The 67,371-nt window shown below is 59.7% G+C and overlaps 7 protein-coding genes across 8 annotated transcripts; 5 read left to right on the plus strand and 2 right to left on the minus strand.

Annotated features, from left to right (window-relative positions):
- Positions 1-8,444: 8,444 nt before the first annotated feature.
- On the minus strand, positions 8,445-9,273 carry TMEM203 (transmembrane protein 203). Its single transcript, XM_080630607.1, has one exon. It carries the CDS (start codon positions 9,174-9,176, stop codon positions 8,766-8,768), a length of 411 nt encoding a protein of 136 aa, XP_080486733.1. The 5' UTR covers positions 9,177-9,273; the 3' UTR covers positions 8,445-8,765.
- A 42-nt stretch (positions 9,274-9,315) lies between these two features.
- NDOR1 (NADPH dependent diflavin oxidoreductase 1) lies at positions 9,316-24,454 on the plus strand. 2 transcript variants are annotated; one of them, XM_080630899.1, is made up of 15 exons: positions 9,316-9,341; positions 9,501-9,635; positions 10,424-10,501; positions 10,843-10,940; positions 11,887-11,985; positions 12,640-12,741; positions 13,229-13,435; positions 13,765-13,886; positions 14,900-15,120; positions 15,451-15,558; positions 16,255-16,369; positions 17,279-17,425; positions 17,980-18,098; positions 21,183-21,277; positions 24,266-24,454. In XM_080630899.1, exons 2-15 carry the CDS (start codon positions 9,501-9,503, stop codon positions 24,408-24,410), a joined length of 1,791 nt encoding a protein of 596 aa, XP_080487025.1. In that variant the 5' UTR covers positions 9,316-9,341; the 3' UTR covers positions 24,411-24,454. The 2 variants fall into 2 exon arrangements, 1 of the variants encoding a protein (XP_080487025.1); XR_013958161.1 differs by lacking the exons at positions 9,316-9,341; positions 17,980-18,098; positions 21,183-21,277; positions 24,266-24,454 and adding an exon at positions 16,567-16,973 and having other exon boundaries at positions 9,465-9,635; positions 17,279-17,383.
- Positions 24,455-26,353: 1,899 nt separating this feature from the next.
- Positions 26,354-27,316, plus strand: LOC308227741 (ring finger protein-like; the record flags this gene model as incomplete). Its single annotated transcript, XM_080630561.1, has 1 exon — positions 26,354-27,316. One exon carries the CDS (start codon positions 26,354-26,356, stop codon positions 27,314-27,316), a length of 963 nt encoding a protein of 320 aa, XP_080486687.1.
- Positions 27,317-34,402: 7,086 nt separating this feature from the next.
- Positions 34,403-35,200, minus strand: RNF208 (ring finger protein 208; the record flags this gene model as incomplete). The annotated part of the gene is made up of 1 exon (XM_080630698.1): positions 34,403-35,200. One exon carries the CDS (start codon positions 35,198-35,200, stop codon positions 34,403-34,405), a length of 798 nt encoding a protein of 265 aa, XP_080486824.1.
- A 17,777-nt stretch (positions 35,201-52,977) lies between these two features.
- On the plus strand, positions 52,978-53,361 carry LOC308227742 (uncharacterized protein; the record flags this gene model as incomplete). Its single annotated transcript, XM_080630562.1, has 1 exon — positions 52,978-53,361. Exon 1 carries the CDS (start codon positions 52,981-52,983, stop codon positions 53,359-53,361), a length of 381 nt encoding a protein of 126 aa, XP_080486688.1. The 5' UTR covers positions 52,978-52,980.
- A 5,556-nt stretch (positions 53,362-58,917) lies between these two features.
- RNF224 (ring finger protein 224) lies at positions 58,918-59,424 on the plus strand (the record flags this gene model as incomplete). Its single annotated transcript, XM_080630743.1, has 1 exon — positions 58,918-59,424. The coding sequence occupies one exon, from the start codon at positions 58,918-58,920 to the stop codon at positions 59,422-59,424; it is 507 nt and encodes a 168-aa protein (XP_080486869.1).
- A 4,251-nt stretch (positions 59,425-63,675) lies between these two features.
- LRRC26 (leucine rich repeat containing 26) lies at positions 63,676-65,328 on the plus strand (the record flags this gene model as incomplete). Its single annotated transcript, XM_080630563.1, has 2 exons — positions 63,676-64,219; positions 65,081-65,328. 2 exons carry the CDS (start codon positions 63,676-63,678, stop codon positions 65,326-65,328), a joined length of 792 nt encoding a protein of 263 aa, XP_080486689.1.
- Between the last annotated feature and the right edge of the window lie 2,043 nt (positions 65,329-67,371).

A 67,371-nucleotide genomic window follows, 5' to 3' on the forward strand; every position in this document is an offset into this window, starting at 1 on the left:
CTGTCATGGCACAGCTGGGACCGTGCTCACCCTGCCCCATGTGCGACTCAGCCCCAGGCTGCTCCTGGCTGGGGATCCCTGCAGGCACGGGGACACTGAGGAGAGCAGAGGGGTGGCGAGGACTCAGCTCCCCGCAGCCCCCAGCTCTGCCCGCAGCCTCCCATTGCTTCGGGCGTGCGCTGGGGGCTCATGGTGCAGGTTGGGAATCACAGCCCAGCCAGAGCCTGGGCACCTCGCCCGGGCTGGGCAGGGCTGGTGGACACGGGACCTGCTCTCTGGGGACACAGGGAAGCTGCTGACTCAGCTCCCTGATAAGAGCCTGCAGGGCTATCACAAGGGCGATCTTGATGCAAGGATTCAGTTCCCAGCAGCCTGATCTCAGCTGAGTCAAATGCAGCTGTGTCAGAAGGGAAACGTGTAACCCCCACTGCATGCGACCTTCCCGGAGCACCTTTCCCTGCGGCCGGAGGGATGGTGAATTCTGAAGGCCCCCTGTGTGCACAGAAAGCACCATGCTGTGAATTCAAGGGGCAGCAGTCCCTGGCTGCTGCCTCATGTCCCATCTATCTGCAGCCTGCACCAAGCTGGGTGCTTGTGCCATACCCTGCTGGCGGGGTGGAAGCCTGGAGCCCAGAGGTGCCACCGCTCCTGTATTCCCACCTCCACACAACACTTCACCTTCGGACTCACGTGGCTTCATGGGAAGGGGCTGAATGAGAGTCCGCTACCTTTCCAGGTCTCTGGCTGCACAGTGGCTGGTCCAGAGATGTCCTGAGCCAAGGGGACTCATCCCCATGCAGGACAGAGGCACTCATCAGCCCCAGTCCCCCTGTGACACATGGCACTGCGCGGTGACTGGGTGCACCCAGAGCCAACCAAACCCTCCGGCTCCTGCCTCCAAACCCAGGCTGAGCAACTCTCTGGTTTACTTGTCCTGATCCTTCCGTAGCAAAGAAATAGTTCAGAGGTTACATGATAACATCTTAACTGCCTCTGGGCAGAAGGACAGGCAATGATTTCCCAAAAGGGAGCTGGGACTCCATCCGCAAGCAGCCGGGCCGCAGGGCTGCCTGACCTGCTGCTTCTGTCCCTGTTCCTAAGGGTTTGGGCCTCTTTGCCAGGCTCAGCCCTTTGGCAACCCTGCTGCCACCAGCATGGGGGAAGCCCTGCCAGGAGCTGCCCTGGTGCGTGTGAGCACAAGGGCAGGGAAGGACAGAGCTGGCTGGGACTCAGCTGACACCATGCCACGGTGCGTGGCAGGCTCTCCTGGGCTGCCAAAAGAAGGGAAGGATGGAATGGTCTGAATCCAGCCCGGGGCTTGTCCCAGGAGGGGCTGGGGTGCAGCTGGGGCCAGGCACCCAACGCAAGCTTTACAATGCTTTACAATGGTCCACCACTACAGCTCCTGAGAGCAATGGGCCGCTCATGAGTGCTGTGAGTAGGACAATGCACTCAGGCAAGTGGGGACATGTGCCACTGAGGCACGCATGGTCCCACCCACAGTCTGTGGCCCTGCCTCAGGGATGTGGTCCCTTGAGGAGCTGTGTTCACTACAAGGAGGCTGTGGAGCAGCCCCAGTGCTCTGGAGCTACCCGGAGCCCTCAGCCACCCATCTTCATAGAATAATGGAATGATGGGATGGTTTGGGTTGGAAGAGACCTCAAAGCTCCTCCACTTCCAACCCCTGCCACAGGCAGGGACACCTTCCACTAGAGCAGCTTGCTCCAAGCCCCTTCCAACCTGGCCTTGAACACTCCTTGATAGGATGGCAGGTCCAGACTCAGCCCTGCTGCTGAGATGGGCACAGCCCCTGAGGGCTGGAGATCAGGACCAAGCTGGGGAAGGAGCCTGTGGACAGCCCTGAGCAGAACATGGGCATCGACATCCGGGGTGTTTGCTCACTGTGAAGGCAGTGCCTGTGCTGCATCAGTTCCTGTTCACATGAGATGTGCCCATTCCCTGCACAGCAGCCACAGACCTCACAGCCATGAGTGTGGCCAGGAGACATCCCATGCTGCAGCCCTTCCGCTACCTCCTGGGGTCCTGAGCGCCCACCTTCCTCTGAGGAGGCAGAAGCAGGAGAACCAGCATCACCAGCACTGTCCTTGAGCAAACAGCCTGCCTGGGTGCCCAAGGCCTGGCAGGGCTGGGGCAGAGCTGCAGGATGGGCTGTGCCCAGGCACAGGGCACGTGGCACCCCTGGGTCTGGGCTCCAGGAGCTCCTCTGCCTGCTGTAGCTCTCCTCCTCCTGCCTGAAACCTGTCGGAGGCTGCAGGCCCTGAGCTGCCCTGGCCATGGGGCACCAGGAACCCCCATTCCCAGCACCTTCTTTTCTAGGGCCCTTATTTCTGTGCTGTCCTATAGGCCCCAATGGGCTGTGGACAAAGGCAAACACAGGGGTGGGAGCCAGGACAGAGGCTTTGCTCGGAGAGGTAAATGGTTCAGCAAGAAAATGCAATGACAGTTAGGGCTTCTTCATTTACACCAGATATTCCTGAGCCAAGTCACAGGTAATGGCTTAATTTGTGGACAAAATCCTCCCTGGAAAAGCTTTAGAAGGACAGAGCTGGGAGGACACAGGGCATGCTGGGGGGGGAGGCAGGGGGCAGAGACCATAAGCCCAATAGGAGCAGGGGAAGGGCTTCCTGAGAACCTCTTCCCAAAGCTGCATCCCTAGCACACAGCATCACACACAGCCCCTCCTGTGCCTGCCCCCCGGTGGGTTCCACAGAGGCCCTTTGATGAGCTCATTAGATAATTGCCTTAGGTTTTCCTCCTCCTGCTGAAGGGGCTGAGCACCGGCTCCTTCTCCTTTCTCCTGGCATTCCAGCAGGGATGAGGCTGTTTCCCCCCTTGCCTGTGCCTGCCCCAGGTGCAGCCCCTACCCTGGCTGGGCTCTGGTGAGGTGACAGTAGCCCTGCCCTGGGTCACATACAGCATGGCCATCAATGTTCTTCAGATAGTCCCACCCAAATGGGTGCCTGTCTGGTAAAACACAGGCTGGAGCTCGGGGTGACATGGTGAACGAGGTATAGGGTATGGCAGGACCTGGAAGGGCCATTGGGTGCCTGGCGCACACGAGCACCCACTCTCATGTGGCTCTCCCAGGTCCTCAGTGCTGATGAGCTCCAGCCCTGTTTGCCTTCAGGGACATGCTCTGGTGAGAGCTAAGTGTGGTATTTGCTCATAACTGAAAAAGGGACCTGCATCACAGAGTGGTTTGTGTTGGAAGGGACCTTAAAGCTCCTCCAGTTCCAACCCCTGCCACGGGCAGGGACACCTTCCACTGGAGCAGCTTGCTCCAAGCCCCTGTGTCCAACCTGGCCTTGAACACTGCCAGGGATGGGGCAGCCACAGCTCCTCTGGGCACCCTGTGCCAGTGCCTCATTCTTCTGACTGCAGGTGGACAAATCCACTGTGGAGAAGTGGTAGAGTACACACACACCCCTGTTTGATCTGCTTTTGTCTGCGGCCCTTGAAGTGATTCTTTGAGACCAAGAAGGAAGTTGCCAGGCTGGTGTGGACACTCGGCGGGGTTCGAGCCCAGCCATTATTGCCAGTCACTGAGATGCTGGTGTTTGTGAAATGAGATCACCTCCATTGCTACCATCTTCCCTGTGCCTCCTGAGGGGGAAACACCCTGACTCAGGACCAAAAGAGAGTCTCTCATTTCCCCACCATTCAATTCCTGCACCACGAGGTCACCCCCGCTCTGGCTGTGGGGGGTGTGGGCAGTGTTCTGTAGAGGTGCCTTGTCTCTGGGTGAGCTCCATCCCTCACTCCTGGCCCCTGTTCCCCTTCCAGACCCACTCTGGGTCTTGCTGTGACTGGTCCCAGCAGGGACCAGCTTTATCCCACCCTTCCATTCCATCAAGACTGGTGGACCTGAGGCCATTTAAAGCTGCCTTTGGGATGCCCACACCTGCTGTCCCAGTTGGCAAATACCACACCAGCCCCTTCCTCCTCCCTCCTGTCTTTCTTAGTATGCACCATTATTAAACATGCCCTAATTGCCCCTGTTTGGGACTTGGTGCCACATCTCAGCTGTGGGTGATCTGGGTCAGGGATATGTGCCTGCAGCCAGCCTCTGTGCTGGCCATGGACCCCCCAGTGCATTCCCTTCCCTGTGCACAGCTACCACAGAGCAGGTGCTGGTGGTGGTTCCATCTCCCACCGCGCTCAATGGGGCTCAGCACAATGCTGCATCCTCATGAGATCCTGGGATTAATGATATCAATGTATTTCAGTACTGCCAGTGGAGCTGGCTGAGCCCTGCAGGGGCTGGCACCAGGAACAGGCACCAGCTCCCTGCTGGGAGCGGGATGTGCTGCCCAGCGCTGTGGTGATGGGCTCCATGTGGATGTGCTGGGATGGAGGGCCATGGTGGAGGGATGCTTCAGGAGGCGGAGGCTGTTGGTGCTTTGCCACTCTTAACATCTAACTCTAAAGTCTCAGCAAAGCTTCTGAGAAGCTGTTCTGGGGAATTCACCTTTGCTGCAGCCTCCCTTCCTTCAGCCTTTCCTCTTTGCTCCCACACCACCCTGGCTGCCTTCCTCTGGGCTTTCAGCACTTGCTCCACACTTCACATCTTTCCAAGAGTGGTGACTCAAACTGGACCTGAGCTTTCCACTGCTGATGAAGTCCCGATTGTCACTGCATCTCTGCTCCACCCCAAGGATGCTGTAAAAGCCAACAAAGCTAATGCAAGACAAATTCTGGGGTCACTGAGGTTAGCCACTATCCAGGATGTCATTTAATTCCCAGTCCTGACACTTACGTGTTCTCTCTTCATCTTCCACAAATGATAACCCCCACTGATCCTTTCTGATCTTGGTGCCTTGCTCTTGACTCCACAACCCTCCAGCAGACATTCCACCACCCTGGCTTCCTGCCGTGTCTGCAGGGCAGCCTGTGGGCTGGGAGGGAGCCAGGGCTCTCCCCTCACACAGAGCTGCAGTTGGGTGTGGGAAAGGCCCAGCTGGCAGCAACAAAAACAAACCCGGAGGTGAGATGTTTATCTTCGCCAGAGCCTATTCCAGAGTCTGTTGGCCCAGGTGTATTCCACTGTGTAAAAGAGTCTGTTGGCCCAAGGCTTGAGGAGCCTCCCTCCCCATGCCAGGGAACAGTGGGGAGCACATGGTCCTCACCAGGCAGAGGACAGGGTTAGGGTTGATCCCCTTAAGCTGTGTCCACAGGATTTCACGGGGGGGGGGATGCTCCCAGCAGGAGTTTTGTGTGGCCACATCTCCCCGGCCACCGGCTGCTGTGCCAGAGCTGCACCCTGCAGGGGGGTGAGGACACAGATGTTTTGTTGCAGGACCTGGGAGCCCTGGGCACAGCGGGTGACTCCTCTGCATGAGGAGCAAGTCCCAGGGTAGGATATGGCTGGTGCCGACTGCCAAGCAATCCCCACCACCCCGGCCATGCAGCCCCCAGGGCAGCCCCCCGAGTGCCACAGTTCAGCAATGTGTTCCCCTGCTTCCCCAACCCCCTGGGAGCTCACCTGACCTCAGAGGAGCAGAGCTGGGACCCACCGGCCACTGGCTCTTCCCCAGGAGAGCTCCAGAATGCTGGAAAAGCCACTTGCAAGCAGGTGGACGTGGCCCCGTCTCTTTGTCACACCCCACACCTGGTGACACGCTGCTTGCAAGGCTGGGGCTGCTGGTCCCGGGCCCCGTTCCGTGCCAAGCGAGGCTGAAGCATGTGCTCATCTGTTTGATCTGGGTTTTCCTGGGTTTGCCCCTCTCTGGTGGTTTGGGAGCTGTCAGAGAGTCCAAAGGCATGGAGCAGTCCCCAGGGCAACTCCATGAGTGTCCCCTCCTGACTCAGAGGCTTTGCTGTTCTTCCTGCTCCTCTCCATCTTCACCAACCACCCTCTGTGGTTCTGGTTCTTCACACCCATCAGCAGATGCTGGTTGTCCCACCTGCACCACCCCAGCCTTGCCTTCAGCCCCACTGCCCCTTACCTGAGCCCTCTCCCTGCCCAGACCCACAACAGTGACTGCAGCATCCATGGCCTGTGCACTGGGAGCCACCGGGCACGTTGTGGGCACAACCATGGCACCAGGACACCGAGAGCGGGGCTGGGCTCACACTGGAGTGAGGTGGAAGTGGACAAGGAGCAGAAGCTGTGCTCCTCCCAGGTGATGTGTCCTTGCTTTGCTGTAGCTTGGCCTGTGTCAGCAGATGGCTGGTTCCAAGCAGACAGACCAGAGGAACATCCAGAACATCACAGCTGCACCTTGGTGACACTGAGCCTGGGAAAACCACATCACAAGCTGAAGCAGGAGCAGAGGAGCTCCTGTGAGGCAGGTCCCAGTGCTCAAGGCCTGGCACCACCTCAGGGTGTGCCAGGATGGAGCAAAATGGGTGCTCCCGGCCCGTACTTACAGCACAGGACCTCGGCGCCAGCCCAGGATGGGCATTGAGAGTCACTGGGGACAAGGAGCCAGGGATGGAGGCAGGTGCCACCTGAACAGAGGCTGACGGGGAACAGGTCACAGTGCACATCTGAACATGTGCCTATAAGAAAGATGGGGAGAGACCTTTTAGCAGGGCCTGTTGTGACAGGACAAGGGGTGATGGGTTTAAACTAAAAGAGGAGATTCAGGCTGTGTGTGAGGAAGAAATTCTTTACAATGAAGGTGGTGAAGCACTGGCACAGGTTGCCCAGAGAGGTGGTGGATGCCCCATCCCTGGAGACATCCCAGGCCAGGCTGGATGCGGTTCTGAGCGACGTGATCTGGTTGAAGATGTCCCTGCTCAATGCAGGGGGTTGGACTAGAGGAGCTTTGAAGGTCCCTTCCAACTCAAACCCTTCTGTGATTCTATCATCAGGGGCTAAGCTCAGCATGGCCCAAATGGATGTCAGCTCATGGGAACTGCTGGAGCAGGCAGCTGGTTCTCCCACTGCTGTCCTGTGACAGCCAGGACGAGCCAGCAGCAGTGCAAACGGACAATCATTGTCACCAGCAGGAAACTTCCTCACAGTTCCCATTCACTTTCTAAGAGAGGAAAGAAGCAGCCACTTGTTCATTGGCCTCAGAGCGTCTCACATGGAGATCAGACCCACAGACATGTTCCTGGTGCTCCTCAGGCCTCTGCTAAATGGCTTTGAACTGGAGAGCTGCTTATAGAGCAGTTCTGCAGCTCCAGATCCACTATGCATGAAGCAGCAGAGAGAGGGTGGTATCAGGAGGAGCCAGGTAGATGGGGCAGAGACAGGGATGGGCCAGGGAGCAGCAGAGGCTGGAAGGGAAGTCCTAGCTCCCAGGTGATTTGATTTCCGAGGTGTTTTGTCAGAGGCAACATTATCAAGAGTCCAAATTATCAACATTATCAAGAGTCCAAAGGTAAAACTGCGTCAGAAGGAGACCAGTCTGTGGGCCTGGCTCCAGAGCAACCCCTGATATCTCACACCCTCAGCACCCTCGTGGTGGGAGCCGATCCCGAGTGACGCTGAGGTGTGACGTGCTGTTGGTATTGAACCCACAGATCCACACCTCCCTGAGGAATACTGACTCACTGACACTTCCTGTAATGGCCATGTAACAACCTGCAGAGCACTGGAGGCATGAAAGGGCTCAGGAAAGTGAGAGGAAAGATGGAAATAAACTAGATGTGCTGATGAATCACGGAATCCCAGCCTGGTTTGTGTTGGAAGGGAGCTTAAAGCTCATCCAGTTGCAACCCCTGCCACAGGCAGGGACCCCTTCCACTGGAGCAGCTTGCTCCAAGCCCCTGTGTCCAACCTGGCCTTGAACACTGCCAGGGATGGGGCAGCCACAGCTTCTCTGGGCACCCTGGGCCAGTGCCTCAGCACCCTCACAGGGAAGAGCTTCTGCCTAAGAGCTCATCTCAGTCTGCCCTCTGGCAGGTTCAAGCCATTCCCCTTGGCCTGTCCCTACAGGCCCTTGTCCCAAGCCCCTCTCCAGGTTTCCTGCAGCCCCTTTAGGCACTGGAGCTGCTCTCAGGTCTCCCCTTCAGGAGCCTTCTCTTCTCCAGGCTGCCCCAGCCCAGCTCTCTCAGCCTGGCTCCAGAGCAGAGCTGCTCCAGCCCTCGCAGCATCTCCATGGCCTCCTCTGGCCTCGCTCCAACAGCTCCACGTCCCTCTTGTGCTGCTGCCCCAGAGCTGGATCAGGGCTGCAGGGGGGGTCTCCCCAGAGCACAGCAGAGGGGCAGGATCCCCTCCCTGAGCTGCTGCTCACGCTCTGGGGGTGCAGCCCAGCACACGGGGGTGGTCTGGGCTCAAGCGCACACTGAAGCCGGGTCATGGGGAGCTTCTTGCCAACCAAAAGCTGAAGTCGGTGTGGCCTTAAGCAGTGCAGGTGAGGCAGCTGCAGGGGTGTCGAGGACATCCACAGCAACCAACCCCCAGGTAATTCCCCTTCTCCAGGCAGGAATTTTAAATACAAATGCTTCCTAAGGAAAAAAAAAAATAGAACTAATCCTTCCATGCGTTTTTATTTTAAAATAAAACGACTGCCAAACAGTGCAGGGCAGGATGCGCAGCAACACCTGGAGTTGAGTGAACTGAAACGAGGATGCGGCACGGAAGGGTCTCTGGAAGAACCACGACACTGTATGGCCCTGCAGCGAGCTCAGTGGCAGCACACAGCGCCAGCACACAGCGCCAGCACACAGCGCCAGCACACAGTGACAGCACACAGCGCCAGCCCTGTGTACCCTGCTGCCCTCTGTACAGACCCACAGCCAGGGGAAAGCCCGCTGCGAGCCCGCGGGGAGGCAGACCTGTGCCAGCGGCGTCAGTTCACCCGGCAGGCTCGGATCATGAGCAGCTGGAGGAGGATGAAGACGGGCGACATGATGAGCCCGTACCAGAGCTCCCGCGTGTGCTCCACCAGCTTCTGGCACAGCAGCATCTCGAAGACGAACTTGAGGCTGAGGATGGTGAGGATCCAGAAGAGCCGCAGCACGGCCAGGCGCTTCTCGCCGTCCTGGAACAGCCGCACCGTCACGATGGTGGTGAAGTATGTGCTGAGCCCATCAGCGGCGAAGAACGGCACGAACACCACCCACCAGGACAGCGCCGCGGCCGCGCCGTCCACCTTCAGCACGAGCAGCACGGAGAAGGCCAGCAGCGCCAGCCCGTGCAGGAAGATCTCGAAGGTGGCAAAGCCCAACCACTGCACCAGCTCCCGCAGCGAGAACAGCATGGTCCCGGCGCCGCGGGGACATGGGCGCTGCGGGGGACGGGCACACCGCGCTACCGGGACCGGACCCGCGGCCCGCCGGGCCCCGGCTGCGGCGCGGCCTGATGACGCCCGCAGTGTCGCGGGGTGATGGCGTAAGCAGGAGCGGCGGCGCGGGGATGGCGTGTGGTGAGTATGGCGGCGCCGGAGGACCGGGCCGGAGGCGGGGGCCGGGGCTCGGGGCCGGGGCTTGTCCCCGGCCCCGAGCCCCCGGCCCCCGTCTTCGGCCCAGAGAAGCCTGAATGTGGGTGTTAGCCACCACCTTTGAAGCCTGTGACACCCTTGCAGATGGCAGCACGGAAGCTCCTTGTTCTCTTTGGCAGCCAGACTGGGACAGCTCAAGACACAGCCGAGAGGATCGGCAGAGAAGCCAAGCGGCGGCACCTCCAGTGCACAGTGGAGGCTCTGGACAGCTATGATGTGGTGAGTGGTGATGCAGGGGTGTGCTCCAGGTGCTCCATCTCTTACAGCCGCATTTAGTGGCACTCGGGCATCCTCGCTGTGACCTGCTCCGTTTCACCAGACCCTGTCTTTGTGCCCTGTCTGAGGGCAGCTTGTGCTTAACTAAGCTAAAAGGGTGTGAGAACGGAGCACTGCACTGCACAGCTGCCTGCCCCTCTGCTCTGCTCTCATGAGACCCCACTTGCAGCACTGTGTGCAGTGCTGGTGTCCTCAACAAAAGAAGGACACGGAGCTGTTGGAGCAAGTCCAGAGGAGGTCACGAGGATGATCAGGAGCTGAAGCACCTCTCATATGGAGACAGGCTGAGAACATTGGGGTTGTTCAGCCTGGAGAAGAGAAGGCTGTGTGGAGACCTTAGAGCAGCCTTCAGTATCTGAAGGGAGCTATAGGGATGCTTGGGAGGGACTCTTCATTAGGGACTGTAGTGACAGGACAAGGGATAACGGGTTAAAACTTGAACAGGGGAAGTTTAGATTGGATCTAAGGAAGAAATTCTTTACTGAGAGGGTGCTGAGGCACTGGAATGGGTTGCCCCGGGAGGTTGTGAATGCTCCATCCCTGGCAGTGTTCAAGGCCAGGTTGGACAGAGCCTTGGGTGCCATGGTTTAGTGTGAGGTGTCCCTGCCCATGGCAGGGGGGTTGGAACTGTGTGATCTTAAGGTCCTTCCCAACCCAAACTGTTCTATGATTCTATGACATGTTTTTGTAGGCTGCTAACCTGAATGTGCCTTTCCATGTTGTGCCCACAGGCCAACCTCATCAATGAGCTCCTGGTGGTATTTGTGTGTGCGACCACTGGCCAGGGTGACCCCCCTGACAACATGAAGGTAGGAAGTGCTCCCCTCCATGTCGCTTTTACTTTCCTGCTCCAGTGATTGGCGTTATCTCTGGAAGCAGCTTGAGCAGTGGTTACTGTTGGAGGGGGGAGCTTTGCAGCAGCACCACCCTTTCTGGTGGCACTGATGGGACATGGGCAGGGAGCTGGTGAGGTTTCAGAACTGGAGCTGTGCAGAGCTCACAGCGCTTTGGCCTCCTGGGGGCTGCTGTCAGGGGTCACCTCTGCAGAAAGCCCCGCTCCCCGCGCTGCCCTGGGGCAGGAGGGAGCCGGGGTGGGCACAGGCAGGGAGAGGTTCCTGGCCGCAGCGTGACTCCCGCCGTGTCCCTGCAGCTGTTCTGGCGGTTCCTGTTCCGGAAGAACCTGCCCTCTGGTGCCCTCTGCCGGCTGGACTACGCCGTGCTGGGCCTTGGCGACTCCTCCTACCCCAAGTAAGCAGCGCTGAGGCTCCGGGACTGCTCCTCAGCTCTGGCTGCAGCGGGACCAGAGTCACTGGAGAGCGAAGGGGGTGAGGGGGGAGACAGAGCCTGGTTCTAGAAGAGCAGCTCACACAAAATGAAATTCCCGTCAGCCTTCAAAATGAGCCCGTGAGCCTCCTAATTCCCAGAAATTGGGCTTCTGCCTGTTTCTTTCCTCCTGAGCTCTTCAAGCAATGCTTTGCTGCAGTGGGTCACGCATCATTTTTCAGTCATTCAGTACAGCCATTCTGTTCTGTGTCTGCACTGCAGGACAGCCTGTGCCACAGAAATTTGGGTGGACCAACCCAATGGGAGATATGAAACACAAGAGTTTTAGGTGGCAGCCAGACCCATTGGTCCCAGTTCTTTCCCAAAAGATTGTTCCCATGTGCCCAAAAGAGCTGTAGTGGGAGGGATGGGCGTGTGCCTGGGCTCCACGGGCAGTGAGGGGCAAGAGGGAAGGAAGTGTTTGACTGGGACACAGCTGTCCTGAAGGGAAGCTGCACCTCCTTCAGTCCCTTCTGGGAGCTGGGAACCGCCTGAGTGGCCCAGCAAGTGGCAGCCAGCAGCTGGATTTAGCCTGCCAGAGGGGAGACTGAGATGAGCTCTTAGGCAGAAGCTCTTCCTTGTGAGGGTGCTGAGGCGCTGGCCCAGGGTGCCCAGAGAAGCTGTGGCTGCCCCATCCCTGGCAGTGTTCAAGGCCAGGTTGGACACAGGGGCTTGGAGCAAGCTGCTCCAGTGGAAGGTGTCCCTGCCCGTGGCAGGGGTTGGAGCTGGGTGAGCTTTAAGGTCGCTACAACCCAAACCACTCTGTGATTCTATGGCTCTGAGCTGCCCCAGGATGGAGGCCCAGGCTGAGCAGGGCTGGGGCCAGGTCCTGCGTGCTGGATCTCAGCAGCTGAGCTTATTCTCTCCTCAGGTTTAACTTCATTGCGAAGAAGCTGCACAAGCGGGTGCTGCAGCTTGGGGGCAACCCTCTGCTGCCAGTGGCCTTGGGAGATGACCAGCATGACTTGGGGTAAGAGCCCAGTGAAGGGCTGCAGAGGAGGGAGCCGGACTGCACCTTGGTTTGTCATTGGCAGGGCTGTGTATGCTTTACCCCATCCCTGGGGACAGCAGCATGCTGCTCCCACCATGGATCTGCTTCTGTGCCTCAGACATGGCAGCAGCCTCCTGCTGCTCTCTGTGAACATGCTGCTGTCTGCTTTCCTGTGCCAGGACCTGGGTCACTTCCTTCCCCAGGGTGTCCGTGTCCCCCAGCATGTGCAAACATTTCCTGGCTCTGCCCCAGTCCTGTTCAGGTCGGGGGGGGGGTGGTTACACAGCTGTACCTGCTACATTGCAGCAGCCTGAGCTGTGCTGCTGCTCTCCTTGCATGGGGCAGAGGCTGTGTGTGCTCCAGGAGTTGGTGACTGCCACCAGTTACGTGCAGAGGGTTGGTAGTTCTGTTTAGTCATCAGTGGTTGGTCCCCAGAGAGTGAGTGATTGCTCAGAGTGGCTGAGATGTTTCCAGACCTGAAGCTGGGAGAGAATGGCATGGAGTAACTGTGGTAGAAGCAGAGCAGAGGTGGTTGCCCAGGGGTGGCTCAGTGGTGTCTGGATGCAGATGTAGCAGCACTTGAGCCTGAAGGGATGCACTTGCACTGCCGCAGCCTGACTTTCCCACCTGCAGGCCGGATGCAGTGATCGATCCATGGCTTGTGGCCTTATGGGACAAGATCCTTGTGTTGTATCCTCTCCCTCCTGGCCTTGAGATCATCAGCCCCGATGTACGGTGAGTGCAGGGGGAGGCAGGGGCTGCTGAAGCTGGCTGGGGTGAGATGCTCTCCTTCCTTGGCTCTTTCCTGGGGTGGAGATAAGCTCTGACCATGAAGCCTCCCCAGGCAGCTTCTGGGGTCCCAAGTATCCCTTGGACTTTGGTCACGGGTGGCCCATCTCAAGTGTCCCCCTGTCCGCTGGGTGTGCTGTCCCAGCAGGGTTCTGTCCATTTGGCTGTCCTGACGTGCGTCTGCCTTGGCAGCCCTGCTGAGTGTGTATGCCCCACCCCACCCCCCGCCTGCTCTGGAGCCTTTGGGATCTCCTTCTCCTGGCAGTCTGCATTGTGTTCCCTTGCCCCAGGCCAGCTCCAGGAGACAGGGATGATGGGTGGTGGGTATGGTGGGCAGAGTTCAGGCCTCTCCATGCCTCCAGCCTCTAGCACTACAGCAGCAGAGGTGCTGTGGCATGGAGGTAACCACACTGCATTGCTCTCCTCTCCACAGCCTGCCCCCAAAGTACACCCTACACTACGTGGCTGAGGACTCCCCACAGCCCAGCGGGGTCCTGCTCAAGCCCACAGCACCCAGAGCTGCTCCCTCCGAGTTCTGGCCCTTCGCTGCTCCGGTGGTGTCCAACCAGCGGCTCACGGCACAATCCCACTTCCAGGATGTCCGGCTCATTGAGTTTGATGTCACAGGCTCAGGGATCACGTGAGCATTTTCCTGGCTCCCCAACTTTGCTGGGTGGGATGGGGTGTCCAATTGCTTTCCTCTTCTACTCCTCTTTTCCCTAAGATCTGAAGCTGCAGCACTGTGGATGTGGTCCGGGCTGCGCTGTCCCCCTACATGACAGTCAGGGGTGTATGGCAGTGTCCTGCCCAGGGACCAGCTCTTTGCCTTGTCAGGTTAGAGAGCACAACACTGGGGGCACTGGAGTTTGGCTGAGCTGTGGCCTCTGTCCTGGTGTGGGTGCTGGATGATGGTGCTGTGCCCGTGGCCTGCCCCATGGCTGCACTCAGCTGGTCCCACTGCACCCCCAGGTACAGTGCTGGGGACGTGGTGATGGTGCAGCCCCAGAACTGCCCTGAAGATGTGCAGCAGTTCTGCCAGCTTCTGCACCTGGATCCGGACAGACACTTCGTGCTCAAGCCCACAGAGCCTGGTAGGTGCTGCCCACTGCTCCTCTCCTTCCTGGGGACAGGGCAGCTCTGAGCCTTGCCCCAGTCTGGAGCTCTGCTTTTCCTTTGCTTTAGCCCTGGTTACAAGGATCTGGGAGTGGCTGATGGACACAGGACGTGTGCCTGTCTTACAGTTTAGGGGTTGTCCTTCCCTCCCAGCTCTGAGTGCCTCTGGATCCCACATTAGGGATCTCATGTTAGTGTGACTCCTGGGAGGACTCCAGCAGTGTCTTGCTGTGGAGGATCCTGCAGCCTCTCCCCCTGGAATCAGGAAGCCTGTGCTTGCTTGCCTGGGACATGCAGGTCTCCCCATTCTGCCCAGTGACCAAGTGCTCACTGCTGGGTTTTTGGCCTGGCAGGCAAACCCAAGAGAAATTGGTGAGGAGCTGGCACAGGGTGCCCAGAGAAGCTGTGGCTGCCCCATCCCTGGCAGTGTTCAAGGCCAGGTTGGACACAGAGGCTTGGAGCAAGCTGCTCTAGTGGAAGGGGTCCCTGCCCGTGGCAGGGGTTGGAGCTGGATGAGCTTTAAGGTCTCTTCCAACCCAAACCAGGCTGGGGTTCTGTGATTCTAAATTCAGGCTGTTCCTCACATGCCTGGGAGAGAAGCAGGAGGCAATGACAGGCCTGACACATACCACACTGCTGGTTATTTCCACTGCACTGTGTACAGGCAAGGTGGGACCCATATGGATAAGGCATCATCCAAAGCCACTTGAATAAAGGACAGCTCAACACCAGTGGCTTTCTCTTTTGCAAACCTGTGGGCTTGAAAACCAAGCTGGAAAGAGCAGGAGGGAGTGGGAGCCCATGGGGGAAGTAGTGGTGGCAGTAACTAAAGTTGGCTCCTCTGGCACGCTCATGCAGCAACTGGGTGCCTGCAGGCAGCAGAGCTGCCCTTGTGTGGGTGCCTGTGGAGCTGCAGAGCTGCAGGGGCAGCAGGCAAGCAGTGCTCTGCATTCATCCCCCTGCTGAGCTCCTCCTGTTGCCTTCCCTGCAGGGACAGCCCTCCCTGCCCTGCTGCCACAGCCCTGCTCCATCCGGCACCTGGTCACACACTACCTGGACATCTCCTGCGTGCCACGGCGCTCCTTCTTCCAGCTCCTGTCCTGCTTCTCCACCAGCGAGCTGGAGAGGGAGAAGCTGCAGGAGTTCAGCTCTGCCCAAGGCCAGGAGGAGCTGTATAGCTACTGCAGCCGGCCCCGCAGGACCACGCTGGAGGTGAGGCTGCCCAAGAGCATGGCAGAGCCACTTTGTGAGGTCTATGCCATGGATAAAGCACCCAGGCAGAGGATCAGCCATTATTTTTTGGCTGGGGAATTTAATCTACTTCACTGGTGGATTAAGACCTGCTCCAAAGCTGCCTGGGCTCTGTGGTGGGCCCTGTGCTGCAGCCTGAGGGTGAGAGGAGGATGGTGGGACAGGGTTGGTGCTCAGGGTTAGCCGGGATGGTGGCTTCAGTCAGGGGCAGTGTGGAACAGCCTTTAACCCCCTGAGAAGCAGGCAGGCTGCCTCTGGGCTGTCCCAGGTTTGACCAGCCTTGGTTTGCAGGTCATGTGGGATTTCCCTCACACCACGTGTGCCATTCCACCTGAATACCTGCTGGACCTCATCCCGCGCATCAGACCTCGCGCCTTCTCCATTGCCTCGTCCATGCTGGTAAGATCTCAGCCCCTATTGGCCTCAGTCAGGTTCTGAGCTGAGGGTCTGGCAGGGCCAGGGCTCACCACTGGTGCTGTGCACACTTTGGATGTTCAGGCTGTACTCCCAGGCCCTCTGAGCACCCGCAGCTCACCCAAACCCCTGTTCTGCTCCAGAACAGGGAGCACAACAGGGTGCCTGTGGCACCCTGACATGCTGGATGTAAACCTCAGGGCCCCACAAGTGCCAGGGCTGTCCCAGTGCACAGCAGAGCTCTGGTGGCCTTGTCACAGGGAGCAGTGGGATGTGGTGGCGCTTAGGCTGGGAGCATCCTGGGTGGTGTGGGCATGGAAAGGGAGTGCTGCTTCCTGCTGCAGCCGGGAGGTGGCAGTGGGACCTGCCCCGGGTGGCTTGGCACATGTCAGCCCATGTCAGCTGGCATTTGTCCTCCATGGGTGCCTCTTGCTGTTGCCAGCTGTGCAGAGCATTCCCACGGCACTGCTTCTCTGGAAAGATCCCCTTTCCCACTGAAAAGGTTTTGAGCCAGGCTGTGCTCCATTCTGTGTCCAAGTTGCTGTTTCAGGCTGGGATGAGGGTAGCAGGTGTGCTGGCAGGAGCTGGGCACAGGCTTTGTCCCTGGTGGAGGCACAGGACTTTTCCTGTAGAGCTGTGCTGAGTGGCTTCTCGTTTCTCGTGACTCCTGTCTGGGCACAGGCTCATCCTGACCGGATCCAGATCCTCATGGCAGTGGTGCGGTACAAGACGTGGCTCAGCAAACCCCGCCGTGGCCTCTGCTCTACCTGGTTGGCTTCTCTCAACCCAGAGCAAGGTAATTGCTTGGACTCTATGAGAATCTTTATGTGCTTGCACAGCACCCAGTGCTCCTCCCATGGGACCGTGGTGGAGCTGTGTGGTGCTGGCCATGTGGTGGAGCACCACCACCACACGCAGCTGGAGCATGCTGGCTTGACAGGATGGGCTGAACTCCCACTGACAGCCCTTCCCTGCTGCTCCCGTCCTCTTCAGAGCCTTGCATGCTCTTCCAGCTTGCCCTGAGCACCCTGCACTCCTGGTTGTGTCCCAGCTGTTCTACCCTCCTGCTCTCAGTGCCCTGGTGTCCCACAGTGGGCTGCTTCTGGTGTCCTGGAGCTGGTAGTGCTCTGACTGCTGGACACCTCCAGCGCCATAGCACCAGCGCTGAGAAGGATCATCGTTCCTTTGAGCACATCCATCCTGGCCTGCAAAGCCTGTGTATGCTGCTCATCTGCTCCAACCACAAAACCCTCCAGCCTGTTCCCCAGGCAAACGTGACAGGCTCATGGGGTCTCCTTGCTGCAGGATGGTAGAGAACTACTTTGTATGACTCCAGGGCAAGACTGGGTCTTCTCAGAGAAGCTGGATGAGGATCTTCACCTCTCTGGCTCCCAGCAGAGGCAAGTTTGGCCATTCCTTACTCGACAGCCAGGCTGAGATCTCTGCTCACCTCCACTGCTGTCATCCCTGTGTTAGGAGAAGGCTGTCCCACAGCACATGTACTGTGGGGCTCTTGCTTTGCTTTGGGGTTCACTCAGGCACTTGCAGAAACAGAGCTGAGGCAGCTGAAGTGCTTTTCACACACACCTTGTGTCTCCATGGCACTGGTGTGCCTGGTGCTGGGGTGGTGCTAAGCCAGGAGCCACCAGGATCTTTGGAGGGTGGGGGTGGAGGGGTGATGCCACTTGGTCTGTTCACTTTGCAGGTGATGTCCGGGTGCCTCTTTGGGTGAAGAAGGGGGGCCTGAAGTTCCCATCTGACCCCGACACTCCCGTTATCATGATTGGCCCTGGCACAGGGGTGGCACCTTTCCGAGCAGCGATACAGGAGCGGGTGGCACAGGGATGGAGAGGTGAGGGGTAGCCCTGGCTCTGGGTGCTCCTGAGGGCTTGGACAGGACCAGGCTTTGCTGTGTTTAAGAGCAGGCTGGACCCTGGGGCAGGTGAGGACCAAAGCCTGCTGTGTGCAGCCTGTGTGGTTACTCGCAGACTGTGATGCTGTCTTTGGGTTGGGATAGGGCTCTGCAGAGGCTCTTTCTTGGCTCTCTGTGAGACGAGATGGGTTACTGAGCTCATCTGCTGCACATGGAGTTGTGTCCTTGTCCCATCCTCATTCCCCCAGCTCAGCTGTGGCTCTCAGCAGGAGGCTGCTGGAGGGGAACATGCAGCCCTGGGGAGCTCACCCTATCTGCTCCCCATCTCCTGCTTTACCAGCACTTGGGGACCTTTGGTTGCCACAGGTCACTTGACTTCATTCTGATGTGGCTCCTGGCTCTTCCAGGCCAGGGCTGTGAGCTAAGCTCAGCAGAGAAACGAGAGCCACAGGCCCCATGAGCACCACCAGAGCAGTGCCCAGCACTCAGGGTGCTCAGTCCCCAGCACAGCCCCTCTGGTTTGCTCCCTGCAGGGAACTGCTTGTTCTTTGGCTGCCGCCAGAAATCCAAGGACTTCTACTGCCAGGCAGAGTGGGAAGAGCTGGTGGCAAAGGGCTTCCTGACGCTCTTCACGGCCTTCTCCAGGGACCAGGTTAGTTCCCAAAGGATGAGCGTGGGTAAAGAAGCACATCAGGCAGTGCTGATGGGACTCTGCCAGTGTTTCTGCCCCTGTACCTGTTGGCATGGCCTGAGGAGAGCCTGGTGGGGTGGCACAGTGGTCACCTCGGTGCTGGCTGGGATCTCCCCAGCAGTGCAGTGTCACTGCCCAGCCGGGACGTGGAAAGGTGGCTGGGACAGGGCCAGCAAGCACTGGAGCAGATAAGGGTGAGCAGCTTTGTTTGGCTGGACCACGTGAGGGAGGAAAGGCTCCCAGCCTTTCAGGGGTCACCAGGCACCTTTCTTGGTTGAGTGCCACCCTCCCCACCGTGTCCCTCTGATTAGTGGCCTTTGTGCCAGCTCTCCCTGAGCCCCAGCTATGAGACAGCTCCTGGAGGTACGAGCACCCCCACAGCTCGGCCCCTCACTTTGCTCCCGTATTTCCCAGGCAGCGTCTTTGGTGTTTTCACTGCCTTGCCCTGTCTCAGTGCACTTGATGGCACTGACAGCTCAGCCTGCCTTTGAAACAGAGATCTGATAAAAAGGGGCAGTGAGAATGGGTATTTCTAGGTAGCTCAGCTGCACCAGTCCTTTTCTTCTGGCTGTATGCATGCATTGACATGAAGCCAGCACCTTTTATCCAGTCACTTGCAGGGCACAAGTTGAATGTTTCTTTGAAGGCTCTCCAAGTCTTTGATGACCCAGAGCAGCACTGCAGAGGTTTGTTGGGTGACCAGTGTGCCTTTTGTCTGGTGGCTCACACCGTGAAGCAAGGACCTGCTGCTCCCTGGAGAGCAGCCCCAGAGCCTCCTCCTGCCCTCACAGACTCTGGAGGGACAGGGCTCACATTGGAGTGTGCCTCCCGGCCTCCTCTGCCTGCTCCGTTTGTCATGAGTCTTCTGCCCCTGAGCCCTTGTAGTGCCACACAGGGAGGTGGGCAGGAGCATCGGGCCATTGTGTCTGCAGCTGTAGGAGATACGTAGAGCCACAGGTACAATGGTTGGGGCAGTCCCAGGCACAGCTACAGGTTGGGCAGAGAAGTGATTCAGAGCAGCCCCATGGAGAAGGACTTGGGATGGTGGGTGAGGAGAAGCTCTCCATGACCCAGCTTCAGTGTGCGCCTGAGCCCAGAACCCCCCCTGTGCTGGGCTGCACCTCCAGAGCGTGAGCAGCAGCTCAGGGAGATGATCCTGCCCCTCTGCTCTGCTCTCACGAGACCCCACTTGCAGCACTGTGTGCAGTTCTGGTGTCCTCAACATAAGAAGGACATGGAGCTGTTGGAGCAAGTCCAGAGGAGGCGACGAGGATGATCAGGGCCTGGAGCACCTCTCATATGGAGACAGGCTGAGAACATTGGGGTTGTTCAGCCTGGAGAAGAGAAGCTGCGTGGAGACCTCAGAGCAGCTCCCGGTGTCTGAAGGGGGGCTACAAGGATGCTGGAGAGAGGCTCTTCATCAGGGAATATAGTGATAGGACAAGGGGTGATGGGTTCAAGCTGAAACAGGGATCATTCAGATTAGACATTAGGCAGAAGCTCTTCCCTGTGAGGGTGCTGAGGCGCTGGCCCAGGGTGCCCAGGGAGGCTGTGGCTGCCCCATCCCTGGCAGTGTTCAAGGCCAGGTTGGACCCAGGGGCTTGGAGCAGCCTGCTCTAGTGGAAGGGGTCCCTGCCTGTGGCACGGGGTTGGAGCTGGATGAACTTCAAGTTCCCTTCCAACCCAAACCACTCTGTGATTCTGTGATACCACAGCCATGAACTTGTCAAAACCTTTGCTTTCAGTAAGGCTGGCAGGAGCTGGGATGCTCCATGACTGAGCAGGATTCCCCTCTTCTCTCCATAAAGTCCCCTCTGCAGTGACGTCCTGTCACATCACATCTCCCCACATGTGGACTGATCCCACTCTAATGCGGCTCATTCCCAGCAGGATGCCCCGGGGTTTAGTGAGACCTGGGTTTGTCACTGGGTGCTCTGGTTTCTGGGAGCTGCAGCTCTTGAAGTGACCCCCTGGGAGCCCAACCTCACCGGCAGAGCCTGCATCAGCACTTGTGGTTGATGGTGCTGGTGCTGGAGCTGGGCTTCTGGCAGGGCTGGTGCTTGGGATGGGCTCTTTACCCCCTGCAGCACCAGTGCTGAGCGGGGCTGTGCCCGGGGGTGACCTGAGTGCAGTGGAGCTGTGTGGGACCTGCTGACGCTGCAGTGCCCGGCTCCTGTGACAGCCGGGCTGTTCCCACGCACACCTCCTGTGCAGCACACAGGCAGCCTCAGGGGCAGCAGGAGCCTCCTTGCCTTTGGGCCTGGATGGGCTGGGAGGAGGAGGTGGGGTGGTGCCTGCACCAGGGCTGTGCAGAGCCCCATGTGATGGGACACGCGGCTGAGGGCCTGGCCTCCGTCACAGTGTCACGTTTGTCATGGAGGAGCCAGCAGTGAACTCAGGCACGTTGGCAATGGTGTTCCTCTTGGGTAGGAGCCAGGGCTGTAGGCAGTTGCTTGGATGCATGAAGTCTTGTGGATTAACCCTGTGGGAACTCTCCTCAGCTGGGCTGTGCTGTGCCAGAAGTCCCTAAGCCCAGTCCCTAAGCACAGGGCAGGGAGTGGGACCAAGGCCACCCCTCCAAGCTTTCTGTCCTTCCAAGCTGGTTCCGGTCTCCAGCCAGTGACAGGAGCAGCAGCCGGGGATGTGGGGAAGGGTCTCTGCCCTGCAGCAGCCTTGGCAAGGGGGTGCATAGATGGGAGAGGTGTGGACAGGAAAGGAGCTTCCCATGCTGGAGATGCCCAGCTCATGGCCCTGTCCTCTTCACCAGAGCTGGAGTAGGCAGGAGCAGCCAGAGGATTTGGGGATGCTACTCGGGGCATGTTCCCCACTGGAGCTCCTGCTGCTGCACCCATCTCCCAGCACCCCATCCCAGTGCACTGACATTAGGAGTGGGGATCCCCTTCCCTGTGTGATAGTTCATCCGACTGCTCCCCGAGCTCCTGCAAACAGCCCCTCAGAACAGTCCCCAGGGTCAGGCAGGCATGATGGGGCTGGAGCTGAGGCTGCTGGCAGGGCTGGTTGGCTCAGCACTGTGTTTCCCTGCAGGAGGAGAAGGTTTATGTCCAGCACCGCATCCTGGAGAACCGCAGGCTGGTGTGGGAGCTGCTGAACAGCAGGAATGCTCATGTCTACCTGGCTGGGTGAGTGCGAGGGCTCTGCAGGGATCAAGGGAGCAGGGGTTTGTGTTGCTGCTTCCCACCTCCCCAGAGCCATTCCCTTGGCTCAACAGGTCTGTAGGGCTGCAGTGCCTGCTGCGGAGGAACCAGCCTCTTCCTCTCCACAAGCCCTGGGCTTAGGGAGCCATTTCTCACCTACCCTGTGCTCTGATGAGGAGGGGCAGAGCCACAATCATGGTAAAGCTGCTGCAGCTGACCTTGTGTGCCCATCCCTCCAACTGCCAGCACCTGTGATGAGCATCATCCCAGCAGCTGCCTGGCCTCTGAGCCATGGCAAATCCTCAGCCTCCTCACAGCCCCTTCTCCAGCAGGACCCAGTGACACTGAAGGAAAAGGCCTGGGTGGTTGCTGTGGCCACTTACGTGGGCAGGAGGCTTTTAAAGCACAATCTACCAGGGCTCCACCAGTGCTGGGACATGTGAGCAGCAGCTTTTGGGAACCTTGGCACATTCTGACTTGCTCTTTGCACCCAAAACAGTCTTCCTGGGACAGGGACAAGCTATGTTGCGCTATAGCCTGCCTCCTTTGACACACAATTGTTCACAAGGCTTGGGCTGGTTGGAAATCTTGGACTGTTGGCCAAAATGTGGGGCCTTTGGGGGCAGAGCATCTGCAGCTCTGTTCCTTGCTCGTTGGCTCTTTTCCTGGGCAAAGCCCTTAACCTGCCTGCCCTTGTTGCTGCCTGTGTGACTGCAGGGAGGAGACTGCTCCCTGCTGCCTGGGGTGAGGGTTGTGAAATGCTTTGGGCTCCTTGAGCAGGTGAGAGGCTGGGGATGGTGTTTGTCGTGCACCCCGTGACCTGGGAAGCGCTGAGCAACCCTGGGCCTTGCTGTCAACATGAGCAGCAATTGCAGGAGGCTCTTCTCTGCCTGTCCTCCACGAGAGCAGCAACTTCCCTGGTGCCTCGTGGGGTGGGACTGACCTTGATGGCCTCTTCCTGGGAGAGGGAGGTTCTTGGTTACTGCCTAGGAAGCAAAGGCCAGGCCGCTGCCCCTGCTCTGCTGTGCCTCACTGCTCCACAGGGCTTCCTGGGGCCCTTATCCCAAACCAGCCATTCCTTCCCATGGACCTGGGGTTTGGGTTCCATTTCCTCCATCAAGCTGCACTTGGGGCTTGGGGTTGTGCCTCCTCCCACAGCCCAAATGCTGAGACTATTGGGCAGCTGTTAGGAGGCCATTGGGCATGGTGTCTTGATGGCTCTCTGCTCTCACTCTCCTGTGCTCTTTGCTACTTTCTGGTGCTGGTGGAGACACCCTGGGGACAGCCAAAAAAGGATCAGTGTCTTGGAAAGAGCAGGGCTTGCACAGCTCTCCCCATTGCAGGGGTTGATAGTGGCCATGAGGATGGTGTTTTTGGACATCAGGGTTGCTCTGAGACCCATCTTTGTCCACAGCATGGGGTAGCCTCAGCCACGAGCAAGCAGGTGAGACTGGAACAGGGTGCCCAGAGAAGCTGTGGCTGCCCCATCCCTGGCAGTGTTCAAGGCCAGGTTGGACACAGGGGCTTGGAGCAAGCTGCTCTAGTGGAAGGTGTCCCTGCCTGTGGCAGGGGTTGGAGCTGGATGAGCTTTAAGGGCCCTTCCAACACAAACCAATCTGGGATTCTGTGATCTGAGAGCCTCACCCTCCTTGTACAAATGCCAACTGTGCTGTTCCCAGTGGGCACTTCCCCACCTGTCCTGACCAGCTCACACCACACTGATGGATACCTGGGATCACAGTGCCCTTCTCTCACCCACAGACTCTGACCTTCCAGTGGGATGCCAAACAGGAAGGTGCAGGTGGCCTGGCCTCAAAATGGCCTCTTTTTCTCCTAAAAATAGTATTGACAGTTTCAGCCTGACCAGGAGAAGACGGGAAAGTGGGTCCTGGGCTGCGTGCCCCTGAGCGCTGGCCCTGGCTCATGCAGCGCAGTGGTTTTGCTGCCTAGGGCAGACTCCGGGGAGCCAGGGCTGGATATCATCTATGGTTGTGCCCAGGGGCAAAAAAGGTTGCAAATCTGCCTTATTTTTTTTCCTGCAAAACCCAGCTATTTGACATGTTTTGCATCCCAAGCCCAGCTCCATGATCTTGGACTTGCATATTGGTGCCTGACTCAGAAACAATGAGACGTCCAAAAAAAGACGACCTCCTTTCTGTGTATTTTGGGATGTTAATCAGCTTCAAACGCAAGTCAGAGCTCTGCCTTGTTCCTGGGGCACTGCAAGGACGTTACCAGCTGCTTGTGCCAATTGGAGCAGCCTGGGAAATGTTTTATTAGCTGTTTTTTTCTCGCACAGTCAGTTCATCAAATGAAACTCTCTCCAGGAAAAAGTCTGAATTTCTGATTTCCCATGAGAACTAATTGTGCTTGGAAGAGCTGGATCCTGTTTGGGTATCTTCTACACAGGAACTCACATTTTCTTCACCATTCCTCTTTATTTGGAGGTTTAAATTGGCTTTGGTTGCAAATATCAGAACAATCACTGCAGATCTCTTGCAAGGAGGTGGCAGATGATGGATGTGGTTGCTCCTTCACAGCAGTTGTCTCGCCAGCTCAGGATCAGACACGTTCCACACTGAGTGTTTCCCGAGATGAAAGGACAGTTTCCTGTTCTCCCACTGATAAATTACACCTCGTGCATATTCCTTGTGTCCCTCTAATGAGGGTGATAGGAAATGGAGCAATATGGGGCCACAGTTAAGGCTCCTTTGCCATGTCTGTACCTGCAAATGCCACCACTGAGAAGTCCTGTGTGGATGATGGTGCTGCTCCCTAGGGAATGCCTGTCATTTATTCAGTGCCAGGCAGCCTCTCCGGCAGGGTGAGGCAAGTTCCCCCTGTGCTGTGTGCTGGGATAGTGGGTTCAGCTGGAGGGGATGATGCTGCCCTGCTTTGCCAGGGCACTGGGGCTGCAGATACGCCCTAGTTTTCTTGCTTGCCCTCCATTGCACCACCTCCTCTCTCCTCCAGGAATGCCAAGCAGATGCCAGCGGCGGTGGCAGAAGCCCTGCAGTCGGTGCTGCAGCTGGAAGGTGGCCTGTCACCCTCCGAAGCAGAGGAGTATTTAGCAGCCCTGGAACGGTCCCAGCGCTTCCAGTCTGAAACATGGTCATAAGCCTGGCTCCCAGCTGCCCCCTTCCCATGAACTGTGCCTTAATAAAGGAGCCAGCAAAAGGATCCACCTCTGGCATCATCCTTGGGATGAAATTATCCCAACCAGGACAGGGGGCTGGCAGAGGGAGTGGATTTATCCAACCAGCCCCTCCCTGATGGCAGCAGAGCCATGGTGGGCAGGGGGAACTTGACTGCTGGGGGTGGGTTTGGTGGGGTGAAGCCTGGCTCCCCATGCTGGAGTGGAGGCGAGGAATCTGGTGGAATGCTGCTGGCTGGCTCCTGCGTGGGACCAGGCTGCCATCCCATCCACATGCTCCAGCTCCCAGGGTCCCCATGTTGAGCAGGTGAGCAGCACCCATGGGCATTGCTACAGCTCAGTGTTGGTGTTGGCTGGTGGTGGTGGTGGGACCTGGAGGAAGTGAGCTGTTGCATGGAGCCTCTCCACCCTGGCATTAGTCAGCGGCAGCAGCACTTGCTGCAGGAGGCTGCCTTGACAGACCTGTTCCCCCTGTCTGCATCCCCGCCAGCGGGGATGGGCGCAGGAGGAAGCTTCCATCCCTCTGTTCATCTTCCTGAGCTTGCTTGATGCCAAGGTCTGATCTTCCCAAATGCCATTTCCCATTGAGTTATCCCATTCCCTGGGCACCTGCTCTGCTGAACCCATCCTCTGGCCCATCCTGGAGCTGCTTCCAGCCTGTTCCCTGGCAATCTTGAGCTGTGCTCTGTGATGACTGTGCCACTGCCCCAGTGGGGCCAGTGCCACCACCTCCTACCCCAGTTCAGTGAACTTGGTGCCACTGTGTAAATAGCAATTAGGGCCTAGGACATGAATCAGCTGGGGACAGTCCTGGATGAGGCTGGGACAGGAAGGGACAGTGATGCCACACCACGCCTGTGACCCAGCCGCCGTCCCACACACTGGATCTGGGGTGATGGCAAGCGGTGCCCAGGGGCATTGCGGGAGCTGAGCAGTGAGCACTGTGGGGAGTGGAAGCAGGGTGATTTGTGGGTCTCTTCACCAAGGAGAGCTCTGCTGTGAGGAGCTGCTGCACTTGCAGACTTGGGCTGGGTTGTGTGTCCCCATGCCCCAGGGCCAGCACAGAGCTGCTGCATGGCAGCCATTATGCTGGTGACACCGTCCCCTAGCATGGGATGCTGTCCAAGCTACATCCTTCCTTCCAAGCCCTGCAGGCTGCTCATGGGGCTCGGCAAGGCAAGGTGGCCCAGGGCAGGGACGAGCTGAGGGACTGGGATTGGAGCTGGGGAGCTGGACTGGGGCAGCAGAGGGCCCATGCTGGGGGGCTGGCTGCGGCAGAGCCCACGGGCAGTGGTACGGGGAGCAGTGGCCACAGAGGTGGCTCCATTTGCGCTGGGTGAGGAGAGGCGGCCGTGGGGCCAGCTCCTCCCCGGCTGCTGCGGGAGCTGATTGGCGCGGGCATGGCCGCCTGCCCCGGGCTGCCTGCATTTGAGCCGCTTCCAGAAGCTGACAAACCAGACTGGTCAGAGCCAGGAGCCAGCCCCAGCCCTGCCTGGCCCAGGGCAGCTCCTGCGCCCCGAGCTGGCACCGCGGCAGCACCCAGCTCATTGCCTTCTCCTCCGGACTGTGGCGGGTCAGTTCTGCATCGGCGCTGGGCAGGAAGAGGAAGAGGAGGAGGAGGAAGTGGCTCTTGGATGCTCACGATCACTTCACCTCTCGGGGTGGCCTGTCGGTGAGGGTGATGGGGGCACACTCTGCTTCGGGGTGTCCTGGCCCGTCGATCTGGGAGGGAGCCCTAAATTGTGCCGGAGGGATGGCGGGACTCAGTGCAGGCGCCGCTGCCTTTGAACCCTCGTGGCAGCTGTGAAGGCCACGTCCTGCCCTGGAGCAGCACCCACAGCCTGCACCCAGCCCGGAGGGGACCCAGCGGGTGTTGGTAAGGGGGTGCCTGCTTTATGGCCGCCCCCATGGAGCCGGCAGCAGGCGAGGGGGCAGAGCCTGGCCCACAGCCGGTGCAGGCAGCAGGGCAATGCTGTTCTGGGCAGCAAAGTGAGACTGAGGGCTTGGGGGGTCCCCAGGACCTACCCCAGCTCAGTGGAGAGGCTCCCACCGCTGCCTGGGGACACTGGAACCCGCCGCCAGTGCAGGATGCAATGGAGCCTCTCCTGCCCAGGCACGCTGAGCTGCCTGCCCACACTGCCACCCTGCCTGCGGGGCATGACCCTCCTGCTGCTGCCAGCCCCATCCTACCCCATGCGGAGAGCCCAGCATCGTGGAGGGGTTCCCACAGCCTGGAAAGTGCCTCCAGCTCCATCCTGAGCCTCTCCATTGAGGAGAAGCAGACATCGAGCGACGAGGCGGCGGCAGCGGAGCCGTGCCCCATGCCAGGAGGCAGCGAGGACGAGTGCCCCATCTGCACAGAGCCCTACGATGAGCAGCAGCACAAACCAGCACTGCTCAACTGCAACCACGGGCTGTGCCGTGCCTGCCTGCGCGCCATCATGGACACAGCCGCCAGCGCCGAGTTCGGCCGCGTGCGCTGCCCCATCTGCCGCCAGAAGACGCCCATGCTGGAGTGGGAGATCTGCAAGCTGCAAGAGGAGCTGCTCCTGCTGCACGCCCAGCCCGGCTCCCCAGGGCCCATGGTCAGCCCCCAGGCCCCTGCCCTGCCACCGCGGCGCCCAGGCCTTGCCGGCGCCCTGGAGCATCGCTTCCATGTGCGCTTCCACAGCAGCCGCATGTTTGGGTGCCTGCCCTGCATCCGCTACCCGCCCTGCCTCATCCGTGCGCTGGCGCGGCTCGAGCGCCGCTGCCGCTGCTGCTACCTCCTGCTGCTGGCGCTGCTGCTGGCAGCAGAGATGCTCAGCCTGCTCCTCATCTTCCTCCCCGTCCTCCTGATGGTGCTGCTCTTCCTCATCCTCGACAAATAAGCCCCCATGGGCCATGCATTGGGAGAAGAGGAGCCCTACTCCCTCTTCGCCGCTGGAGTGGAGATCCCAGGCTGGGAGCGCGCCTGTGAAACCCAGATGCCCGGGATATCCTGCGCTGCCGGTGAGCCCAGGGCGGTTGAGGCAGCAGAGGAGGTGCAGCGGGCAGCCGGGGGAGGTGATCCTGGAGCTGGCCATCGCCTGCATCCCACCAGGCACCGGGTCACACAACCCTGCAGCAGTGAAGGGGCGGATGGAGCAGGAGGGCACATCCTCGGCATGGGCTGGGAACCAGAGGGGCTCTGCGGGCAGAGCATGGCTGTGCCCCATGGGGGCTGCACTGCCTGTGTTGGGACGGATGGACTGGGCTTCCCCAGCATGGACTGGAAATACAACTGGCATTTGTATCATGGCCGTGCCCAGCTGAGTTCAGTGTTTGTTCCAGGCTGAGTGTGTCCCTTTGGGGCCCTGCAGTGACACAAGGAGGGGATGGGTTCAGCCACTGGTCTTCAGTCACCCTGTGAGAAGGTGCTGCCCCCTCCACGGCACCTCCCAGCCCGCTGAGTGGTGCCAGCCCGTGCTCGCACCTTGTTCTTCCTGGCGATAAGAGAGCAAACACGCCTCGGTGCTGGCAGCCAGCTCCAGCGGGCACTATGGCTGCTGGAAGGCAGCAATATCACAGAGGTGAGCAGGATGTGGGCTCTGCTGCTTGCTTGCAGCTGGGGCAATGTCCCAGCCAGGCGGTGTGCAGGCCACGGCGCAGCTCCTCTGCACCCTTGTTCCTCACACACTGCAGAGCACAGGCCTGGAAGATACTTGTTGGGGGCACTTATACCCTGAGGGGATGGGAACAGGGGCGGCTCCAGGCTTTCTGCCACCTTTGGGCTGGTGGTGGGTAGCAGGGAGGTGTCAGAGCCCCAAGATCCCATGGAGGGGTCAGTCCCTGCAGTGCTGGCGCTCATCTTCGCACCCTGGGCTGTGCTGCTCATTTGTCACCGCCAGCCCTCCCTTGGTGTTCTGCAGAGCCCCACACAGATCCCGTGCCAAATCGCCCCCATCCCTCCTCCCTGTGCCTGCCTCTGCTGTGCCCTGTCCTCCTGCCCGGCCGTGCTGGGGTTTTGCAACCGGCTGCATGTCCTGGCTTTGCCTTTCTCCCCCGGAAACATGCAGCAGGCACCTCCCCAGGGCTGCGGCTGGAGGGGACCATGGAGTACCCCCCGTTCCCCTTCCCCTTTCCCTTCCTCCAGCAAAGGTGGGGAGCCCGCAACTGCTCCACTGCCCTCACAGCCCTGCGGGAGCCCTTGTGCCCATGGGGACAGAGGTCTGGGCTGCGGGCTTTGCTGGGGCACTCGTAGCATCAGCTCTGCCACGTGCTGCTCCAGCAAGAGCCGAGGTGCCAGAGGTAGGAGCAGGGCACCCCATAACAGACGATGCTGGGAGGCGGCTGCAGGCAGGTCCCCCCCGGCCCCCATGGCACTGAGGAGTATTTATTTATACCAAGTGGAGCAGCTCCATCAGGAGAAGCCCCAGCTCAGCCCTGGCCAGGAGCATCTTCAGCTCGATGGGGCTGGGGGGACTCAGACACCTGAGGGGGGGGGGCTGCCACCACATGGGAGACCTGGCCTGTGTCCTGCTCTACATTACACGGGGGTATTGTGGGCTTTTGGGCAAACCAGGCCAGAGCTGTGTCCACAGGGACACAATGGAGCACAATGAACCCTCCGGCACGTGGCTGCCGGCACCTCTTGGGGCTGGAAGCTGGAAAAGGACACCCACATTCCCGGGGGATGGGATCCCTGGGGGGCTGTGGTGTGGGACCAATCCCATTGGTGATACAGAGCCCAGGGGTGCTGCCACAGCTTCCTGGGTGCACAATGGGCTGGGTGCAGTGTCTGCTAGCAAGGACTTGGTTATATTTAATGTGCGGAGATAGCGGCGAGAGGCACCAGGATTATGAGCGGCACCAGCACCGAGAGCAGCACCAACACCAAGAGCTGCAGCCCACAGCAGATGCCCAGAGCCACAGAAGACTGCAGCACGTCTCTGACTGCAGGGCACGTCCCCTGGCACAGCATCCCCAGAGCCCCACACATGCACCCTCTGGTCCCTCACAGTCCCCTTGCACCCCCCCTGAGCACCATGACCCCCCCAGCAGCCATATGCACGCTGTGCACACCCCGCTGCAGCCCCCATCGCCCTCCTGCAGTTCCTGCACCCCGGCCTCACCACACGCACTGCTGTGCAGCCCTCATCCACCTCCTCACCAGTCCCCCCAGCTCTCCTTTGCTGCACCTCAATTGCTCCATTTCACTGTGAAGCCCTCTCCCCTTCCAGCACGGACTCCAGCACAGCCCCCCAAAACCACCCCATCTGCCCCAGTGCCCCTCGCAGCTCTCCCCTGCCACCCCACACAAGCCCCTGGCATGCCATTGCGTCCCAAATGCTTCATCACATCTCCCAGGTGCTGGCATAGGAGGGTGATGTGGTGTCTCCAGACCCGTGACATCGGTCCCCATCCCCGCAGGGACCTGCCCGCTCAGGGCTCTTCGGGGCTGTATCTCCTGCTGGAGCCCTGTATCCTGTGCCTGCAGCCCTGGTGCCCAGCTGTGCCCAGCTGGCAGCAGTAGAGCCAGCCCCTGGCATGCACTGAATGTGCCCAGTCTCAGCCACTTGAGTAGGCAAGGGCTGGGGGTCAGGCTTCCATCCAGCTCTGGTCAGAGGCATTCTCACCCCAACCAGCAGCATCTCCCCTGTTGAACCCCCGCACGGGGGCCACACCAGCGCTGTCCTCATCCTGCACCCATGAGAGTGAGTGCAGAGGGATGACATGAAAGTAGTGGGACACTGGGAGCAATTTCTGCACCAGAATCCAGCCTGGAACACGGAGCTGGGAGTGAGCCCAGTGGGTGCTGGTGCACTCCACAGTCCCTCCCCAGCTGTGGGGCTGGCATTGCCCTGGGGACCTGCAGCCTCTTGGGCTCCATGCCACGCTTCATCATCTTCTCACCGTGGGATTGCACCTCATTGTGAAAGGCTGGCGCTGGCAGAAGCCGTTGCAGCAGCTTCCTCTCTGCCCAAACGGCTGTTTTGAGTGCGTGACTGCCCTGGCTGAGGTTTCAAGGCTGCCTGTCCCCAAGGAGGGCACAGCCCTGGTGCTCAGGCCAAACATCCCCAGTCTCTGCACCAACAGGTGCCGTTGTGCAGCCTCCTCCGGGCTGGAGGGGCAGAATGGGGACTGGTGGGGCTGGAAGCATGGGGACCGGCCTTGGGAGCCAGTCTGGGGGAGAGCGGCTGGGAAACATCATCCCTGCACATGTGCGAATGGCTGGCCCCAAACCAGCAGAGACCTGCCTGTTCCTGGCACTTCCCACGTCTAAAATGAGGGTGTTTGGGAAGACTCATTCCCAGGAGGCGTTTCACCCTCCAAATCCCCTCTCCCATCATGAATCAACCTGGACACTGGGAGAGCCCAGAGCTTCATCCCAGCCTGGCAGCGTTCAAGGCCAGGTTGGACACGGGCTTGGAGCAAGCTGCTCTAGTGGAAGGTGTCCTTGTCCGTGGCAGGGGTTGGAGCTGGAGGAGCTTTGAGGTCCCTTCAACCCAAACCAGGCTGGGATTCTGTGCTTTTGTGATTAGATTTTGCAACCAGCTCATCTGGGAACATCTGGGAGCATCTTTGCTTGCACGTGGCCAAACCTGCTCCTGCAGCAGCCATGGGAGTGTTTCAGGGCTTATGATGCCGGAGTAACTTTGACAGACCTTTAGATCACCTGCAGCCACGATGTGAGTGCTGCCACCGTGTCCTGTCCCTGTCGCCCTCAGCACACCCAGGCCCCTCTGCAAGCGAGTGCTTATTTGAGGTTAATAGGGCTGGAGAAATGGGCTGTCACTCAGCGCTGACTCCTGAAAGGCCCCATTTTTTCCTTAATTGCAACTCAAAATAAAATTAGCACTTTTAAATTTACTCTGTGCCCAAGAGGTACTAAGGCGGGGGGGAGGGGGGGGCGGGTAGGGGGGAGGGACACACTGTACCCTTCATCTTATGTAATAAAAAGGGTAAATTCCTGCTTTGAGGGCAAAATTGCTGCCACCCCTGCCCTGCCTGACCCATTGTCTTTAGGGCCAGTCTTTAGGACCCATTGTCTTTAGGGGTGTCTTTAGGGCCTGTGTCTTAAAGTGTCTTAAAGACACTGGGTGTCTTTAGGGCCTCACAGATGGAGATGCTCATCCTAGAGTCAGGATGAGCCTTCGGGGTGATGGTGATGCACATCCTGGACTGGGGCTGCCCCAGCTTCCGCAGCAGCCACATCATGGGGCTCAGTGTGGAGAAGCTGTGAACATCGGGAGCCCCTGGCTCTGTGGCCAGAGCTGTGTGTGCCTGCCAAATCCATGGAGGATGGTGAAGATGTGAGTGCAGACATGAGGAGCCAGGTCATGGCCACGGCGTGCTCAGGACCAGGAATGGCACTGGCTGCATTATTGATGCTGCAATTCAGCACCCTTGGATTGGGATGTGGGTTTGTTTCCTAGACATAAAATCTCCCCTGTGGGGGAACCAGCACCCGAGGACAAGGGGTCCACAGCCACCAGCACCTCAGGGATGGGACTGCCCCTTGGGGCTCAGCCGTGAGCTGGGATGCGCCGATGCTGCTCCACAGTGGCCCATAGCAGAGGGCAGGGAGAGCGGCTGCTCCAGAGGGAAGGAATTCAGGGCCAGCACTGGGTGGTGGGGCTGTGCCTGCACTGAAACCTCAGTGTGCGCACATACGCACCCCCCGCAGTGCACACGCATGTACACCCGTGTGCACACGCCAGCCTGCGCGCACAGCTCACACCCCATGGTGCACCCAGAGCATCCTCCCAGCTGCTTCTGTGACTGCGTCTCCCAGCGGGAGGGCTGCAGCCGCCGGGAGCCATTCAGTGCAGGCAGCGGGTGCTCCCCCCGATGCATGTGCCAGTGATGCCGGGTGCATGCCAAGCCCCGGGGTGGTCCCTGTGTGACGCTGGGGATGGAGTGACAGTGCTGCATGTGTCCCTACTCGGCTCGCTTCATCAGTGGGTGACACTCGGGCCAGAATGGCAAATCCTCCCCCATTTACCTCATCACTCGTGGAGGAACGGGACATCAATGGGTATTTAAGAGCCCTTGGTGTGGTTGGGGTCTGCTTGACAGAGTGGGCAAGGTACCCCATGGTGCCCAGCCACATGCAGTGGGACCAGAGACCGGGCAAGAAGGGGATACAATCACATCAGAGCCGAGAGCCAAGTGGGAGAAGAAAGCGTCAGTCCAGGAGAAAGCACTTGCTCTGGGTATCTCCACACGATATCCTCTGGGCCCGTAGGGATAGGCCAAGGGGAATGGCTTTAACCTGCCAGAGGGGAGACTGAGATGAGCTCTTAGGCAGAAGCTCTTCCCTGTGAGGGTGCTGAGGCGCTGGCCCAGGGTGCCCAGAGAAGCTGTGGCTGCCCCATCCCTGGCAGTGTTCAAGGCCAGGTTGGACACAGGGGCTTGGAGCAAGCTGCTCCAGTGGAAGGGGTCCCTGCCCGTGGCAGGGGTTGGAGCTGGAGGAGCTTTAAGCTCCCTTCCAACACAAACTGCTCTGTGGTTCTATGATCTCTCCCCCAACTCGCCACATAGACCAAGCGTTGTGCAGCCCTTCTCCTGCCCACAGCCACGTGCCCCTTGAAACGCTGCTCACCATTCGTTCCAATATAATCTTTATTGGGGAGACTGATGGGGTTAGATCAAGGCCGGGTATAAAACATGATCATCATCACAACCAGCAGCGGGAGGCATTGGCAGAGCAACACGGAATTGGGATCGGCCCTGTTCTGCACCGGCAGCGAATGGTACCTGGGGCTGCACAGGCGGCATCGCCCTGTCCCTCGGGGTGGGCAGGGGGATTCAGTTCAGCCCCGCTCCCTGGGTGGATGCTGGGCTTCGGCCAGTGCTGGGAGCTGATGCTGTGGAGGCTTTGCAGGGCCCCTCTGGCTCACCCAGCCCTGGTGCCCCTGGTGCTGGTTCGCGGTGCTCGGCCCCGCAGGAGCACTCGTGAATTATGGCTTTTTCTTTAATTCTTTTTTGCTTTGTTGGCAGCAAACCTGCGCCTCCAGGTGCCTGGATGAAGCAAGACTGTGCCCAGGGGCCTGCTGCCCTGCCAGCCCCTCCGCACAGGGGACAGAGCAGAGGTGCTGCTCCAGGGAAGGGACCATGGGCAGGAGCCAGGTCTCCGCCGCCCCTGCCCAGCCAAATCCCCTTGCTGGAGCCAGCAACTTGGGGAACAAGATCCTGAGCCACCCCCCTGAGCCATCCCATGGGGCATCAGTGCGGAGGAGCAGAGAACGGCCACGGCTCAATGCCTTTGTGAGTGTGCAATGGCCTGAGATGGGGCAGCCGGGGATGGATGGGGAAAAAAGAATCCTCCAAAACGAGGATAAAGTGGAGCTTTCCTCAAGGGCCTGTGGAGGAAATGGGCCGCCTGTCTGCTGGCAACCGAGGGGCCGGTGCGGCGCTTGGCGTGGCTACAACGACTCGGGTGCGGGGCGGCTTGGCCGCTGAGATGAAAGCTTTGGCAAATAACTTACAGGGTGTGTGGGGGACAACACAGTGGGGACCTGTTCTCACCTCCTGTGCTGCACAGGTGACCCAGCATGGCACCATGCACCTCCTTGTGTGGGGCAATGGGGAGGGTATCGCTCTGGCTGGGACCCAGCATCCACTCTCAGGAGCCACAGGGAGAGAGGAGGGAGAAGGCGGCTGGGGAAGGAGCACAGCGAGATGCTCGATGCACACTGGGGACACTTGTCACAGGACCAGGGGAAATGGAGCCCCTGGATGCACTGGTAGATGTGCTCCCCATCCCAGTATCCCTCTCCCTGGGCACCACTGGGGTGTGGGGGGCTGCTGCCAGGTCCCAGCATCCCCATTGCCCCCCACCAATTCTGGCAAGGATGCCGGTCCCACATCCTCAGCTATGGTGAGCATCAGAGCATCCGCTGGGCTGTGCCATCAGTAAAGAAGGGGCTGGGGCCCGGCCGCGGCACTGTGCTGTCCTCTCCCACCTGGCAGTGCTGGCAGGGGCGCGGGGCTCACATGATGGTGCAGGAAGACAGCGGGTTTCGGATGTGGCAGGTACAGGCAGCCCCACAGTACTGGCGGAAGGTCTGGTAGCAGCTGCGGTCGGTGTCGCTGCTCCACTGGACGGGGTTGGCGGCCAGCGCCTCGGCCGGCAGTCTGTTGAGGATACTGGTGTTGACGGCCAGCGCCGCCAGCCCGTAGTCGGTGAAGAGGACGGTCTCCCGCTTGCAGGTGGGGCAGGAGATGAACTTGTACTTGGGGCAGGACTCATAGAGGATCTGCAGGCACTCCTCGCACACCGAGTGCAGGCAGGACAGGATGCGGGGCCGCTTGTTGGTGAAGTTGTACATGTGGCCGCAGGTGGGGCACTCGAGGGGCTCACAGGGCGTCGAGGGGTGCAGCACGTACTGGTTGACGATCACCTCGTCCGACGGGGGCTGCCGGTGGTAGCAGACCTCGGAGCTGCCCTTCCGCTGGCTCTGGTACCCGCGCTCTCGCCGCGGCAGGGGGGGAGTCCGGGGCAGCGGCAGGGGGCCGGGGGTGGCATCCAAGGCGGGGATGTCCCCGCACGCCTGGTTGACGATGATCTCGGACTCGGAGGGCCACGCGCGCTTGGCCACGAGGGGCGGCTCCCGGCGCGGGGCGGGCGCGTAGCGCGGCTGCGAGGCCTGCAGCTCCGAAAACTTCTCTGGGTGGATGATTTTCATTGCCTCCATCTTAATGATGACCTGTTGCCCTTTCAGACACGACATGAGTATCGTTTTCACATTACTGTCCACTGCTCTGGGGTCTCTGAGGGATGCCTGCATGAGGCTAAAACATGCCGGCAGCCTGATGAGCTTTCAATCTCGGTTTGGCTGCAGAGCAGGAGCACAGGGAGGAGCTGCTGGTGCAGGAGAACATCCTGGGACGAGGTGCAGTGCCAACGGGCCCCGCACCCCTCTTCTCTGGCCAGCCCTGAGGGTGTGAGGCCGGGGTGGGCAGGGGCAAGCAGGGCTCACAGCAGCATCCTGCCTGCCCTGGAGGATGCTCTTGGGCAGGCGATCAAAGCATCAGCTCCCCACAGCGCCTTGCCGGGATGTTAATGTGACATTGGCCGTCACTCGGCAGCCCCCGCTTTGCCTCCACTGGCACTTCCCACGCTGGATCAGCTGCAGTTGGGAACACTAAATTTGGGTCCGTGGCACTGGGCGCTGCTCAGGGCAGGAGAATCGGGTGGGGGTCCTGCAGGAACCGGAGGTAGCCCCCACCTCACCCCGGCCCCCGCCTATGCTGGGCCTTTAATTCCTGTTTACATGCCGTGGGATCCTCGTGGTGCTGAAGAATGTGTCTGCAAATTCCTTTGCTCTGACTTCCCGGCTCTCCTGCTTGCCCTCAGCCGCAGGTCCCGTGGGGCAGGGGCTCCGGGAGCATCCCGTGCTGGGGAGCAGCTCACCTGCACTGCTGCCTTGTACCGTCCACCCCTGGCACCTCTGGGCCCAGCTCAGCTTCCTGCTTGCTGGAAATGAAAGCAAGAGGGGGTTGGATCCAAGGCTCTTCAGGGATCTGCCGGCTGCCAGTGCTCCCTCGGGATGCATGCCCGCCTGCATCCCGGCAATTTGGCAATTGCTCCCTGCAGGTCCTGTCCATCCGCCCGCATGTTTGGGCTGGCGGAAGTGGGAGCAGGCAGGAATTTCCCCCAGGCATCTCCTCAGAGGCCCCGAGTGCAGGGTCCAGGGTCCTCCCTCTGCCCTGGAGCTGGGAGGATGGTCACCCTGCACCCTGCTGGCATGCAGGGCCCCTCCGGAGGGCCCCCCCCCCCCAGACCTGCCTTTGCTCAGGGTTTTCTCTCACGTTTAGCCCCTCCTCTGCTCAGTGGATCTATTTTTACCTCCATCGCTTGCTCCTGATCTGTCCCTGCTATTATCCCTCCCTCCAGCTTCCTCTCCCCCTTCCCAGCTCCCTGCCCTTGTCCCAGGGCTGCTGGAGAGGACAGGCCACGTTTGGGGGCACGAGATGGGGGGCAGGCAACCAGCCCGTGGCCATTTTCTGCCTCAGCAGCCCTGGCGACAGCCTGTCTCTCCTCCGAGAAGGGCGAAGGCACTCGCTCTCCTCCATCACGCCACAAATCCTGTTAGAGGGATGCCTGCTCCCGCAGAGCCCTGCCAGGCCTGACGGAGGGGGCCCGAGGGGGCCATCTGTTTGCAGCAGCAGCCCTTGGGGATGGCAAGAGGCCATGGGGGAGTCAAGCCTGGATGGCTGAGCAGCATGGGGGGCTGGATCCCTGCCCGACCCCAGCGTGAGTGTCCCCAGGGGCCACGCTCTGGTAGCACTTGGGTCCTGCAAGCATCCCTGTGGGGGGAGGCCTCACGACCTGCGTCCCCCACACCTTGCACCCCACACCTTGCACCCCACACCTTGCACCCTACATCTTGCACCCCACGAGCAGCTCAAAACCCTCCCCCCGAGCCCCGCTCTCTGCCCGTAGGTCTCAGGCAGACACTCACCCGCAGCGCACCGACGATGGGCACGGTGATCCTTGCGCACAAGCACTGCCCTTCCACACTCGCAATGTCACACCCCTTCATGCACAGCCCCGGTGCAGCCCCACAGCGTACCCCGCATCCCCATCACCCCTGCGGGGACGCGGCCCTTCCCAGCAGCCCAAACGACGCAGCACCCCCCGCAGCCCGCAGCCCACAGCCCCACGCTCGGCCCAGTGGTGCACACACATGTGCACACATGTGCAGTCCCGCACACCCGCACACGGCCTCACGCCCGCGCCTGCGCGCCCGCAGGTTGATGCCCCCCGGGGCAGCCTCGGCCAAAAGCACCGGTGGCTGCCAGTCGTTACCTGCATTGCCCCGCCGTGCTTCGGGCGGGGGGTCCCGGGGCCGCCGTGCCCCCAGTTTAGCCTCCAGACCCGCGCTCCGTCCCCGGCAGAGGTTCAGAGGCCCAAGCAGCTAAAGGTTATCTGAAAGGCAGAGGGATGCAGGCGCTGCTCCCCGAGGATGCCCACGGGTCTCCACCGCCGCTGCTTCCCACGGCCCGGCAGCCTCCTCCAGCAGCTTCCCCGGCGGCGCGGGGGGGTCCGGTACGGGGCACAAAGGCAGCGCTGGCGGCGCCGGGCTCCCGCCGGCTCCGGATGCTCCGCGGGGACGCGCTGCGGGAGCGGGGGGGAGGCAGCAGGTAGCGCCGGGGAGGCACCTCCCGCCCGGCCCGGGCTCCGCTCTCCCTTCCCCGGCTCCCGCCGCCTCCTCCGGCCGCGGAACCGCCGCTCCGCTCGGGGCTGATGCAACACCGCTGCCGTCCGGGGACGGGGAGGGGGGGCTGCAGCTTGCGGACCCCGCTTTCCCCTCCGGCAGGTGCCGCCGGGCGGGCGGGCTCCGTCCCCGCTGTCCCCGGGGCTCGCGGGCGCGGGCGCTGCCTGCGCGCTCCCGCTCCGCTGCCGCCGGCTCCCGCAGTGCCGCCGCAGTGGTGCAGCCGGCTCACATTTCCCTCGCTCAGCAGCGCCGGGACCGCCGCCCCGCACCCCGCCCCGCACCCCCGCCCCGCTCCGCTCCCCGCCGCTCCCCCCCGCACCCCCGGCCGGGCCCCGCGCGGGGTCCGCGGGGCCCGCAGTGACTCAGCAGCCGCCGCCGCCGCCGCTGGAAATGGCTCCGCGGTGCGGGCTGGGAGCGGGGGGCGATGGGCGATGCTGCTCCGGTGGCAGCGGCTGGGGGTCAGCGCCAGGGAGCAGGGGGCAGGGGGGAAAAGGGCCCCCACCAGCACCCCCAAAGCTTTTGGGGCTGGGGAAAGGCTGCAACACGAGGGATGCCTCCACCCTCCCCCCCCAGCACCACTTTTTCTTGATGCCGGATATCCCGTGTCCCAAGGGACCCCTAAACCCGTGTCTGGGCCTGAGCCTGACCCACAGCCACCCCTGTGGGAGCAGAGCAGAGGGGCTCCCCTTATACTGAGGACAAAACCTGACCAACCATCCCAATCCCTGCTGAGCTCCAGGGAGGGGGAGGTGGGCACAGGGTCTCACAGGTCCCTGGGGATGTGGTGGGCTCAGCATGGGGTGTGTGTGGCGTCACAGCGCCACTGGGTCCCAGCAGTGCTCTCAGATCCCTGGAGAGCACAGACAGTGGAGCATCCTACATTGCCTTGGGCTTCCTGGTTTGAGAACCTTCGTTGCCACTGGTAGACATAAGCATAAAGGCTGGGACACCCCACATCGTACCCTGGGAGGGTGACTCCTGGTCTGTACTTCATAAAATCATAGAATCATGGAATGGTTTGTGTTGGAAGGGACCTTAAAGCTCCTCCAGCTCCAGCCCCTGCCACGGGCAGGGACCCCTTCCACTAGAGCAGCTTGCTCCAAGCCCCTGTGTCCAACCTGGCCTTGAACACTGCCAGGGATGGGGCAGCCACAGCTTCTCTGGGCACCCTGGGCCAGCGCCTCAGCACCCTCACAGGGAAGAGCTTCTGCCTAAGAGCTCATCTCGGTCTCCCCTCTGGCAGGTTAAAGCCATTCCCCTTGGCCTGTCCCTACAGGCCCTTGTCCCAAGCCCCTCTCCAGGTTTCCTGCAGCCCCTTTAGGCACTGGAGCTGCTCTCAGGTCTCCCCTTCAGGAGCCTTCTCTTCTCCAGGCTGCCCCAGCCCAGCTCTCTCAGCCTGGCTCCAGAGCAGAGCTGCTCCAGGCCTTGCAGAACCTTATGGCTTCCTCTGCACTTGCTCCTCAAATCTTCTTGAGCGCTTACACACCGGGATGAAAACTTGGGGCCAAAGCTTCCCTTGCACAAGACTTAACCATTGACATTTGACTTCAAGGACCCCATAAAGCCTAACAAAAGCTTTAGGAAAAAAGGAGCTCCAGGCCTTGGCTTGGGCTGCAGATGCTGCACAGGTACCTGGGTAGGTAAAGGAGAGGCTGAGAAGTGCTGTGCTGGGATGAGGAGTGCCCAATGTCACCATTGAGCACATGAAGTAGAGCCGAGCAGAGCCATTGGGGCACCATGAAGATCCCCAGTGTCTGTGCACAAACACTCTCGTTCAGCAGAACAGATGTCTGATATAATTTATAATTACTTTTAAATAGAGCTGTTGCCTAACTCAGGGCACAGCAGCACAAAGACACCGGGCAGCTGGGTCAGCATGGGGATGCCTCTGAATTAATAACACAAAATGGCCTGTGCTCACTCACTTCCTGCAATTTCCTTTGCTCTGTGAGTTCAAGTATAATGTATTGGGTTTTCCTATCTGCACTCAGGAGCGTTAGCAGGGAAGTAAGACAAAACCTGACCCAGGGAGGATGGGGAGGATTAAGGGAATCCCTGGTTGACACTGTTAGGGTGCCAGACAGCAGCAGCCTCACACTGCTTTCGGCAGGTGAGCAGATCAAAGCATTACACTTAGAGGGACTAGAGACAAAGTCGTTTCCAAATCCCTAATCCAGTGAGAGGAACTGGAAGATTAAAAATACAACTGCTAATCTTGTCAACAGGGAGGGTGGATTTCCAGGCAGAGGCAGCTGGTGGGTGAAGTTGCAAGGTCCCTGGTGGGGAGCAACATTCCAGGTTCAGGCCAGCCCAAGGATATTTCCTTGCTGGGTTTGGTCATCTCTTCCAGGCCAGGCATCTGGTGAGATTTTTTAGCATGGATGAACCCCCCCTGCAGTCCTGATCCAGCTCTGGGGCAGCAGCACAAGAAGGACGTGGAGCTGCTGGAGCGAGTGCAGAGGAGGCCATGGAGATGCTGCGAGGGCTGGAGCAGCTCTGCTCTGGAGCCAGGCTGAGAGAGCTGGGCTGGGGCAGCCTGGAGAAGAGAAAGCTCCTGAAGGGGAGACCTTAGAGCAGCTCCAGTGCCTAAAGGGGCTGCAGGAAACCTGGAGAGGGGCTTGGGACAAGGGCCTGTAGGGACAGGCCAAGGGGAATGGCTTGAACCTGCCAGAGGGGAGACTGAGATGAGCTCTTAGGCAGAAGCTCTTCCCTGTGAGGGTGCTGAGGCGCTGGCCCAGGGTGCCCAGAGAAGCTGTGGCTGCCCCATCCCTGGCAGTGTTCAAGGCCAGGTTGGACACAGGGGCTTGGAGCAAGCTGCTCCAGTGGAAGGGGTCCCTGCCCGTGGCAGGGGTTGGAGCTGGAGGAGCTTTAAGGTCCCTTCCAGCACAAACCAGGCTGGGATTCAGTGATTCTATAACATCTATGGCCAGTCCCTGCTGCAACTCCACAGAGATGACCGGTAATGCCAGGAGATAATTTGACCCTAAATTTCTCCCTCATCTGCAACAGCCATCATCAGTTCGGTCATTGAGCACACTCAGGCCTTTACTGCCCTTCTGGATTTATAATGCCTGTGGAGCAGGACCCATTCTCCCAGGATGTTTCCTTCTTCTCTTGGTGCTTCAACACAACTGGCATCACACTCTGCTGTCCATGCTTCTGGCAGCAGTACCTGGGTGCTTTTGCAGTGACTCACAATGCCCCTAGTTACTGCTTGCTGCTTCCATTGCAGAGTTTGTTTGACTGGGTCCTGCACACATCACCAGCTCTTTCCACAATCCAGCCTGGTTCTTGCCACTCTCGTGTTTTTTGCTGGTGAATCACTCAGCACACAGAGAACTCACCCACCAAAAATATGAGCTCATCTTCAGCTTTTCACAAAGAGAAGCTTCAACAGCAGGACCATAGCAGCCAGGCCCTGGCTCCTGTGACACCCCAGGGTGACCCAGCCCTGCAGAGATGGGGATGTGGTACCCATGCTCCACATCAAGTCTTTTCCTCCTCAGTGCTCCATTGTGCCATGCTCCATCCCCTGGAGATTGTCCCTCCTTCCTGGAGCACGAGGAGAAGGGACCCAAGTGCCAAGATTTCCACTCTCCCAAAGTTAAGACCCTCCAGTCCTGGCTGAGGTGGCATCACCCTGCACAAGAGCCCAGTGCAGACACCAGCAAGAGAGGAAAGCAGGGCAGTTCTCACACCTCGTATCTCCAAGCAGTTCCACCAAGCCCATTGCAGGAGCTGCCTGCAGCTCCAGGGATGTGCAGCTCTCCCAGGCAAAGCAAACACCACTTTGCAGGAAGGATGCTCTTTAACAGTCTGCCAAGAAACCAGCAGAATCAGTTGTTGCCATCTAGTTGCTTAAGGATGCAACCAGCTGCTGCAGAGCTGGTTCCTCTGGTTGCTGTTTGAATCAGAAGTGTGTGGGTTGGTGGTGGTCAGGATCTGACCATTGATGCTCCTGCAGTCAAGTCTCAGTACATTGATGGGTGTTTGGATGTGGTTGTTTCTAGGCTCGAAGCCCTCTACAGAGATTCCTCCATGAAGGAAGTGGTGCTCAGAAGATCTTCAAACGTGTCTAAAGCCTGTGGCTCTTTCATGTGCACACAAACGTTGAGACTATGGGAATTATGGTCCATAGCATGACAGACCTAAAGCACGGTGGTCTGCCTAGCTTGAAGGTTATGGATGTTCCAAGAGCCCAAACACATGCTAAGGAGTATAATTATTATTCTTACTCTTCACTCAGTTTAGTGATTAATACTATGGCCACTGCAGGGAGCCCTTGGTGTGAAGTGGGTGCCCACCTTGCTGATGCTGCCCCGAGAGCAGGAGGACAGGGAGGAGGAGGAGGGGTGCACATGGGCTGTGGGAGATCAAGGCAGCAGGAGCAGAGAGACCATCTCCTCTCTCCTGGAATGTGGTGACCTTCATTCCCCTCCCCACGAGCTCCCTGCCTGCAGACCTGGGGTTGCTCAGCTGTCAGAAGAGAACACTCATGGAAAATGTATTGGTCTCCATAGTTATCTCATGGGAGGAGAGAAAGGATGAGGATCAATAGCCACAAGCTGGGACATGGGAAATTCCAGCTATTTTTCTCCATAGTTGCATAGAGAAAAGCCTTTTCACTTTGAGGGTCAAACACTGGATGGGGGCTCAGAGAGGCTGTGGGATCTCCAGCCTTAGAGATGCCCTGCATGAGGTCCAGAGCAATAGGCTGGCCATGCTTTGAGCTGGGGGCTGGACTGCCCTATGGGAGTGGGACCAACTACATTCCCTGCAGAGCAGGTGGGGTACCCCACTCCTATCAGAGACCCTTCTTCATCTGGGGCTGCCTCTGCCCCTGCCCCATGTGTGCACAGCCCCAGGGACTCACAAGGCAAGGAGGGTTTCATGTCTTGCTGCTGACCCCACAGCACCAGTCCCACCAGAAACTCCCTTCTGGTCCTGCTATGCTACCAGAGGTTGATGGGGAGAGCTGGAGCTCCCTGGTGGCTGCTGACTCAGGCAGAGTGCGACCACGAAGATCCAGAGCCACATTTCAGGGGTGCGAAGGTGCAAGGAAGACCCATGTCCTTTAGAGAACACCTTGTGCCCAAGTGAAACCGGACAGGGTGGCCCAGATGTAGAAATGGCAGCTCTGCAGAAACCTTCCCCCTTCCCACCCAGCCGATGCTGGGTTTAACAGAGCCCGAGGGATGTGCAGCTCAGTAGAAACCAGAGCATGCACCGGAGCTGGCACATGGCCTCTCTTCACAGCCCTTCTCCTCCAGGTTAGGTGGGCGCAGGGCCGGAGGAGCAGTTCTGGTGCTGGCTGGGCTGGGGCAGATGTAATCGTGATGACATTTAGCGTGTTCTTTGCTGGTTCCCTGTCAGAGCCAGGCACTGCCGGCGCTTGGAACCCGGCACTGCTCTGGCCTGGATGCAGCAGCAAGGCACAAACTGGGTCAGGGAGGAGGAGGAGGCGCATCGGCTGCATTGGCCTTTGAGACACTGGTCAGGACGGGGCAAGCAGGTCCTGGCCAGGGTGCAGAGGTGCCCAAGCTGCTGCTCTGCCCCTGGGTGCTGCCTTGGCTGCAGCAGCAGCTCTGAAGCACAGGTTTGGTTTTGCAGCAGAATTTCAGCTTTTTCAGGCTGCTGCCACGCCTGGCTCTAAGCACAGCCTCATCACAAGTGGTGGGATCCTGCTGTCCCAGAGTGGCTGTCCCACGGCTCCCAGCAGGACCTGGGCGCACAACCTGCTCTCCCATCCCTGCTCCCAGCAGCCTGCAAATCTTTCTGGATCTCCTGTCAACCCTTCTGCTCAGCTTGGGCAACCGATGCGCTTATCTGGAGCACTGTGGTGGTGTACCTAGGTCTGTTATGTGAAGTTAGCCAGGAGAAGAGTTGTTGAGACCCCCTTGCAGTCCTGATCCAGCTCTGGGGCAGCAGCACAAGAGGGACATGGAGCCACTGGAGTGAGTCCAGAGGAGGCCACGGAGATGCTGCGAGGGCTGGAGCAGCTCTGCTCTGGAGCCAGGCTGAGAGAGCTGGGCTGGGGCAGCCTGGAGAAGAGAAGGCTCCTGAAGGGGAGACCTGAGAGCAGCTCCAGTGCCTAAAGGGGCTGCAGGAAACCTGGAGAGGGGCTTGGGACAAGGGCCTGTAGGGACAGGCCAAGGGGAATGGCTTTAACCTGCCCGAGGGGAGACTGAGATGAGCTCTTAGGCAGAAGCTCTTCCCTGTGAGGGTGCTGAGGCGCTGGCCCAGGGTGCCCAGAGAAGCTGTGGCTGCCCCATCCCTGGCAGTGTTCAAGGCCAGGTTGGACACAGGGGCTTGGAGCAAGCTGCTCCAGTGGAAGGGGTTCCTGCCTGTGGCAGTGGATTGGGACTGGGTGAGCTTTGAGATTGCTTCCAACCAAAACCACTCTGTGATTTTATGCATTTGAGTCCTGACCCTGGGGTTTTGGTTTCCCTGCATGTCTGTAACCCTCCGGGGAGCTGTGTGGGTGATGGCTGGGAGCTGCCCCCAGCACAGCTCCTGCTACAGCTCAGCAGCCGTTTCCTGCAGCTCAGCAGCTTCCGCACTCGCTGGGGCTCCTTTGGTGTGGTTTGAGCACGAGGACCTGAGACATCTCCTGCTCTGTGCATGTGTTGGGGAGAGCTTCAGCTGGGGGAAGAGCAGCAGCCTGCAGACGTGGGGACAGGCAGCTGCAGGGGGGAGGCACAGGGAAGCACAGGAGCTGGTGAACTGCCTGGCATCACTTTGGGTGGAAGCTGGGAGCCCTGCAGAGCCCTGGGCAGAGGGTCCATGGGAGGGGGCTGCATCCCTCAGGGTGCTGCACAGGGTGCTGGGGAGGTTTCCTGGGGCTGACAGCACCATCTGGCCTTGAGGCTTTCATTTCCCCTTTCCTCTCCCTGATTCCTGGTTGGTCAAGGGCCTGGCCAATATATTTGGCACTAGGAGCTGTCCTGGGATGCTACAGGAGGAACTTGTGGACCATTCTTGTCCTCCATAGAGGAACCCTTTCCCAGTGGCTGGAGAGGCACCAAAAGGGATCAAGGGGGTTGCTGCATCCCAGTGCTCCCATGCAGGCTGTGGGGAGGCAAGTGGTCACAGTGGAGCCAGCTCCATCCCTGGTGTAGCATGGGGTGAGGTCTTTCCATGGAACAGAAACATGCATTCCAGCCTGGAAGGGTATGCGGCATGCCCAGATTGCTGGGAATGCTGTTGGGATGACACTGGGGACTGTGCTTTGTCACAAGGACAGGACAGGGGTAGCCAGAGAGATTTGTACCTCTGTGAGCCATGTCCCTGTCTGCTGGTGTCACATGCGGCTTTGGGGGTGACAGGAAGCTGTGCAGGGTGCAGAACACCTATGCAATCCTCTAGGATGTTCTGGAGCTGCTGTGGTCCTATGGATGGGGAAGAAGGTGCAGTTTTGGGTGCAAGCTCAATGAAGGCTCTCCCCCAGCAAGGGAGAAGGGGTCTCTGGGGAGCTCCCCCCTTTCCAGGGCTCACCCAGGCCCTGGCTTTCTGCAGGACCCAGACCCACACCTTGGTGTTGGGGCCAGCAGGAGCTCCTCACCAGCACAGGGGCTGCCTGCCCAGGGCTGCTGCGTGCCAGGCTGTGTGAGCCTGGTGCTCGCGTCCCTTAGCAGCACCACAGACACAGATTGGAGCAGACAGGCTGCTCCAGTGGGAAAGATCAAACCCCAGGAGCCCGGGGCTGCTGTCAGCAAGAGTTGGGGTGCTCGGGGCCATCCCGGGAGTGGCAGCCCCATTACCCTGCCTGGTGTGACCCTGCTGGGGTCCCCCGCTGGCTGCAGTGTGGGGCTGATGGCAGAGAGCAGGCAGGAGCTGTCTGCCCATGCTGACACTATGCTGCAGTGACCATGCTGGGGCTGGCCATGGCTCAGGACCATGGTACAGGGAGAGGATATGGGGCTTTGCCTGCCCTGGATTTCAGGTCTGGGGGGATGCACAAGCCACTGCCAGGGTGCAGGAATAAATGACTTCATTCCTCCTGCTGGGCTCTGCTGTCGGGAATGCTCCATGACCCAGCAGCTCCCCAGGGGCTCAGGAGGCAGCGGGGAAGGTGTCCCCACAACACGTTCCTGCTGGGGAGCGCTGTGGAAGCCCCTCTGCAGGGCTGCACATCAGCCCCAGCCTGCGCCAGCGGGTGGAAACTTCAACCACACGAGCTGGTGGCTGTGGGAGGACAGTGGCTGTGGTCGCACGTGGGCCATGGCTTGCAGGAAGCCGGCTGGGGGCACCCATGCTCCCAGGGAGGGAGTAGGAGAGCACCCTTTGTGGCTGGGGCAGCACGGGCAGCACCCACCAGGGTGATCTGAAGGAGCAGTGGCAGATGCCGGTGGCACAGGGCTGGCACCTCTGGAGCTGCAGGTTCAGGCACAGCCTCCTCATCCTGCTCCAGCCTCATGGAGGTTTGAGGAGAGCCCTGGGATCCAGCGTGGACCCCAAACACCTCAAGTTTGGACAACGCGGGAAGCCGTCACCCATCACCCCTGTGCCCATGTCCCACTGGCCTGACGGTGCCCACCAGCACAGGGCAGGAGGGACGCGGGTGCGCAGAGCAGCCGGGAAGCAGTGAGAGGCCACGGCTAATTGGGATAATTGCTAAAGCAGGCGAGGGGCGAGCAGGAGAGAGGCGGTGAACAAGGAGCCCTTGTGCACCCGCAGGCCAGGCACGCGGCCCCGGCTCCAGCACGCAGTGAGAGCCAAACAAACGGGGACTGTTTGCAGTGAAGGAGGACAAGCAGACGGCAGGACAGAAACCAGACCTCTGCTGGGAGAGAGCCGGAGCCAAGGGCTTAGCTGGGAGTGGGGCGCTGGGCAGGGTCAGCAGGGGAGCACTCCCGCATGGCCATGGCAAAGCCTTCACTGAGGCAGGATGGTGCCATCCCCGGTCCATCCATGGGCAGGATGGCAAATGCTGGGGATGCTCCACGCCTGGAGAGGGGTAGCAGCCCATCTGCTGTGGGCATCCCGGGGCTGGAAACTTTGAGTCATGGAAAAATAGCAGGAAATTGGCCCTTTGTACCCAAAACTCCATCAGCAGGTGTAGTCACCGTACAGATCTGCGTGTGGTTCCAGCACAGCAGAAACTGCAGCATCAACCAAGGTGACGATTTGCAACAAAAGCAAAAGCGGTGCCTGCAGGAGGCCATTGAGAGATGGGTGCCAGCAGCTGCCTTCACCTCAGACCAACTTCTTCCTTTGCAGGAAGGATACGTGACATTTGCAGAAAGAAAACTGTGGCTATGCATGTGTGCTGGGGCTCTTACAGCCCATTTTGAATGTGGTTCTGAGCAACCTGATCTAGTTGAAGATGTCTCTCCTCACTGCAAGCGGTTGGACTAGATGAGCTTTGAAGGTCCCTTCCAACCCAAACCATTCTGTGATTCTATGACTGTCCAGGTCTCTGCGTGTGAGTGAGTGTTCAGCCTTGGGAGACATCCTGAGCTGTTTGCTGCCGCCTGGCTCTGAGCAGGGAGCTGCAGCTTATGGCCCACTGGACACAAATCCCACAGCACTGATGTGCCATGGCTGCTGGGCTCAGATTGGCAATGAGTGAATTGTTCTTCTGGAAGTGCAATGGCATGAGGCCACCCTGCACCATCCCCATTCCTGTGGCCCGTTACAGGTGAGGATACACAAGCACTGGGGGTGTGGAAGGGACAGAGGGACATCGGGACAGAGCTCTGTGCTCTGCCCGAGTGGGGATTCTGCTTGTGGGTAGGACAGAACTGGGGAGGGGGAGGAATTTTGTCGGAGGGGGATGGTGTCAATCAAAGAGCCCCAGCTCTCTCTTGCCTCCTCCTTGCCTGCACATCCACAGCAGCTCTGTACCAGGGCAGCCACTGGCTCCCAGTGCACTGCCCGTCGGGAGCAGCCCACCCTCAGTGCCGCAGCGCTCAGCTGCTGGGAGGGGACGGGAAGGACTCGCTCCAGGCCAGGAAATCCTTGCTTTCTCCTCCCGCAGGGCCGCAGTGGGCAGCCACAATGCGCTTCCCCCGCGCCTCTGCCAAGCCCCGGCGTGACTCGGGCCCAGGAGCCGCGGGGGAGCCGCGCGGAGGGTGAGTGCCGGAGGGCGATAAGGAAACAGGCTCCAGCGCTGGTTCCTGCGGCCGGCGCTGGCCTGCACGGGCGCAGGCAGCGGGCCAGGAGCCAGCAGCTCCTGCCATGCGATTCAGCCATGACAGCCTGGACACCGGGTTAGGTACCGGACTCGTTATCCTTGAGGAATGCGGCATCCCCTGCCAGGGCTTTGGGCTCTGCAGCCACAGCTTGAGCATCCCCCATGTGTTCTCAGTGTAAGAAGGATATGGAGCTGTTGGAGCAAGTCCAGAGGAGGCCACGAGGATAATCAGGGGCTGGAGCAGCTCCTGTATGGAGACAGTCTGAGAAAGCTGGGGCTGCTCAACCCTCAAAAGAGAAGCTGCGTGGAGACCTCAGAGCAGCTTCCAGTGTCTGAAGGGGGTCTACAAGGATGCTGGAGAGGGACTCTTCATCAGGGAATATAGTGATAGGACAAGGGGTGATGGGTTCAAACTGAAACAGGGATCATTCAGATGAGCTCTTAGGCAGAAGTTTTTCCCTGTGAGGGTGCTGAGGCGCTGGCCCAGGGTGCCCAGAGAAGCTGTGGCTGCCCCATCCCTGGCAGTGTTCAAGGCCAGGTTGGACACAGGGGCTTGGAGCAACCTGCTCCAGTGGAAGGTGTCCCTACCCATGGCAGGGGTTGGAATTGGATGGGCTTCAAGGTCCCTACAACACAAACCAGTCTGGAATTCTACTATTCTATGTAGGGGTGACATGCAGTGTAGGCTTGGAGGAGCCCAAACACACCAGGCGTTATAGATGCGACTCTGCAGCATCATCACCCTCCTGCAGCACATGGCTGAGCCAGGCAGGCAGGTACATGGTGAGCATCAGAACCTCGAGAGGATTATAGATAGGCCTGTGCTGCCTCTTGGTACAGAGCTGAATCGCAGATGCTGGTGTCTAGGGCAGGATTGGGCCTGCTGCAGGATGACTGCATGGCCCTGGGCCCCCCTGGTGTATGCAGCCCATGTGCTGACCCAAAAGATGGGACACATCCTGGCACTGCAGGCAATCCCTCTCATCAAGCAGCTTGTGCTGGTCACTTCAAGGCTCCATTTTGGCTTTGAAAGCTGCCACCATCCTTTGGGACACCCCATTGCATGCCACAGGCAGACTACCAGAGACCAGCAGTGCAGGGCTGCAAATGGGCCCTTTGCAATGGGACACGGCTGTGAGGCTGGCAGGTCTCATTGCCCACACTGGGCTGTGCCCATGTGCTGTATGGGATGCTGGGGATGGGATGCTGGGGATGGCATGCTGGGGATGGCATGCTGGGAATGGGATGCTGGGGATGGCATGCTGAGCACAGGCTGCCAGCCTCGCCCTGGGAGCATGAGCTGAATTTTGTACCATGCTGGGGCACTAGAAATGAGGATGTGCTGCTGAAGGGCTCAGGGCATGAGCTCCTACAGCTGCCATGAGCCTCCAGATCCCCCCTCCCTGCTCTGTGCTCCCTACATCACCCCTCAGAGATGAACCATCAGTCACCTCCATGTCACCCTCATGCCTGCAGTCCCCAGCATCTCCTCAGTCACCAGGTGCCCAGCTAAGTCCTTGGTCCTGGTGGCATCAACCCCATAGGGTTCCCCTTGCCAGTGCTCACCCCAGTAATGCCTTCCTCTCCTCGGGCCACCTTGTTGTCCCCCTTCCTCTGCTTTTTAGTCAGGAGGCAGCCAAGAATTAAGGCAAATGCCTCGGAGAAGACTTCACGCAGCAGAGGGGCTCATGGAGGGACCCTTGTGGTGTCCCAGTTGAAATCATTCCACCCATCTGGGTTTGTTTCATACAGCCTGAATTTGGGACTTGGCTTCCAATTACTGCATTGGCCCAACTCATCCTGTGCCCTGCTCGCACATCGACTTCTCCTTCTTGTCACACAAGTTTTCAGTCCCACCAGGATTTGGTGAGAAGCCACCGCCTGCGATGGGGGCTCCCACCGAGCTGCAACCCCGCTGATGGCAAGACCTTTCCCTTCAGGAAACCCGGCTCTGCGGCGTTGCTGCTGGGCTGGGAAGAGCATCAACACCCTCATGTGCCTGTGCCGCGGCACTGCAGCTCCCCGGAGCCGAGGGAGGATGTTCAACAAACACAACGATGTCTCCATCAGTTTTTTGAATCCTGGTGACTGAGAGACCACTGGGGCTGGGAAAGCTCCACACCGACCCTGGTGCCACACGTGTGCCTGTCTGAGGGGAAGGATGCCCAGTGGTGGGACATGTCCGTGGCTTTCTGGTTTATTTTTCTAACAATGTAAAGCCTTTTTTGGTGTGTGAAGCACCAATGAATTGAGGCATTTGGGAAATTGCTGTAGCTCATAGAACCCTGGAATGGTTTGGGTTGGAAGGGACCTTAAAGCTCCTCCAGCTCCAACCCCTGCCACGGGCAGGGACCCCTTCCACTGGAGCAGCTTGCTCCAAGCCCCTGTGTCCAACCTGGCCTTGAACACTGCCAGGGATGGGGCAGCCACAGCTTCTCTGGGCACCCTGGGCCAGCGCCTCAGCACCCTCACAGGGAAGAGCTTCTGCCTAAGAGCTCATCTCAGTCTCCCCTCGGGCAGGTTCAAGCCATTCCCCTTGGCCTGTCCCTACAGGCCCTTGTCCCAAGCCCCTCTCCAGGTTTCCTGCAGCCCCTTTAGGCACTGGAGCTGCTCTCAGGTCTCCCCTTCAGGAGCCTTCTCTTGTCCAGGCTGCCCCAGCCCAGCTCTCTCAGCCTGGCTCCAGAGCAGAGCTGCTCCAGCCCTCGCAGCATCTCCGTGGCCTCCTCTGCCCTCGCTCCAGCAGCTCCACGTCCCTCTTGTGCTGCTGCCCCAGAGCTGGATCAGGGCTGCAGGGGGGGTCTCCCCAGAGCACAGCAGAGGGGCAGGATCCCCTCCCTGAGCTGCTGCTCATGCTCTGGCGATACAGCCCAGGACACGGGGGGGGGGGGTTCTGGGCTCAAGCACACGCTGAGGCTGGGTTATGGGGAGCTTCTCCTCACCCAGCGTCCCCAAGGCCTTCTCCAGTGGAGCCCTTCTCCTCCAGACTGGAGGAGTGCTCCAGTCCCTGCCCAGCCTACATTTGAGCTTGGGATTGCCCTGACCTATGTGCAGCACCTTCCCCTTGTTCATTTTCCCAACATCCTCACAGCCACAATCCCAGCCCTGCCCATTCACAGCCTGTCCCTGCTCGCACAGGGATGTCACTGTGTCACTCTCTAGCAGTGATTCCTCTTTCTCCCAGCACCTCAGGACTTGCTCATTTGGTTTGTTGTCTCAGGTTTCCAGGCACAGCCCCGTGCAGCTCTGCTTGCAGTGAGACTGCATATATTGCCCTTTGGGGCACCCCCAGACCCTGCAATGGCACCCTGTGTCCTCAGAACCTTTCCTCTCTCAAAGAGGCTCTGAATGAAGCTCACCCATTGGCATTGCTGAGCTTTCTGGGGTAGGGATATCCACACGCTGCTGCCTGGGGCTGTGGACCCAGTACAACCTCCCCTAGCAGGGTGTCAGCTTTAATCTGAAGTGTCTCCATCCCAGCTGATGTCCTTCCCTGGCATCTCACTGCAGCAGCTCCCATCTCCAGGCACCTGTTGGAGAATGCCATTCCTTGCCAGCTCTGGTGCCAGCTCTGCAGGGCTGGTTGCAGTCTTGTCTTGGGAAAGACCTTCCAGCCTCCTCTGCTGCTCTCCTTGGCTAGATCTGGGCATCTTCTCCTTTCCAGCCTCAGTTTCCTGATGGCCAACTTGTCCTTGGCCAACAGTGTCCTTAACGGCTTCTTTCCCCCTGGCCATGGGCACAGCAGTGACATCCCTGGAACCAGTGCCTCAGCAAGGGCCTCAGAGTGGGGACTGGATTAATCCAAGCAACTACATTCTCTGTAGGGACCTACAATGTCCCTACCAGGCCGAGGTGGACACCTGCCTGTTGCCTAAAGACAAGGTATCATAGAATCACAGAATCATGGACTGGTTTGTGTTGGAAGGGACCTTAAAGCTCATCCACTTCCAACCCCTGCAACGGGCAGGGACACCTTCCACTGGAGCAGCTTGCTCCAAGCCCCTGTGTCCAACCTGGCCTTGAACACTGCCAGGGATGTCCCCAAAGGCTGATGATGTATGCTGAAGGATCCTCCCCCTTTCCTCCTCAGAGCTCAGCAGCCCTGTGTCAGCCTCAAGGAGCTTCGACCCTTTTCTCCCACCTCGTGGATAAACTCCTGGGCATCAGGTCTGGGAGGGCACTGCCCTGGCAGCTGGTGGTGGGGACAGGGACACTGACTTCCCGACAGTGGGAGTGTGTCAGGATCTGGGCCCCAAAGCAACAGTGCTGGTGCTTGGGCACAGTGCTCAGTACTGATTGTCTTGCCCCGTGTCCAGTGCCTTTGACCAGTGTTGAGCTCCCATGGCCCAGTGCCACCTGTACAGTGCCCCGTGTTCCTGTACAGTGCCTCATGCCTGACACCGGTGACCAGTTCTTTGTGCCCCCTCCTGGTGCCAGTGTCCAGTGTAGGCAAGGGTCTGGCGGTGTGTGTCGGGGTCGGTGCGTGCCGGGTCGGGAGGCGGGTGCTGGCTGCCGGGGCCGTGCCGGGCGGTCGGTGCCGGGCGGGGCGGTGCCGGGTGGGGCGGTCCGTGCAGGAGGAAGCGCTGCCGGCGGCAGAAGCGGCCCCGGAGCGGCCGGAGCCGCGCGGTCGGTGAGTGCCCATCGCGGTGCCTGCCCAGCTCCTCCGGATCGGCCCCTGCCCCAGCCCGGTTCCCCTTCGCTCCCGCCCCTGCCCCGGCGCTTGCCCCTCTCCATACCGCGGTCCCGTCCCCTCCTCCCCCCGCCTCTGCCTCTATTCCTCCCTACGCTCCCGTTCTCCCCATTCCTCTCCCCGGTGCCTGCCCCCACCTCTGAATCTGTCCCCTCCAGAGGCTCCCACCCCACTGTCCTGTCTGCACCCGGTCTTCCACCCAGCCTCCCCTCTCCCCCCCAGCACCCTGCCCACCTCATGTCTCCCTGCCCTTGTGTCACCCTTCCCTTGCCTCCCTTTCTGACTCTGCCATCAGGGCCACAGGCGTCAGGGTTGCATGTGGAGTTCTCTGGGCTGGCAGCGAGCAGGAACCACAGCTCTGCACCCTGCTCCCAAACTAGTGGGGTCTGCTGGAGGACCCTTACCCTCGACTGGGAACAATCCCAGCTCTGACACCTCCCTGCACACTGGGTTATTGGGGGTCTCTGTCTCACAGGGAGTTGGGCAGTGCCAGCCAGGCCCTATGTGCTGACAGCAAGCAGGGACATGGATCGTGGTGTCAGCCTGGAGAACCCCTATGCCAGCGTCAACATCCCGCGGGAACAGTTCCAGCAAAGCTTCATCACTCGCTACCTGAAGGATGAGCCCATTGTCATCGCCAACCCTGCAGCTGTGCCCACCTACATGGAGGAGAAGGAGGATCCCACTGGCACCCAGAACAGCCCAACCATTTCCACAGAGAAATCCTGGTCCCGTCCCTACAACCCCTATGCCAGCCTGAGGATGCCCAACAGGGAATCGTCCAACTCCTTCTACACTGTCACTCTGGACAAGTCACCCAAGAGCCAGGAGCTGGAGGCCAGTGGGGGATGCAGGTGCTGCAAGTGCTGCTCCCGCTGTAGAAAGTGCTGCTGTGTCATCTGCTAAGGGCCCTTGTGGGACATGCTGACCATGGGATGGAGACACAGCACCCAGCACAGCTGGCACCCAGCACAGCCGGCACCCGGGAGCTGGCACTGGCTGGACACTGACAACTGACTGTTGCTTTTCACCGCAAGCTCTGCAGCCAGATACACCAGTGATGGGCACCTGCCAGGTGCAGAGAGCCCAGTGTGGGGTGTGGGGGGGAAGAGCAGGTCCCTCCTGCCCCACTGAAGCCCGGGATCCTTAAGGATGGTGTGTGCTCATTCAGATGCCACCAAGAAGAGCCTGCACTGGGGTTGGGGCAGCACTTTGAGCCTGTGAGCCCATGCACCGACCCTACCCCTTTGCCCTTGCTGGGGAACCTCTGGCTCTGGGGACAGTGCAAGCACTGCTGGCTTGCCAGAGGGTGGGTTTGGGTGATGGCAGCCTGTGTGTGTGGCAAAGGAGGGCATTGTCATGGTCATCCTCCTGGAGGGAAGCCAGGGACATGTCTCCTGCCACGATTGGGACCCACATCGCCAGAACTGAGTGGTCCTCCACCCACAGCACCGTGGGGATGGGGCAGCCCCTGTGCCAACCTCTGCTGTATAGTGCTCCCCCCTACCACACTGCCCATGGGACAGAGGGAAGGAGATGGGAAGGACAGACAAAGTGTGGCAGGGTGCTGGGCAGTGCCCCATGGCATGGCATGGCTGTGGGTGTTAACATCCCAGTGCCAGGAGACCCCCAGCCCCTTTTGGTTCCTCCTGCCAGGCATGTGGGGTGCTGGGCACAGCCCCTTGCCCTATCCACATCCTGGCCTGAGCTCCACACTGCCTTGGGGCTGGTCCAGTGTGGAGAGCACTGGGACACCCCATTTGGGATGCAGACCCCTATCATTAGCCTTCTGTGACTCCCTGGGCATGGAGGATGGTGGGTGAGGAGCCTCCTGGGCTCTTGCATTGCTGCTGGGGGGGCTCCAGGCTGGGTTTTGGGCTGGGGCTGGCGCCACCGACCTGGAACAGGCTGGCCCTTGTGTTGGCTGAGAAGCTGCTGCAGGAGCTGCCTGGTCTGCAAGGGCTTGGAAAGAGTGAGTGTGTTAGTGATGACTTCAGGGTGCTGCAAATAAAATCACAGCCATCTTCTCCCCTGCCAAGGTTTGTGCCTCTTCCCTCCTACGCCCTGGGTTTTCCGGGATTCCCATGCTCCGTCTTGCTTATCCCTGGGTTGTGTCAGGGCAGTGCAGGAGGCACGCAGCCCTCTCCTTTCCCTTCAAAACCGGGTTTAACTGTTGCAGTGCTGACGTGAGGCAACAGCAGCGGCACAATCTCTTCAGCTCCCAGCCAGAGCCCAGCACTCCCCTTGCCCTGGCGTTTCCAGTGCAGCCAGCGCCTGCCTGCCTGGGGACGCTGGCTGGATCTCAGCCTGCCCTTGCCAAGCTGGATGCTGTCCTGTCTTCTGGAAAGGAGTCTGGTTCGGGGAGGGCTGGGGAAGGGGTAGGTTCCTGGCTGGGGAAGGGAGGAGCTGTGGTACTGCCCGGGCTGGCTGTGACTCCCTGGGACCCCACCACCCTTGAAATCCCACCACCCCTATGAGCCTCTGGGCACGGGTGCCAGTGGCTTGGGAGCGCTGCAGGGCAGAGCCCTGACAGTTTGCCCACGCCTTGTTCTGCACAAGGAGCGCTCTTGTTCGCCCTGCCTGGAGCAGCGCTGGCGCAGGGACAGGCAGATCCACCCCGTGTTTGCTTTAGTGGCCCCGACGCCGGCCCTGCCGTGCCATGGAACCCACCCGCGGCTCAGCCGGGCAGGGTTTGGTGTCACCACCTTGGCTTGGTTCAAACCCGCACCCACAGAGGCTGCTCCGTGCCCCGGGGTCTGATAAACCCCCGGACAAACACGGTTTGGGGAGGGAGAAGTGACCCCGAGGGGGGTGCGGTGCCTTCAGCAGAGCCCCAGAGGGACAAGGGGTGCGGGCAGGGCGCTGGCAGGGTGCAACATCTGCCTGTGGTGCTGTCACTGCTGCCCTTCGCTCTGCCTAACCCTGAGGCGATGGCAAACAAGGTGGGAGAGGCTGGGCAGACACCGGGCAATGATTAAACCAGAGCAGCAGGAAGGCTGGGGGGGGGAGAGGGGGTGTGTGCAGGGGAGGGAGGGCACAGAACGCTGCTGCTCCAGACCTTGGCGGGGCTCTGGGTGACATGAGCAGGGTCCCATGGGTGCTCCGGGGTGTGTTGCATCCCTGCAGGGCGCTCAGGGGTGCGCAGGGCGGTTGCCAGAGCGTTGCCACCGCCCGTGTGTGGAGCATGGGAGCTGATGCGTGGCGCTGGCTCATCTCGAGCAGACCTTTGCCCTGCCCTGCGGGTGCCGCTCCCTGTCCCGCTGTGCCCAAGGTCCCTGCAGCTCTCGGGATGAGTCCTGGGAGCAGGAAAACACGTTTCCTACCCATGTGTGTCACTGCTGCTGGCAGAGACACCTCCCCTGTACCTGCGTTCAGGAGCGCAGCTGGCGCTGAGGGCTGGTTTCAGGCTGCGAGCCCCCTGGTGTCACCCTCCGTGGTGAACAGCCCGTGTCACCAACGGCTCCCCACACCCCAGATCCTGCCTGGGGGTGCAGGGCGGGTGAGCTGGGGTGCACAGCCCCACACCATGGCTTGCATGCAACAGGCAGAAGAGAGCGGCTCAACAGGACACGGCTCTGGTGCATATGGGAGGGGGACACGAGATGGGCAGGGGCTGGGCAGGGGCTGCGAGGGGGTAGGAGGACAGGCAGGGAGCCTGTGTGCATGTGTGCACATTTCTGCAAGGAGAGGCAGCCGAGGCAGCCAAGGCAGTGCCAGGGGCTCTGTTGGCTCCAGTTGTGCAGGGAGCCAAGCTCATTCCTCTCACCCATATAGGCTGCTACTGGCCAAAGGAACTGACACCTCCTCCATAGCTTGCCCTGTGGCAGATGAGCAATGCCACCACCGTGCTTTGGGTGGAAGAGTGACTCTTGCCAGCTCTGGGACATGCCTGGACATCCCCAGGCACACAGTTGCCTGCACATCATTGAGCACATGGCCCTGGAAGGAGCATGCTGCTCATCCAGGCTCCAGCGCTGCTGGCATCCAGGGAGCTGCCATCCTGGTGGTACCCAGAAATGCCAGGGCAAACCTGGGTCCTGACCTGCCCCGGTCACATGGCCCTTGGCCCACCTTGGCCACTGGGTTAGGCCACGGGTAGGGTCCCTGGCAGAGCCATGTACCTTGCTTGCTGCCAGTGCGGTAAGGGGAGGGCAAAGCCCTGCCATCGGGTACCCTCCCCACACCTGGAGACACACTGGACCATGTACCCCATGTGCACTGCCTGGGGAAACCTGTGACAGGGGATGGATCAGGATCCTGTCTCAGGACATGGCCACTGTGCCCACCATGGTGCTGTGCTCTGGCTCTGCTCTTGCTCCCAAGCACCAGTCCCAAGGGGTCAAGCTTTTCTGCAGAGTCCAGTGACTCCATGAGGGTCTCAGTTTTCAAACCTCCCAGTTCTTGCTGCCGAGGAGTGCTGGAAGCATGGCCTGAGAGCTGGGGTGATGTTTGGTAAGCAGGCAGCGCAGGAGAGCACTGCCTGTGTCCCTGCCTGCACTGTTGCCTGCAACTGGAGCTGCTGCCCTCTCCTGCTCCCAAGAAGAAATGCTGCCGGATATCTGGCAGTCCTGCCCTGGCTCCAGGTTGTGTTTTCTTCTCCAGGAACTGTCCCCCTGCCACATTCCACGTTTGAAATCATCCCCTGCTCAGTGCAGAAGCTGCAGCGCTGCTGCTGGACCAAGGGCAGGTCACAGATGCATCACCCCCAGGCACTGGATGAGGAGCATCACCCCACACGCGAGTGCTTCCTGCCTGGACCACGCTGAAGCCTTGTCCCTGTGCCAGCCCCAGCCCCTGCACCCCGGGGTCTTGCTGTGCCTCCCACTCCACCACAGCCCAGATCACCTGGGGATGGATGAGTAGGGGATGGGGTGTCTCCACAGGCCAGCATCTGCCCAGATGTTCTTGTTCATGGCGGGTAGCCGAGGATGTGGGAGACTGCGCCGCTGCTGCCCAGGTACAGCCGATGTCCAAGCCCTCTCCTCTCGTGGTGCAGCCCAGAGCTCCTTGGCCTCATGAGGACGGTTTCTTCTGCTTATGAAGCAGAGATGTGTGGTTAATGACCCTCCTGGGGCTTGGTTTTCCGAGGCTGTGCTATCCGGATGCTTGTAACCCAATCTCCCAGATCCGATAGCGTGCCTGTCCCTGAAAGGTGAGCCCCTTCCCACTGCCACAGCCACCAGCAGCCGCCAGGACCTGACTGGTTGCTGCTGGTGTCTTGGGCTCCCAATGCTCTCCATGGGACTGCCACAGCCCCCAGGGACAGTGCAGCTCTTCTGCCACCTCCCCTGAGGCCCTGGGGGAGCATCTCAGGACAGGTAGGAAAGAGGGGATCGGGTGGAGGGGTGTACCCATGGACACCAAAATGCTTGAGGTCACTCAATAGAGAGGGAGTGGGGTCTTGGTAGCCTCTGGGAGAGGTTTTCAAACATGGTGGTGGTTACCAGACCCCACCTGAGATGAGGCTGGACCCCTCAACTCCTCTGGCAAGCCCATCCCATAATGTTGACAGTGATACCATGGTCACCTGGCATGGCCTGGGGCTGGTAAGGAACAGAGCTGTGGCACAGCCTGGTCCTCCGGGCGCTGCTCTCTTGTCCATGCAGTCAAACCCACTCCTGCCCACCCCATTCACTTGAGCAGGCTGCTGAGGTCTGTCCAGCCGTTATTCCCTGTGGAATGGCAGAGCTCTCAGCCAGGGATGCAGCATGGCGCAAGGGTAATGCATCCCCCATGGACGCAGGGGACTACATGTAGGGGATCCCTACATCCTTATATGTAGTGGCAAGGTCACAGAATTCCAGAATTGTTGGGGTTGGAAAGGACCTCTGGAGATCATCCAGTGCAACCCCCTGTCAGGACAGGGCCACCCAGAGCAGGTCACACAGGAACGTGTCCATGGTGGGTTTGGGATGTCTCCAGAGAGGGAGGCTTCACAACCCCCCTTGGGCAGCCTGTGCCAGGGCTCTGACACCCTCAGCAGAAAGAACTTCTTCCTCGTGTTGAGGTGAAACTTGTTGTGTGTTAGTTTACGGCCGTTGCTCCTCGTCCTGTCACTGGGCACCACTGGAAAGAGTCTGGCATCATCCTGCTGGCACCCACCTTTGAGATACTGATCTGCATTGATGGGATCTGCTCTCAGGCTGCTCTTGTCCAGACTAACCAGGCTGAGCAATCTCTCCTTATAAGAGAGATGCTCCAGACCCTTGAGCATCCTTGTGACCTTTCCCAGTAGCTTGTTATCTTTCTTTTAGAGGAGCCTAGAACTGGGTCCTGCTCTTCCAGGTAGGGCTGGCCATGGGCCATGCAGGCAGCACGCAGGGATGCGGGGGAAGGAGCCTGATGCCCCTGGGAGCCCACCACATGGGGTTGGTCCCCGTCTCTTCCATATCAGCTGCACATCCCATGGGACTTCTCCTCGGTTGTGAGGCTGACAGCTCCTCTCACCCTCCTGTCCCCAGCATGTCCGAGGCCAGTGGCAGCCCGTGGGCAGAGGACGCGGGGCTGTGTGTTGGGGTCCACTCGCGCACCCCAAGCCGGGGCAGTCAGCGCATCGAGTGCATCATCTGCTACTCCTCCTATGACCTGGGCGTGCGGCTGCCGCGCCGGCTCTACTGCGGCCATACCTTCTGCCAGGCCTGCCTGAAGCGCCTGGACGCTGTGGCCAACGAGCAGCGCTGGATCCCCTGCCCGCAGTGCCGCCAAAACACACCCACACCGCGCGGCGGCGTTGCCATGCTCGACCTCGACCTCGCCACCTTCCTCACTGTCAAGGCTGACAAGGAGCATCCCCAGGTGCCCGGCAGGTCCCATCCCGACCCGGATAACAAGGGCTCGTGCAAGGAGAAGGTGGTGACCCAGCAGCCAGCGGGGCTGTGCCAAGATGCGGTGCCTCCAGTGCTATTCCCCCGGTGGAGCTGCTGCCGGCCGTGCTCATGCTGTGTGGTGACAGCGTCCTTCGAGAGCTGAGCATGAGGAGGGGGCTGCTGAGGTGCAGTCTGGGACCATTGCTGGGGACCCTATTGGCCATGTATGGACAGGAGCAGCCTCGGAAGGGCTTCAGCTTGCTTAGGGCTCACTGGCCATCCTGCCAGTGTCCATCCTGCTGGGATTTGGGGTGCAACAGGGTGGATGATGAGGACGCCTTCACCTTCTCATCCTGCTCACCTGCTCCTCTGGCAACTCAGAAGCCTGACCCAGCCATCACAGACAGCCCCTGGTCCCTGGCCAGGGGCTTGCTCATCCATGGCTTCTCCATGCGTGTAGCTCTTCAACAGGGACACCTCCACCAAGCATCCCTAGGGACATGAGAGGTGACACAGTGATACTCTGGGGCCATGTTCAACACCCTGAAAGCTTCACACCCATTAAACCACACTCCATTGGCCCTGCTGGCCTTCATGTCTTGGCCATGTTTTCTGGTAAGCCCGGGGCAAGCATTGCGATGCTGGGGTTGGGATGGGGAGCAGTGGCCTGCCCAGCTGATCACTATTCTGTAAGTGTTTGCTCTGTTGGCCACTTGCATGAGGACTTTGGGTGTTGGGGTAGCTGAACAGTTGAAATTGAGGATGACAGTGTTGTCAGGAGAGCACAACACATTGCTCCAGCTCTTCAGATTTATGTGTCCACCGCCTACTTTGCTCCAGCAATGCAGAGCAGAGCCCAGAGGAGCTCCTGCTTGCTCCTGTGCTCTGTGACAAAAGCCAGGTTTGGTTTCCCCCCTGCCCCTCTCCCACCTCTCTACCTCACATCCAAACAAACCCGCTGCTCCAGCCCCTTTGCTGTTTCTCCAGGCCATGCCTCTGCTGCCAGCAAGACTTTCCCTGCCTGACCCCAAACAGCGGGTGCAAGGACAAGACCCCAGATGTCTGGGTGTGTAACAGAGGCCAGATGTGGGGGACTGGGGTCCACCAGGGTGATACCAAAATGGTTCTTGGGCAGGGCTTGGCACTACCTGGGCAGCTCTTGTGGTTCTTCCACAGAGCCCATTTCCTGCACCCATTTTCCATGTGGTTTATGAGCTCTTCCAATATCCCAGCACCAGGCACCACGGGTGCCCCTCGGGGCTCATCAGGGCACCCCAGCCTGTGCTCCCTGAGGCCAGCAGCGATCCTGTGTCCCCTGGGTTGCCCTGGTGCTTGGCTGTCCGCTGCACTGGGTGCCAGGGCTGCAGCCAGAGGAGTCCAGCACCCATACGCTGTGCAGCACCCCATGCTCAGCAGCCACACGTGCACAGCACCCACCCCATGTGCAGCACCCACACGTGCACAGCACCAACCCTGTGTTCAACACCCATGCACAGTTCTACCACTTGGTGTCACCTGCCATAAGGAGTCCGAGCTGAGTTCCCAGCTGAGCACAACCTGTGCAGCTCCAGCCATGGGTGCAGGAGCACCAGGGATGTCCCAGGCCAGAGGTGTCTGGCGGGACAGCAGACGTGTGATGTGGTTCAACCCTGCCTCGGGTCTTTGATCACATGGAAACATGCAATGAACTAAAGCCTTTAAGGACAGAAGAGCTAACACAGAGTCTTAGCATCTTGCCCTCTATCTCCATTTCTCCCCAGATACTCAATGGTGGAGGCTGGGAACAGTGTGGGAAGGGTCCATTCTCATCCCAGGCATGGCTCTGTACAAAGGTGCCAGCAGGACCCTGTGCTCAGCCCCACCTTGGGTCCCAGCTTCCCAACTGGGAAGGTGACCAAGGCCTATGGCTCCCTGTCCCTGGACCCTGGTCCTTGCCTCTGTGCTCCCACTCCTGCTCCACTGCATCTCCCCAACACCGGGACTATGAAGCTTGGCCCTTGCCGTGTGCCTCTGTGCATGTCCCTGCTGCTCCCCACCAGGAGTCTGTCTGCCCCTGCATCACTTCACTGTGGGAACAGTCTTGGCCGCCAGAGCAGGGCTGGTGTTGAGCCTCCTCCATCAGTCAGCACAGGCCAGCCGGGCTGCCCCTGCACAGCGGGTGCTCGGAGCAGCCTCTCCTGGAGCTGCCCATGGCCTGGGCTGCGCCATTCCCTGTGGAACCTTAAGCCCACTGGGGAGCAGGGCACCAGTGGGTGCAGCCCTGGCTGGGGCAGGGAGCTGGGCTCTCCCTGCAGGCGCTGGGTCTGGAGGATGGGGCACTGATGCGCACTGGCAGCAAGTGTGAAGGGACAGTGTCACTGCTGGGGGGCAGGACCCCAAAGTGTCACCAGCCTGCAGCTGCTGCAGCCAATGTCTGCAAAACAGGAGTGGGGCCAGGCACAGCCAACACCAGCCTTGCACTTGCTGGTGTCCCTGCATGTAGGACATTCAGGACGTCTCCTCTGCTATGTGCCATAGAGTGTGCAGCGGGATGACAGTGAGGGGCTGAGGTGGGTTTGCAGCTCTGGGGGTCTCTGAGCATGAATACTCTTCTTTAATAGTGTTCGGGGTTTTTTTTCCCCACAATAAAGTTTCCCCTTCCCACCTGATCCTAGGTGGCCACAGGCAATGCATCCCCTGGGGACGAAAAGCATTTGGGAACAGGGATCCCTAAAAATTCCGGTCCTCATATAGCCCACAGCTACAGGATGAGCTGGTGCTGCAGGTCCACGTGGCTGCAGGTCTGTGCCCTGCTCCAGGGCTGGGCTGGGCTGTAGGATTCCTCTGAATTACTTCCAGATGGGGATTAATGCAGTAAAACCGAGTTTGCTGCAGGATAGATAAACAACCCAAAGCTCCTCTGGATGCTATTAATAAACCTCCTGCCTGCTGCTTCTGGCTCAGATTTGGGAACACCCTGTGCACTGCCTTGCTGCCCTCCCAGCCCTTTGGCCATGATGACCCAGTAAGAGGGTCCTAAACAGGACAGGAGCTGCCATGGTGTGTGTAGAGGATGGTGTCCCCTCTTTGGGCTGCCAGTGGGATGAGGTGCTGCTAGTTGTCCCCCGGGTGTCCACCGAGCTCTGCCAGGGACACCAAAAGGTGACACCTCTCCTCTCCTCTCCTCTCCTCTCCTCTCCTCTCCTCTCCTCTCCTCTCCTCTCCTCTCCTCTCCTCTCCTCTCCTCTCCTCTCCTCTCCACCTTCTGCTGTGGGGCTTCAGCAGCTTGAAACCGGAGTGGGTATAAACAGGGTGGGGGCAGACTTTGAGCCCTCTCGAGCTGGTGCTGCCGTGCCAGGGCCAGGGTAAACAAGTTTTGGGTGGCTGCAGCCCAGCGGGCTCACCTTTCTCACAGCTTCTAACATAGGGGCTCCTGGGTGTCCCCAATGTGCACCCAGACTTATGGTCCTGCTGGGGAGGAGGAGGGTTGCCCATGGGACCCCCATCCCAATACCCTCCTCATTCTGGCATGGCTTGTGCTCTCCTGCCAAGGACAAACAGAGCTTGGCCAAGGGCTGGGCTCAGTGGGGTGGCCCATGGCTGCCAGCAGCACTCCCCACTGAGGACCTCTGGGCACGGTGAGACAGCACAGAAGATGAGGTTACATCTGATGATGGTACAACTTAAGCTTTATCTCACTTTAGCTAGTTATGGGGGTCCTGGGTCCATACACCCCTTTGTACATGGGTAATGAAGTTCTTCCCTGTGAGGATGCTGAGGCGCTGGCACAGGGTGCCCAGAGAAGATGTGGCTGCCCCATCCCTGGCAGTGTTCAAGGTCAGGTTGGACTGGGTTTGGAGTAACCTGGGACATTGCTGACGGTGGGGTGTGGAAGGTGTCCCTGCCTGTGGCAGGGGGTTGAAGCTGGATGAGCTGAAAGTTCCCTTCCAAACCAAACAATTCTCTGATCCTGTGATGAGGCAGCACACCCATGGGGAGAACGGAGGCCAAGAGATGGGTCTGGTTTTGCTTCTTTCCAGCTCTGCAGCCTGCAGCTCACACAAGCAGTTAATCCTGGGCCATGGCGAGCTGGATGCTTACCTGGCTGGAGCAGTGCCTGGCAGAGGGAGGGACGAGGGCTCGGCCCAGCACCTTGGCAGGGCAGCATCACAGCGGAAATATTTGCTGAGAAAAGTTCAGCTCCACCCCGAGGCAAAACCGGGGCTGGGAGCGCGGCGGCTCCGGGGCTGCTCGTCCACGGCTCCCGGGAGCGCAGCGGCTCCGGGGCTGCTCATCCACCTGCTCCCAGCCCTGCCCGGCACCTCCAGCCCGCACCGCTGAGGGTGCCCAGTGGCTGGACGGGCACCAAGGATCCTGCTCGTGCGGGAGCCTCGGTTCTGGAGGTCCGGGAGCTCTCGTCGCTCGGTGCTCAGCCATGGGGTGCTGGTGGGGCCGCGGAGCGGTGCTGGCCTGCCTGCTGCTGCTGCGCCCGCTGCCCTCGCGGTGCTGCCCCGCCGCCTGCCGCTGCTCCGTGGGGAACGTGGACTGCAGCGAGCACGGGCTCCGCGAGGTGCCCCCGAGCCTGGCCACCAACACCAGCACCCTGTGGCTCGGCTACAACTTCATCACCGTGCTGGGGCCGCGCTCCTTCCCGCCGCTGCCGGGGCTGCGGGTGCTCAGCCTGCCCCACAACCATCTGGGGCTCATCCACAGCCAGGCGCTGGTGGGGCTCGGAGCGCTGCAGGAGCTGGATCTCAGTGACAACTACTTGACCGTGCTGAGCCCCGAAACCTTCCTGCCCCTCAGCAACCTCACCAACCTGAACCTGGGTGGAAACAGGCTGAGGCAGCTGGAGCCTGGGGTGCTGCAAGCGCTGCCCCAGCTCCAAGCCCTCTTCCTGCAGGACAATCCCTGGGGGTGCAGCTGCAGCATCCTGCCCCTCTGGCGCTGGCTCAGCCACAACAGGGACAAAGTGCGAGGTGAGTGCCCAAGGACCATGACCCTAAGCCCCCCACCCGCTCCATGCTCGCTGGTCACCCCATCAGGGCTGAGGCTGCACCCAGAACCCTGTTGCCAGCGGCTGTGGGCTTGCAATGGTGAGTGTCCATGGTGGTATGGGGAGGTTCCCCAGGTCCCACCCTCAGGCCATGGCAGCTCCTGTGTCTGCTTGGGTGTCTGCATCCCTGGGTCTGGTAGCTGGTGCCCACCCTGTGCCTGTCCTTGTTCCTGGAGAAGAGGGCTGGACGATGTCCCAGTGACAGGAACTCAGCTCTATCCCCAGCAGTGGCACCAGCCCCATCATGCTGAGGGCAAGGTGTGCTTGCAGTGGGCACCACTGCTGATGCAGCTAGGATTCAGTGCCTTCAGCCCCTTCGGTTACTTCATGAACATGGGGCTGATCCTGCATTTCTTCCCCCATGAACCTTCTTCAGAGTCACCTCTGCCAGCAAGACCTCTCTGCTGCCACTGCTCTTGCTTGCTTCCAGCTTGGATGCGTGCCCGTCACTCATGCTGGCTGGGATCTTCTGTGGTCTCTCCATGCTGGGTGCTCACTGCTCCCCACATGTGTCCTCTTGGAACCAGGCCTGCACCCTCCCTGCCCCATCTACCATCTGCTCCAAAACTTTTCCAGGCCCCCTCCCCATCTCATCCCACTCCCCAGTGCACAGGGCACAGATGAGCCCTGAACCCTCACTGCTCTCCTTTGTATCCCGCTCTGGGCAATCCGGATCAACCTAATCCCTGTCCTCCTGCCCTGGTCCCATACATCCCCTCTATCCATGACACCTGCCTTGGCCCAGTGGCCCAGTGTACCCATCGACACTGATTTTCTCTTCCAGAGAAGAGCTTGCTCCTCTGCAGAGTCCCGGAGCAGCTGAACAAATATCCGATCATGGCCTTTGGGAATGAGTCCTTCAGGCAATGTCAGGAGACCCCACTGTCTGCCCAGCACTACATCACCTTCATGATCATTGGACCGTTCTCTTTCATGGCCAGCATCTTCTTCTGCACCTTCATAGGCTCCATTGTGGTGGTTTACCACAACCTGCGCAAGGAACCCCACGTCTCGAGGAGATCCTGCATCTGAGGGGTCCCCCCAAATGATGCTGAGCTGCCTCTGCCCCACTGCTTGGGGAGCAGCCTCCAGCTCCGAGCAAGGATGCTTGCAGTGTTTTGGAAGGCCATCCTCAGACCTGGGTGGAGTACAGGGGATCCTTCTCCACCTCACCCTGTCCTGCCCCTTTCACTGCCTATGGGCCTCAGTGTGCATTTCAGGATGCACCATGTGCCTTCCTGTGCCTTTTGGTGCATCCCAGGAACCCCTGTGTGCATCTCAGGACACATCATACCCCTCTGGGTGCCTTTCAGTGCACCCCAGAGTTTCCATTTACCTTTCATTGCAGGTCAGGAGCCTCCGTGTGCCTTTTGGTTTGCCTCAAAACCCTCATTGGGCCTTCTGGTGCCCCCAACACTCCCCATATGCCACTCAGTGCCATCAGCCTCAGTGTGCCTTTGCTTGCCAGACCATTTGGCTTGAGTTTTTGTGCATTCAAATGCCCTCCAATTGGCTTTCCGTGCCTTAACAGGCACTGGTTTACCTGTTGGTGTGCCCCAGAGCTCTCTGTGTGCCTTTTGACGCACTTGAAGATCTCTGGATGTTTTGGGGCTCTCCAGAGAGAGAGAAAAGCTTTGTCAGAAAGCCCCCGGCCCCTCCATGTGCTGCCCAAGGACAGGGCAGGTTGCAAAATGCTTCCTTTGAAGGATTCTTTCCTTGAGAAGGCTCAGCCGGCAGCCAAGATCCAGGGTGAGGCTGAGGTTTGGGGTGAGGGTTGGACAGAGACAAACACTTGAGCTCCCATTGATGTGGTTTGGCAAAGGGATCGCCAAAGGAAGGGTGAAGCTGCGCAGTGGTTCCTCCCCAGTAGCTTTTCCCCTGGACTAAAGCTCATCCAAGGCCAAGTCCAGGTCAGCTCAGTGATGGGAGTGGGGACAAAAATGTGGGTTCACAGCCTTTGCTGCTGCCTCACATCCCACCACCCACAAAAGGGACTGGGGCTTCCCCTGTGTCTCCTTGCCCTGCTGCCTCCTGCCTTTCCCTGTGGAAATGCTTAGTGAGTGCTCCGCAGGAGCGCGCAAGCTGGGCTGACAAAAGCATCTTTCAGGGAGGAGCAACAGCCCTTTCTGGCATGCGTTGTTACCCATTGCAAAGCAATAAGACTTACAATGAGATGATTGTGGCCACCAGCTTCCCCTGTTTGCTCCATCTCTTGCCCATGCAAGAGCTGCCAGGGATGTGGTGGGGGTCAGTGAATGCCTTGGCGAGTTCTTGCCAAGGGTTGAATAAATCATGCAGTGAATAAACCAAATGTCACCTCACCTGTGGCTCGCTCCCATTTCTACTTCAAGAGAGAAACCACCCCAATGTGCTGCCACACTGCTCGAGTCCCCCTTGGCTCAGCCTGCAAGGGGTGCAAAGGCTGTGGGGATCTGGTGAAAGCAGCAGCTCCTCTGGGATGGCTGCAGAACCTCTGCCAGGACAGCCTCTTGCACAGAGCCTTTCCCAGGAGCAATCCCAGCTCTCTCAGATCCTCTCTAGTAACAGCACTCGTCCTTCCTCAGGAGGTCTTGGCTTCTGATTTGGAGCTGGGGCTTATTGTCCTTCATGGCTGGGCTGGTGGTCTCAGCACATGGGGAGGAGCTGGGGGTCACAGCAGTGGGAGGGGATTGCCACTGGTTTCCCTTTGATGGAGGTGGGTGAGAGCCAGGGGGCTTCAGAGTGTCCTCGGCCCCCACAGCAAGGCCGGCCCCCCCCGCAACAGGCTGTTCGTCAGCCTGGCATCCGGGAATGGTGATGCCCCTTCCCTCCTGGTTTCTCTGCAGCCCCTGGCCTTCCTCCCTGCTGGCTTCATCCCTCCCCATCCGCGCACCTTTTGCTGTTTGCAAACCCTGCGGCAGCACTGGGTGAGGCTCTGATTCAGCACAGGGCCCTCTGCCAGCGTTGCCACAAGACAGACACGGAAAGAGGGACACGGCACTGGAATAAACGGCATCATGATCCAGTCTAGACTTTACTGAGCTCTTGCAAAAACTTGGTATTAATGTTACATTAACGTAGAAAGTAGAATGGGTT

Source organism: Psittacula echo (genome assembly GCF_963264785.1).
Source record: "Psittacula echo genome assembly, chromosome: 16".
NCBI classification, from domain to species: domain Eukaryota; kingdom Metazoa; phylum Chordata; class Aves; order Psittaciformes; family Psittacidae; genus Psittacula; species Psittacula echo.

Coding starts and splice junctions, on each gene's coding strand:
- TMEM203 (XM_080630607.1), bottom strand. CDS start 9,176: ATGCTGTTCTCGCTGCGGGAGCTGGTGCAGTGGTTGGGCTTTGCCACC.
- NDOR1 (XM_080630899.1), top strand. CDS start 9,501: ATGGCAGCACGGAAGCTCCTTGTTCTCTTTGGCAGCCAGACTGGGACA. Junction 12,742..13,228: donor ATCATCAGCCCCGATGTACG/GTGAGTGCAGGG, acceptor TCCTCTCCACAG/CCTGCCCCCAAAGTACACCC. Junction 18,099..21,182: donor CGGCCTTCTCCAGGGACCAG/GTTAGTTCCCAA, acceptor GTTTCCCTGCAG/GAGGAGAAGGTTTATGTCCA.